Below are 70,447 nucleotides of genomic sequence, written 5' to 3' on the forward strand. Positions count from 1 at the left end.
GCCCTAGGAAAGACGTCTCTCAATGCCAGAGATTCGTGAAAAGGAAAGAAAATGTTTATTTAATGCTATACTAACTTAAAGTAGTGACCTAATGTCTTTATCAAAAAAATCCTAAAGTCCCTAAAAACACCCACAAACAGACAGTCCTTCCTTCCTTCCCCCTTTGCTTAGTCCAGAGTACCGTATCTCAGGAAAGGAAATAAAGTCCATGGCTCAGGCAGTCCTCTGGTTCTTCCTCTCAGGGTTGCGGGAGTCTTCACTCTGTCAAGGCTGCGTGGATCTCCCTTTCTCCGGGCTGCCGTGTCTGGGTTTAAATCCCCGCGCCAATCTTCTTCTGCAGCCCCATTTCTGACTCCTCCTACACTTGGGCACACTTGCCCTCAATCTGCTGTCTTCTCCAGCTTTTCTGGTCGCCATCGTGGGTCTGGGCAGGTGTCACCCCATGTCCTGGAGCCAATCTTCTCCCAGCTCCCATGCAGGCGCTGTAACTCAGGGGACCTGCCTCCCAGGTCCCATCTTAGGGGGAGGGGGAGGCCCCTTTCCATCCCCCTGGCCTTGAGCATGGCCATAGCTATTTAGCATATCTAAGTGACCAGCCAAAGGCTATAGGTATGCTAAATGACCATGCCATGGATTAGCTGCAAAGCTGCCCTGCATGTTCTTGCTCTGTGTGCCCCTTCCCCCAACTCACACCTGTGGGGGAAGGGGTGAAGACACCTTAAAATCTCCTGGACACCTTGAGTTCTGGACCCCATTTCAAATGCCTATTTGGGGTCCCCCCTCTTGGCTGCACCCTGTAACAATCCCTCCTTTCCAAGTACAGATTTTGCCACCTCTCTTATAATATGGTCTCTTTCCTCTGATGTAAAGAGAGTCTGCAGAATCTGCTGACTATCGTCCCAGGTCGGCTGGTGAGTCCTGAAAATAGTTTCTAGGAGGGAAATCAATCCCTGGGGTTTCTCAGAAAACGGGGGATTCTGATGCTTCCAGTTATAAAAATCACTAGTGGAAAAGGGAACATAGATTAACCGTGGGGGGGGGGGGTGCGGGGCATCCGGTGCTGGGGGCGCTTCCCAGAGGAGGCAAGATGGCGGCGCCTCCCACGCCCATTCCATAGCGAGTTCCCCCTCATCTGTGTGGCAGGCTGGAAACTCCACCTATCTCCGGCAAGGAAGAATCAGGCTCCTCCTTGTGGCAATAAGGTGGGGGTGCATTCACAGGATGTAAATGGTCCTCCAGCGGCCCTGGTAAGACAGGGTACATCCTCAACCGTCCCGGGGGCCCGCCTAATGCGGTGACCGGGGTCTCAGTTCCCCTCCCTTTCGCCTTATTCCCCACTGATGCTAGGCACACCGCCCGCCTCCCTCTCTGATTTCCACCCTGACACTTCTTGATGTAGCGGGGCCGCTAGGTGGCAATGTTGACCCAGATATCTATATAGAGGAACTGATCTGGATGGGGAACCCTGTATACTGTGGCTCCAACAGCCACAGAGGGTGGTAGAACAGCAAAGAGGGTGGGCAAGTCAAAGGTCCCCTCCGAGGGTCATCCAACATCAAAAATGGGCCACTCGAGCTGCCTTAAGGTTCTTAAAAATTCCGGATCCGGTGGGGGTCCTCCATACCCCTGTGCTCGCCGCTGGAAATTGGAAAAATTCCTTAACAGACAATCAAGTGGGGATCCCGGCACCGACTCCTGTTGGCCCATTCTGATGAGGTCCGGGAGATAGCAGAAGAGACAAATAATACAAACCAACAAGGCGACAGACAAGGCAATATCCCTCACACACGAATTAGGCATGTAATTCAGAAGTCAACTTGTGATACAACGTGCAGACAAAACAAGACACAGAACACAGTCGCTCGCCCGCCTGGCCTGCCCTCTCGCGAGGTGATGTCGATCTTGGCTAAGGTTGCCTGATCAGAGCCCGGGTTAGACTGCCAACCGTTATGCCAGATGATCTGACACAGGATCCGCAGGTTAGGGCCCTCTCATGCCCCATAGGTTTCCCCGTAGGGCTACAAACACAGTCATTCACGAGCTCGTTCACTCACACACTCAAATATTTCAATCGCAGTGCGGTGCGGCGCAAAAGGGAAGGGAATCTAAGGTGACCGGTCACTACTTAATTTCCAAAACCAAATTCCAGGGGCGGCGTCCTGCCTCTGGAGGTTCCTGGGTAGGTTATCAGCAGCGTCCCACCTATTACCTCAGGATTATTTGCTCCGGAGCCCAGAAACCAGAAACCAAAAGAGGATCCTCAGCGAATACTTACTAAGCTCGAGCTGCCCGTCTGGTCTCCGAACCAAAACTCCACCAATAAGGGAGATCTCGCTGGGGCCTCCATATGTAGCATCCAGCACACACGAGAACCAATATTGGAGACTTTCAGGGGTTCAAAGATGTTATTTTATTGGCCAAATTTAACCTGCGCAGGGGCGAACTCTCAAAGTGTCCAGCGACACAGTGCCCACAAGGAGCTGCAAACGAGAGCCGCCGCGAGCGTGAACAACTACTTTCTTATATAGGGGCGAACAAGCAAGCGTTATATAGAAGCAGACGTGGCAGTTAGCAATTCGCTTACAGAGACTGTGCGCGGGAATTTCAAACCAAGCATTTTTGCGTAAGGCAGGAAGGCAGGCTGTTTGTTCATTAACCTAGTAATCTCCTGGCTCTAGCTAGCTAGTTTTCTATTTTCTCATTAAAAACTACAAAGCACTGCTTATGTAGCCTACTCAGGGGAGAGCGTCTGCTAGACACAGGATGTTTGCTTAACTGCCCTGTGTCTCCCTTATCGTTTCCTTTTAGCTACAATGTGGTTCTTGTCTACTAGAGGAAATTTAGTTCTTAATTTCCTTATTCCCAACAAGAACACAGTTAGCGTTCAATGAACAGCAAGGAAACTAAGAAAACCACTCCAACTAAGTGAGAGAATAATACAAAATGAAGTCTGAGAGGAAGCTGGGGGCCAGGTCATATAGGGCTTGAAGAATATGGAGTAGTTTTGGACTTTATTCTAAATGTCATAGTAAGCAGAAAGTTGTGAGCAGGGAAGTAACATGGTCAAGGTACTCTCTGAAAGGGTAGCTGACAGGTAGGTGGGGAAAAGGCTGTATATATAGCAAGTTGTACTAGTCAGGATCCAGCCATGAAAAGAGAAACTGCTCTATAGTTATTTTAGGTGCAGGGAATTTTAAGAGTAATAAACATCAAAAGGAAGCCTGGGGTGATATAGATTAGACGCTGTTCCAAATACCCCTGGATGGAACCCACAGGAGGGGGACCTGATTTTGTGCCATTTGTAGATGCTGTCACCACCCTCCTTGATGTACTAGATGTGCCACCTCGACCAAGGAAGGAACTGCTGAAGTGAGGAATCATCCCACCTCCACTTCCACTATGGAAATGGCCAGCAACTGGCACACGATTGAATCCAGCAGCAAAAGTTACTTTCCTCTCCCTGCCTTTTTACTACCTGCTCAGGCTTCCCACTGGCAGGAGCCAGGTGGTCTGGGAGCTGGGGCCCTGCACTACAAAGTGTAGAATGGCACATGCAGATCTGAGGCCTGACAGACCACCCCCAGAGTGCAGGGAAGTGGGGAAGCTGGTAGGATGTTGATGTATCTCCAGTGCAGGTGGAAATGATTCTGACTTGGACTGGGGAGAAGTGGTTGGCTTCAATCTGTTTGTTTGAAGACAGGGCCAAAGAAAAGCTTCAGGGACAATTCCAAGGCCTTTGGCCTGAGTGGGATGAAAGGCACTACCATTTATCGAGATTGGGAACACTGGAGGAGGTGTGCCTTTTGCTTGATGGATGAGGATACATCAAAAGTTCTACCTGAAGCAAACTTGCTGATGCCTACTGGAAGTTCAAATACAGGTGAAGGAGAGGTAGTTGAACAGACGCACCCCTTGGAGTTCAGAGGAAAGGGTGAGACTGCAGGCGGAATTTGCAACCTCTCTGACCACCTCCTCAGGACTGGATGAGGAGCAACTGTGAACAGCGAAGAGGGCCAAGGACACAGCCCTGGGGCACTTGAGCCCTAAGCAGGGGTGTCAAACTCATTTTCACCAAGGCCATGTCAGCTTGGCGGTTGCCTTCAAAGGGCCAGATGTAATTTCAACTCCTTAACAGTTAAGGAGTAGATACATTTATACAGTCCTAAAATTATTTTGGCCCTTTGAAAGCAGCCTCAAGGCTGATGTGGGCCCCGCGAAATGAGTTTGACATCCCTGCCTTAGAAGTACGGAAAGGGAGAGAGGTCTTCCTAAAGAGAACCCAGAGGGCCCAGCCAGGGAGCACAGGGTGGCAGAAAACAAGACAGGGTAACTTCAGAAAATACCGATGATGTGCTGCGGCTGCGCGGGCTGCGGCTGCGCGGGCTGCGGCTGCGCGGGCTGCGGCTGCGCGGGCTGCGGCTGCGCGGGCTGCGGCTGCGCGGGCTGCGGCTGCGCGGGCTGCGGCTGCGCGGGCTGCGGCTGCGCGGGCTGCGGCTGCGCGGGCTGCGGCAGGGGCTGCCTCCTGTGTTGGCCACGCCCCCCTCCCCACCGCCACCAATCGCAGGGGAGGCCGGAGGAGCAACCGCCCCCCGCCCCCAGGCGTGAGCCCAGCGTCCATCCTGATGGTGAGCGCTTCCTGATGGTGAGCTTCCTGCTGGTGAGGGTATCCTGCCTAGCGCCGACTCTCCTTGTCACCCCAAGCCTCCTCTCTCGGACCCTTCGTGGCAGGCCCCAGAACCACTCAAGGACACGTCTGGTCAGCAGGCCGCAAACCCAACACCCCCACCAGGGCTGGCCCCAGGGAGTGGGCGGGGCCGATGACTGTGGGGTCACGCGACTGGGGGTCGGTCTTGTGGGGCTCACGGGACCCGGGGCGAGGGGCAGACGACAGCGGCGCCCGCTCGCACTGGCGTCCATCACGCCCCTGCTGCCCCGGCGACCCGCGACATCTCCTGTCTTCTTAGCAGGTGGAAAACCATGGAGCGCCACGTCCAGCGGGTTCGCGACGCCTTCCGGACCGGCCGGTCGCGACCCCTGCCGTTCCGGCTGCAGCAGCTGGAGGCTCTGCGCAGGATGGTGCAGGAACAGGAGAAGGACATTCTGGCAGCCATCGCCTCCGACTTGTGCAAGGTACGCCCTACTTGGAGAGTGCACTGCTCCTGAGCTTTTGGTTTTCATTATTTTTGATTTCGCAGGTACGGTGGGAGTATTATTTCCAGCAGTTAAGATGAAGCAAAAATTCCCCTGACTTTCTCGACCCTCCCACCTTGCTTAGCGACAGCCCTGTTGTGCGTGTCAGCAAACACAGAAGTGTTACATTTTCTGGTTTCTTTTTGTGAAATGCCATATATATTTTTTTTGGCCTGTTTTCTGTTGCATTTATGATTGTTTTCCCATAGAAATTTTTTGTATATCATGGATTTCGGTGATTTGTCATTGTAATATATTGCAGATATTTTTTCCCTATTTCTTGTTTTCCAACATTGTTTACTGTTTCTTTGTAGACAAGGGTTTTGGTTGTTTTTGCAATTAAATTTTCCTCCATGATTTCGTTTTAGGTCGTTGTTTCTCCAGCTCTAGTGCATTGGCAAATCACCTGGGGATCTTGTTAAAATGCAAATTATGGTTCAGAAAGTCTGAGATTCTAAGTTTCTAATAAGCTCCAGGTGATGCCCTGCTGCCTGTTTTGGAACCAAGCTTTGAGTAGCAAGGGTTTGGGTAGTATTAGGTCATAAAAATATTCCTTTATATTTTCTAATAATATTATCATTTTGTTTTTACTTTTTATCTTTATTCCGGGGGTAACAAGACATTGCTCTGGCTCCTGCTCACTTCCTCATGTCCCCCAATCAAAGATTATTTTGAAGAATAATAACATCAGTAAGTAATAGTAACAACAGTATAAAATATCCTTTAGTGTACTTTAGGTGGAGAGGGTCTGTGGTATCAAATAAACAAGATGGGATCATTAAGATTTTTAAAGGTCAAAATCATTTATTCTACAACTATCAAATGTTTGTGTGAATAAAGGCATATATAGAATTACTAAAGGAATATAGTAAGTTCCTTGACCTTGAGTTTTAAATTTGGTTGGGAAACAAAACACACACAGACGAAACATGAGTATAGTTATAAACCATTGTATTAAGCGTGAAATATTAAGATACAGGTTAAAAGCATAGTTGCTATGGTGATCAAAGCAAGCCATTGTTAATCAGGGAAGTCATCCTGAAAGGTATGTTTAAGCCTGCTTTTCAGTGGCTTGGATCACTAAAGAAAGATTTAGAGGGCTTGAATATATTAGAGAGGAAGTTAGCAAGTCTTGATTGAGAGTTTGGAGGGTGCAACAGAAATCTGGATGGCAAATCAGCTAGTCTGATAACACCAGTATACCCCACAGGTGTACCTGGCCTGAAGTTTTTGACATCAGGGCCAATGTGTCATACTCATGCAAGGTTTACTGTGATTTTCTCCTAACAGAGTGAACTTAATGCATACAGTCAAGAAGTCATTACCATTCTTGGGGAAATTGATCTTGTGCTAGAGAAGCTTCCTGAATGGGTCACTGGTAAACCAGCCCAGAAGAACCTGCTCACCATGCTGGATGAGGCCTACATTCAACCAGAGCCCTTGGGAGTAGTGTTGATTATAGGAGCTTGGAACTACCCCTTTGTTCTCAGCATTCAGCCACTGATAGGAGCCATTGCTGCAGGTCTGATGTCAGTTTATGTCTTTATACCATTTTAGAGGGTCTTATTCTCTCGTTGATTATAAATTAAGGATGACGGCTAATTAAATACATTTGCTTTGATGGTATGCCTTGGTTTACACCAGCAGTGTACTGAGAATTCACAAATATATATTTTTAAAAATGGGCTCCATAGATTTGCAGAGTAACTTTCTTCCTCCAGATTTTATTTATTTATTTTTAGAGAGTGGGGAATGGAGGGAGAAAGATGGAGAAAAACGTGGATTATCTGCCTCTGGAATGTGCCCCAAACTGGGAACAGAACCCACAACTCAGGCATATGCCCTGACTGGGAATCAACCCCGCAACTTTTTGCTTCTCAGGATGACACCCAACCAACTAAATGACACCAGTCAGGGACAGCATAACTATTTTTCGTAGCACCCAGGAAATAAACTTATGAGGGTATAAAGGCATAAGTATAGCCTCAGGAATTTGGGATCAGGCATCCATATTCTAATGTAGTGTCACTTGCCAGCTCTGGCCATGGATAAACCATTTGATTCAGTCTGACCACTTCTTCATTCAGGTAAGGGCTTTGGTAGTAAAGCTAGCTTGGGTTTCTAGTAAATGCCGAGAGATTACGTCTCACTTCTGCAGGATTCAGGTCAATAGCTTTATGTTGACAAGGCCTTTTTGCCCAATAATTGCAAGACAGAGAATAAAATCCAAGAGTAGGAGTGGGAAAAAAGTGATGGAAAGATAGAGTGGGGGAGGCTGATGGAGCCTATTGTCAGATACCTGAAGATAATGAGAACCAAGAAGTTAGCATTTGAGAAAGCGAGACAAGCTCTTATGCTCATGATGAAGAAGGAAGAGCAGCATGAAGAGCAAAAGAAATAATTGGAATACTTAGCCTGAATTCCCTACATGAACACCCTTTTGGTAGCTATTAAAAAGTTTAGTTGAGCATTAGATGATAATGTCCTGCATTTTGCTTTATTTAGGAAATGCTGTGATTATCAAGCCTTCTGAAGTAAGTGAAAATACAGCCAACATCTTGTCTAGGCTCCTTCCCCAGTATTTAGACCAGGTAAGAATGTCTTGACCATTTTTAGCACATCTGCTTATTGTGGGGAGCACCCGTCTGACTTCTCTACTAGTGTGTGTGATTGATAGCTGGGGATCTGTTTGCATTTCCTTAAGCTTCCAGCAGCTGGTTTAATAAAAGAAGTTAAGCTCCAAAATAAACTGTGGAATAGCTCAGCTGCTGTGGTTGGGAAATACATTTGGGCCCATGGCTTCATAGGCACCCCTGCTACGTATAGATCCTCTTCTGCCATCTGGCATTTTGGATTGACCTTTGTTTGAGCTAACACGATTTTAGATGTATTCATTTAGAGAGAGAATTTAATGAGGAACCTAGTGCTGTGCTGGGCTGACGACCTCTCTTGTCTCAGTGGAGCACGACTATGTAAGAACACTTGTGTTTTTAAAGTGAGCCTGTGTGTGGCATGAAACTATGGAAGGAAAATGGCCTCCTGAGCCAGAGTGGGGACCATCACTCGGGTTAAAGTGCTGGCATTTGAGAGTATCAAAGCCAAATGATGGGAATGATCTCAACCACAGGTGGTTCACCCTCTATTCAAATCCGAGGTCCTCACACCTTCCCCGGGAGGGGGTGCAGGAGGCCCCACCATGGAGTTGGAACTGTTAGTTCCACAGGGACTTGCTGTAGGAAGGAGTCCTTATCTCACTTTCATTGACAGATGGCTTTAAAATGTCATATTTGTAACTGCAAATATATAATAATCTAGAGGCCAACTCTGGCCCTTGGAATAATACTGTTCTTTGTCATAGTAAGCGCTGTTACAGCAGCCCACAGAACAATGTTGTTCTAATGGCTGTGGTTGTCTAGCTCAGAAGAAGGATAAAAACAGTGAGATGTCATGGATTGAGTAGGACTTGAAACCAGAAGATAGAGTTTGAAGGTCCTAATTTGCCCCTGGCCGGGGGTAAATTATTCACTGTCTGGCAGTCCAGATGGATAAGAGTAATGGCCACCCCGCCTCACTTAGCTTGTTGTGGGGATCGATCACACATGCTCTGCTGATTCAGCCATATGCAAGTTAAAACTTGAAACACTTTTTTGGCAGTTGAACTATGAAGTGAATGAGGACTAATTAGCCCTCCTAATTAGCGAGAGACCAAGTGGAGCATGAGGTCCACAAGCCAACTTTTACTTCATGCTTGCACCTCAGAATCTTTTGAACTCATCTCTGTCTTCCTTGCCATCTGTTCTGTCATTACATGTTGTTTTTCAAGATGTTTCCTCTTTCATATTAGTTTTAATAGTAGCACAGTCATGTGAGGGTTCAGTCCAAGCTGTGTGACTGCTTCCTGGTGACAGATGAGGAAACTAAGGCTGAGAGATGTTCAGTGCTTGCCAGAAGTCTTGTGAGCTGGGTAAGTCACAGAGCGAAGATTTAGCCCAGACCTGACTTCAAAAGCAAGTATTCTCGCCTGTTATGCTTTGCAGACCATTCATTCAGCAGACATTTACTTGGTTCCTATCACAGGCTAAGCCCTGCACTGTGTTGTGTAGGGAGAGAGTGTTCAGGTTAAGACATGAGGGTGGGGCCTGTCCTGTGGTCATTCACAGCAGCCACTGTTTTCTTACCCAAATCTCCAACCTGCACAGCCCCCGTCTTAAACATTTCCCTGGTCAAGTCTACCCATCTGCTCTCTTCTCTTTGTTGTCTTCATTGATGAGCTCATGTTGGAAACACTGTGCCCTCCAGTCAGTTCCACAGAAGGCTGATGGCTCTCAGATGCCATCTGACTCTGTTCTGCCCTTTTCCGCTGTCTGCTCCCTTTCTGTCCTCACAGGGGCTGGCCTCCAACTTTTCGTGGTTTTACTCAATGTTACGAGTTTCTGGTGAAGAAACTGCTCATGTCACACAATTGGGTTAATCTGGCAGCGTGAGTGTTTATGTCTGTCTTTCTTTAAGGACCTGTATGTTGTTGTTAATGGCGGTGTTGACAAAACCACAGAGCTTCTGAAGCAGCGATTTGACCACATTTTTTATACTGGAAACACTGCAGTTGGAAAAATTGTCATGCAAGCTGCTGCCAAGCATCTGACTCCTGTGACCCTTGAACTGGGAGGCAAGAGTCCATGTTACATTGACAAAGATTGTGACCTGGACATCGCCTGCAGGTGAGCCTGGCTCTCTGGTCATCTGGGGTTGGCCTAGCACAGTGGAGATTTTTCCAAATAGGTGAATGTGTCCTCTTTGCACTGGAACCCACGCCTCCTGGCCCCAAGCAAGAAGTATTGTTCAGCTTCGGTGGTTGATGTCCTCAGGGGCAGCAGGAGACTTTCATCCACTGTCCCTTTGTGCCACTGCCTACAGGGATGAGCAGTAGGTCATGACATGACAAGATTTCCCTTAGGAGTTGTGGAGAAGGTGCTTTCTGTTCTTTAGATTATAGATCTGTAAGAAATTGTACTATTTTGCTGCTAGATGATCCAGGAAGTAGGTAATCCAAAGCACTGTGTATGCCTAATAAAAATCTTTAAATTTTCAGTAGAAAGGTTGTTATGTTGATCTCTTAACTGAGTTCCTTTGTTGGTAAAACCAGTATTATTTTTCTTTTAACTTAGACTAGCATCTTGCATCAAGGAACTAGAAAACAAAAGGTTTCAGATACTCTCTGCTAAATCAGGTTTAGCTATCAGAAAGTTCCAAAACCCAGAACTGACCATGTGCTCAGGGTGCTGTGGCTTTCTCTCCCCTTCAGAGATGGGCAGCAAGGACGGGATGTAGAGGGTTGGGCTGGGGTGACGCTGGCTTCGTAAGTAGAAGTCTGCTTGCCACAATGGTGGGTGGGACCCTCCGTTGGTTAATGTTTATGTCATGAACTTTGGTTTCTACGTGGGTACAGTTTGCCAGTGCAGGGAGGGGCTCTCGTTCTGCAAGCCTGAACGCCTTGCCAGAAGGACCTAAAGCTGCAGCCAGAAGAGGCGTTGTGGAACTCCTGTCATCTCTCATGTTCTCTTGGCTGGAGTGGGAGGAGGAAGTGGGTATGGGGAGGCTCTCTCTTTTCTTGTAGCAAGGAATGGCTTCACTGCTCTACAATCCCATTTCCCATGAGCTGGCATGAGAATTTCCCTGCTCTTCCAAGTACTTCCCACTGTTTGGAAAATGCATTCTAAGTTCCAGTCAGCTGATTTAGAGATGAGTTCTTAAAACATTTATATATTTTTATAAAGGTTACCAAGTAAGTTTATGGCTACAGGCTAGTTGGAAACAGTCAAACAATGCAAAATTATGTAACAGATGAATCATAGACCTAATTCTAGGGCTTCTGGTTTTCCCCCTCAGACGCATAGCTTGGGGGAAGTACATGAACTGCGGTCAAACCTGCATTGCTCCTGACTACATTCTCTGTGAACCATGTATCCAGAATCAAGTCGTGCAGAAGATTAAGGACAATGTGAAGGTTTGTGCTTAACACATCTGATTTCATTGGTTTCATTAAGGTCGTTCAAATCAACTCTTTATAGATTCCCTCCCTTTCCAGGAAAATTCCAGTGTGACTAAATTTAACTATTGGCTGATTAAAAATGCTCTGTGCCCTTTTTATAGAATGCTTACTGAGAGCAAGGTTAGGCTGGTGTTAAACCCACTTAGATTAATTGATTTGTTGATGAAACAACTGGTTAATTGTGGCATATATTTTAAAACAGGAATTTTCAACCTTTTTCATTGCATGCCACACACACAAACTAATTACTAAAATCCAGCACACTGAAAAATATATTTTTTGATAATTTCCTCCCCCCCTAAAAAACAGTATAATTTGGAGTCATTCACACTGGGTGGTTGCTGTTGTATGGCTGTTGTCACTTTTTATTTGACAGTCTAGGGAAAAAGGTCAGTGTTCCTGACTACATGGTCCTGCATGTTTTACAAATTGTTGCAGCATGCTGGGTGAAAAATCAGTGCTTTAAAATAAAGTAAGTAACCAAGTTTTGTGGTTTCGAGAGAATGTTGCTAATGCTTGGAAGTATAATCAGGGTGCTTTGGCATAGTGGTCATTGCTAGGTAAGGCGATCAGTTCTTGTGTATATAGAGTGTTTAGGAAAGCCAATAGTTTGGAGGAGTGAGTTAATCAAATACCTATTTACTGTATATTCTTGGCACGGTTATCAGTTTTTTGGTGCATTTAAAGATCTTCAGTGAGGGAATCAAGGCAGGCTGGTTGGTGGTGTCCTGAGCTCAGCCTCGAAGATACGTATAATTTGGAATGAGGCAAGGAATGGGATGAGCCAGTGTGACAGAGTTCACCAGTGGGCCATTAACACCACTGGGTGGGAGAGAGAATTGAAATGGTTGTCCACTTGACAGGTGCTAACTGAGCACTGAGAGGAAGCATCAAGAGCACCAAAGAATAACATTGTGAGCAGAGACTAGAAACTCTACCAGGAAAGGTAGAGAAGTACAGTGCTCCGGACAGGGTGACTGTGGGCCTGAGCACCAAGGGTCTTGGGCAGAAGTGATGAGACTGAAGACGGAGCCAGACAAGGAGAACATGAGAGGGAAAGTGGCTAGATTTGGGGAATGTGGGCTGACAAAGAGCAGCTTAAAGACTTCTGTGAGACTGGAAATACGTGAGAGTCAGAGAGGACGTGCTTAGCGGGGTAGGGTGACAAGCTCGTCTTCATAGGAGTGAGCCTGCAGTCTTTCGTTGAGGCATTTCATACATTTAACATAGGAGTTCTCCACCGAGGTCGCTAGGGAGCCACATAAGAGAAGTTCCCAGTCGTGCCTTCCAGACTGGGATTCAGGTGGTCTGGGGTCTCCTGGTGACGCTGAGGCACAGCCACATTGAAAACTATGGTTGTTGGCACTGGAGCTGGGGCCCAGGGACTTGCATTTCAGCGTGCAGCTTGGACATCTTGCCCCGCCCAGACCGGAGGCTGTTTGTGGAGAGTAGGGGAGCAGGGCTCCTCGTGGTCTGAGAGTAAGCTGAGAGCTTTCATAAGGCTTTGAAGTGACGCAGCAATTCAGTGATTTTGTGTTTGTTTTACATAGTAAATATTGATTATATGGCCTTTGGGGTTGTTTTACTACTTTAATTTACCAAAACTGTACTTTGATCTTCTGAGTGGTTTCCCTGTTATCTGAGACTGGTGGAAATACCAGTCTAGAGAAGTTATGAAACAATGAGACAGCACAGAGCTTGGCAAACTGTTTCTGTAAAGGCCAGCCGGTGAACAAACAGTTCAGGCTTTGCAGGCCAGAGGGTCTCTGCTGCAGCGAGACAGCTCTTTGCGAGAGAGCAGCCACAGAGGAGGGGCAAACCAGGGTGACCCTGGAATAGAGTGAGGCCTCCTTCTGCACCTGCTCTTGCATGAGATCTACTTGAACCCCTGAAACCATGGAACATGATAAGTGTGTGTGTGTGCTTTAATTCTCATCCTTGACATGCCAAGGAATTCATAGCTAGTACAGATTCCCCTTGACATACAGTGGGGCTACATCCTGATAAACCCATTATAAATTGAATATGTAAATTGGAATTCATTTAGTACACCTAACCTACTGAACATCATAGCTTAGTTTAGCTTACCTGAAATGTGCTCAGAACACTTACATTCACTTGCACTTGGGCAGTCATCTTGCTGCTGCTGCCCAATGTGAGATAGCGTTGTACCACGTACCACTAGTCTGGCATAAGATCAAACTTTGAAGTACGGCTTCTACTGAATACGTATCACTTCAATACCATCATAAAGTCCAGAAATCACGAGTTGAACCCTGTAAGTCAGGCACAGTCTGCACTGTTGAAGTACTTGATGGGGTGGGTGTGATGGCATAAAGCCGATTTGATTTGGGGGCATGAGTAGATTTTATACTTATTAAATTGAAATCAGGATCTTTTGTGACAATTAAACATTATTGCTTTCATAGGAATTTTATGGAGAAAACATAAAAGAATCTCCTGATTATGAAAGAATCATCAATCTTCGTCATTTTAAGAGATTACTAAGTTTGCTTGAAGGACAAAAGATAGCTTTTGGTGGGGACACTGACGAAGCCACCCGCTACATAGGTAATGGAAATCCACCTTTTCTCATGGGGCAGTGGCAATTTGACAGTTTTATTGACACTGTTTACTGACGACAAACAGATATTTAGTGTTTAAAAAACTATTAATTACTGCTTTCTGGTGTACTTTTATAAACCCTTAAAAGATGGTCACGTGTATGCACTAGTTTAATGATACCACCTGTGTTGTGATAGGTTTTTTTATATTTACACATATGTTATCTAATTTTCTTCTTCCTTAGTGCCCTGAGAAGCAGAATAGAGCTCTGTGTGATTAGTCCCAGTGTGTGGGTGGAAAAACAGCACAAAGGAGGAAGCAGCTCAGCCATGATTCCACAAGCAGCTGCTGCCAGAGCTGTTGCAGAAATAACTTTTTTGCTCTGTTGTGTTTCACATTATTTGTTTACTGTCTTTCTGTATTTTTTACCCTTTGCCATAAATATGTGTTAGCTTGAATTTTAAGCACATTTTTCTAAATAAACATAAAAGAAGAATTACACATTTAGTTGGCAGAAAAACTGCCCCAACTAGCTTTACTTATCTTCTTTTATCTGATAGGATGCTGTGAATTACAAAAAAAAAAATGAAACTTAAAACAAACTTAAAGGACTTAAGCAATAAGGAAAATGTATTCTCTAATAATGAGCAGCCCCACAGTACTTCTGGCCTGTGAATTCATTGGCTCAGGAATAGCCTCGTAAAACCCCATCCTCAGCATGTTGACTTTGCCCATTTCTAGGCTAATTAACAGCAGGACTAAAGGTCTATCATGATTAGCTCAGACTACTTAGGGGCTTTCCCCCAACTTAGAGTCAGGGTCATCTTACCTGAGCACGTGGCTATGCAGAGGAGGGTGGACACCCGAACCAATCAGTCCTCTGATGAGGGAAGCAGCTTTTACATTAGTGGAGTGTGCTGGCAAGAGCTGCCGCCACGTTGCCGAAGCCTCGTAGGAAACTGAGAGCAAAGGGAAAGAGCTGCCTCGTCATTGTCAGGTGTCTTCCTTTCTGGTTGACCATCCAGTGCATTCACAGGCTCTTTTTGAGAGAGGTGACTGACTCGAGTGAGTGTTGGGATGCTCTGCAAAGCTTCTTCAACATCCAGACCACCCTGCTTTCTTGTGCGCCTTCCCCATAGTGGCTGGAACACTGAACTAAGGGTTAGGGACTGTTGACCATTTAAATATGCTTTCTTAATCTATAATGGAATGGAAATAAAGGTCAATGAGATTCTATGAAAGAAAGCACTTGAATTAAGAAGTACCCTGGCCAGGTGGTTCTGTTGATTGGAGTGACATCCTGTGCACTAAAAAGCAGTTATAGATTTGATTTGTCATGGAATATACATGGGTTGCAGATGCAGTCCCTGGTTAGGGCGCATATGGGGTACAGGAGACAACTGATCAATATCCATCTCAATCAATCTTTCCCTCTCTCTCCCCCTCCCTCCCTCCCACCCTCTTCCCTCCTCTAAAAAATTCAGTAAACATATCTTTGGGTGAGGATTAAAAAAAAAGAACTATTGATTTCATCCATAGAGGGTCTGTCTGCTCCCAGAAAGATGTGAAAATAATCTCCTGTTATGAACATAAATATGAATATGGCTATGAACATGTTAAACATGTATAGGATATATCCAGGTATATATATTTTGGTTTGCATGAGGATCCTCTGGTTCATGTGTTTGTGGTCATTTAATTTGCACAGTTTGACCACACACTCAGGACTTTTTCCCAATGGATGGCACTTAGGTAGGAATAGAGACAGGACGGATAGATGACCTGATGAAAAAAGTGTAAGGTGAGCGTTTTGCATTTCTGTCTTCTGTAACATTTTCACTGCCTATTTCCTTTTTAGCCCCAACAATACTTACTGACGTTGATCCTGAAACCAAGGTGATGCAAGAAGAAATTTTTGGACCAATTCTTCCAATAGTGCCTGTGAAGAATGAGGATGAAGCCATAAAATTCATAAATGAACGTGAAAAGCCCTTGGCTCTTTATGTGTTTTCTCATAACAATAAGGTAAACTGTAGAGAACAGCAAACTGTGATAAGCCACTATTGTAACTCGGGTTTTCTCTTTGTGATAAAGCAAATGATGGTGTATTGTGTGTGATACCGGAATCCACCAACTGAGGCTTTGCTCCTAGATTGCTATCTTGGGTAATAAGACCCTGGGGTTCTGGCTGTAACCTTTCCTATGCTCCTTGGGAAAGATCTGTGTCTCCACGGATGACTGTCACAAGTTTTTTAACTCAAGTACCTCCCCTGTTGTTGGAAGAATTTCATGTACTGCCATTAGGAGCTTTTCTGACATGAATCTGCTGTACATTTCTGTGTAAGAGCTCCCTACCTCCATTTACCCAGATGGTATTCACAGCCACTCGGGCAGGGTTGTGTGGGACAGAGACCTCTGTGACACCTTCAGTTCCTCCAGTTACATTGCTTTGCTGTGACGATGGTATGACTGTACCCATAGGGGAACATTTTATGCCATGTGACAGCAGCATGGGCAGCCTGGCCACTGGAAAGGTGCAGAAAGTGTGGCTGATTTATTTGCATCACAAGGGTACTGGCTGCTGCTCAGGGACAGTGGTCTCAAGGTGGGCAAGTAGGTTCAAGAGCCCTCTGAAGAAAAGCGAGATCTAAAGGGGAAGATGCGACAGTCGAGGTTTGAGCTTACAATTCAAATGTATCGGTGAGCCTCTGGTGGTGGTAGACAGGTGGGATTGTTGCAGCTTCAGGAGCTGGTGGTGCTGCTGAGGTGCAGATCACTGTAGATGCGCTAAGTGAGACCGGAATACAGCTCAGTAAAGAAGGGATGATGATGCACAAGCGGAGGTCTGGCATTTTAAGTGTCCTTAGGTGATGCAGTGGATGGGACCCTAAAACCTCAAGTCTCCTGGCCAGGGTGCACTTGGGGGGAGTGCTTCTGTTGGGTGCACAGCAGTTGGGTGATCTGTGGTGACTAGTCCCCTGCTGTTGCCTAGGAAGAACCCTCAGGTTTGTTGGCACCCAGGGCAGGTGACTTGTACCACTCGGCAAGAGTCTTTTTCCCTGTCAGGGGCTTAGGACAGCAATCTAGTTCTTCAGAAACTGGCACTAAATCTTAAATATTTGTTGCATTTCAATACAACTTAAGTCATATTCTGTAGTTTAAAGCAGAGATAGAGAAATACTAACAATTTTTAAAAGCCAGAGTGTAGTTTGAATGGTCTCTTACTTTAAAAAAATGCTTTTGCTGCCATTTTGGGTAGTCTAACTTAATAGGACCAATTCGGGGCTGCTTCCCTCAAAGTGCTAGATGTACGTCTGAGAGGTTAAATAGTGAGCGTGTTTGCTGTCTGTCCTTTGGTCTGGGGATCTGCCTTTCCTTGAGTTGTTCCATGAGTTGGGAAGAGCAAGAGACTCCCGGTGTTCTAGAGAGGATGGCAGAAAGACTTATTTTTGGTGAAGCTCTTGGCACGGTGTCTACAAACTCAAATAGCTGTGCCAACACTTGAAGGCAGACCGTGTGTTCCAGCACACAGCCCGCTGTGGCGCTACTGACTCGGAACCTATGTTCTGTCGCTCAGCTTGTCCGACGGATGATTGACAGCACATCCAGCGGCGGAGTCACAGCCAACGACGTGATCATGCACTTCATGCTCAGCTCTCTGCCCTTCGGAGGCGTGGGTGAGTGTCCTCTCTCCTGCCCACAGCAGGCCCTCCTCAGGCTCTCACAGACAGCTGCTGCTGGGGCGCCTCTGCTCCACGGTCCCCTCCTGACCACCTCGCAGGGAGTCCCTGCCCTGCCAGGCTCTCTGCTGCGCGACCCGTCTCTGCCCTGTCACCCCCCTCCCATCCTTGGTAGCACTTACCAGTCTGTCATTATTTTGCTCCTTTCATTGCTTGTCTACTGTCCTTCTCCCAGATTTAGAGGTTTAGGGGGGCCAACAGTCAGGTCTCAAATTAAATAATAATGCCCCTGTCTTTGGTCGAAGGGCGGTAGCACATGAGAGGCTCGGAATGCCAGAGCAGACTGCCGGCCAAGCATTTTCAGGTCCCTGTGTGTCTGCAGGGGTGGCGTTAAGTGGTGCTCGCTGGGCTGCTCCCCAGCCCTCTGCCCCGGGAACGGCCGCTGCCTGTGTTGGTTCGCACTGTGAGAAGAGCCTCCTGTGTTCCAGAGAGGCTGGGCCTAAAGGGGCCCCCTCTCCGCTGAGCTCTGTGGGCACAGCCTGCTGCTCCCTCTGGGCTGTGACCTACCTGCCTCTTTTTCACCTGGGATGACGGACCTCATTTTTTTATTGTTTGCTTTGGAATCTAAGCTTCTCTATTATCTATTATCTATTAGAGATGTTACAAATGAACAAATGTGTAAGAACTCGCATAGCAAGAAGCAAACAGTAAAAGCCATTGTCTTGGAAGCTCCTGCTTTGCCTCTCCGTGACAGCATAAACAAACTACTCCATGGGAATGCGGTAGCCTGGTCTGCCTGTAAACCACCTCTTCCTGCTTAAGGCAAGCTTGTCTCGGGAAACCCCGGGCTGCTTTCCAGATTGCCACAGGTGTCTGTCTGGGACATAAACGTATTGCCAGTGCCCAGCACAGTGATTCACATAAAGGACAGGTGGGGAGATGCTGGGCTGGGGGCCATTGCAAGGTCGAGACTGGCACCAGTGGTGACTTGGATGAAGATGGTGGCAGGGGAGCTGGTGGAAAGGGAGTGGAGGTTTTGGGGTGTAGAGCAGGACGGTTTGCTGATGGACCAGATGTGTTCGGGTATGGAGAGGTAGTGAATGAAAGAAAGGCTGATTAGCAGAATTTGGGCTGCAGTCACTGACGTTTCACTGCCCCCATTCTTAAAGGGTTACATTAGCCTCTGAGTGTCTGGTTCCTCCACACGCACAGGATCCTGCTTGCACCCAAGCAGCGGCCAGACACTGTTCCCTATAAGGGCGCAGGTGCCTACAGAGCATAGACATGGTGGCCCGGGCACAGCCCTGTCTTTGACAGGCGACATTGGGCACCATTGACCCCTTCTTTGTGACAAAACTAACATCTTTCCCCTAAGTGCTTACTAAGCACTTTCCCCTGGGCTTACTAAGAAAACTTGGAAAACGTAGAACTAGAACCCAAAGCAAAAAAATTTAAATTTTTGTATCTAATGATAATCTCTGGTGTATGCCCTTAAAATGCTTTTCAAATCTTTTGATATATATTGCTAAATTTCCCTGCCACTCCAGCTGTCATCTCAGTGGTGGGCCGGTAGCCTGGCCCCGTGAACTGCCTCCTGACCCCCTGTTGCCCGGTGCAGGTGCCACTGCGCCCCGCCCCAGGGTCTGCCCCACACACAGCCTGGGTCAGAGGAGTGAAAGCTGCACAGAGCGGGGCTCCTTGGGAGGGCAGAGGTTCACACTTGTTGTCACCCAGCTGCATGACCCTGTCCTGCTGGACTTGGTTCCTTTCCGGGAGCTTAGAAGAAGCTGTGGGTAACTAAAGCTGCGTGGGATGGCGGGGACAGAACACACACACAGCACTTAAGTGCAGCCAGTCTGAGTTTATGTTCTGCTTTGCATTTTTCACCTTGGGCGGGTCCCCTGACCCTGCTAAGCTCCCTTTCCCTCTCTGGAATTGGGGGTGGTGATAGTTTGTGATCCTGTGGGATTGTGAGAGGGAGAGCAGAGAACGCATCGCACTGTCCCTGGCTTCAGTGAGGGCACCGGCCGGAGAGCTGAACGTGCTGGCCCTACTCTACAGAGCACTTTTTGTACAGGGAGGCTCACCTTGCTGGGGCACTGGAAGGGTTCCCTGAAAAGAGCCATGTGTGCTGGCCAAGAAGATAAACAGGGCGGGGGCGCGAGGCAGTGGGGAGCGTTTACACAGAGAAGTAGCTGGTGTCACCTACAGCAGAGCCTCCTTTGTCTATTCCCTGTTTCAGGTTCAAGCGGGATGGGAGCTTATCACGGACAACATAGTTTCAATACTTTTTCTCATCACCGTGCCTGTTTATTAAAGAGTTTAAAGAGAGAAAGTGCTAACAAACTCAGATATCCTCCCAACAGCCAGTCAAAGGTGAACTGGGCCAAGTTTTTCCTCTTGAAACGGTTCAGCAAAGGAAAACTCAGCCTGCTGTTCCTCGCTTTCCTGGGCATCATGGCCGCTGTGTTCGTCAAGGTGAGTTGTGCTGACCCGCCTGAGTGGCTGCGCTGTGCGCTGCTTGTGTCCTGGGGGCTCCTCTAGTTTCTGAATTAACTCCGTTGACAAACTCGGGCCTACTGGCCAGCCACCTGCTTTTGTAAGATGGTCTCATGGGGGCACAGCCACCCCCCTTGTTTGCTGGGAGCCTCGGCTGCTCTGGGCCCAGAGCCCTGGTGGCTGCAGGGCCTCCATCACCATGGGAGCTGTGGACAAAGCTCTGAGCCAGCTGGCCCTCGGAACCTTCCATTCTCGGCGCCTCAGTCTCAGTTTTGCTCTGAGTGCACACGAAAGCAGTGGGCCAGGCTGTGGAGGCGGAGAGTCCTGTGGTGCATGAGAGTGCTGGGCAAGCAACTTCTGGGAGGGAAGTTGGCAGGCTGTTCCTCTGAATTTGACTGCCATGTGAAGCCTGTCCTTGGTGACTAGTTCTTATAGACGTGGGCTTGCTGAGAGGCCCTCCCGACCGCTGGCTTCCCAAGGCAGCTTGTGTGTCCCTGCGGGGAAGGAGAAAATCCACGGTAAGGACAGTGAGGAAGGACAGGCCAAGGTGTGGTCTCTCAGGACTCTCAGCCAGCTGTCTGTGATGCCAGAGGGAACCTATCGACAACACATATGAGGAATGGGCTGGAAAATAGCTGTGTTTATATCCGTATTTTGTGTAAATTTCATTTTAAAGGGGGTTGGCTCGTAGTATCACAGCTTTGGTGCAATTGGAGATACCAGCTGCCTTTGAAATCATCTGGGTTTTCTCGGAAATTCCGAGCTGAGCTGGAGAGAAAGGCCCTGTGGGTTTTTCTGGCCGTGTGGTAAGCAGTGAGCAGTGAGCAGCATAGTTCAGACCCCAGCTCTGTGTGCCAAGAGTGTTGTAGGAGCGCCTCCTTTTGTTCACGTGAAGTGGGCCACGTGGGGCATGTCTTCTTTTAGGCGTTTGTTTTTCTGCAGCTGGAGGCTTAGGGGTTATTGGAAAAAGAAGGTTTAATTTGTCTTCAGGCACTTAGGACTTTGTCCCAGAGTATCAGTGTGTAAAAACTTCTCCACGATTTGAAAAGGATGAGGGTGGGTTTCTGGAGTCTAAAGAAGTGTAGAGGCGATGGCCTAGCAGGGTCTGGCACACGCCATTTCCACAAGGGGGCTCCTGGGAGCAGCGCCCCAGCCAGTCTCCGCTGTTCAGACACTGAGCTCTTTGTTTCAGTCTGAGGATCTTCTAAAAACCTCTAAGTCCCTTTTTGTTTTGAGTAGTTGTTTTGGTTTTTAAAAATGTGCCTTTAGAATCCATGGTAGCAAATTAGTGTGTGCAATCTAGGAGCTTTCTGCCATTCTTCTTCATTGTCTTGAGGTCCGAGGTGCGAGGTCAGTGTCTGCCTCTCCGCTTTTCCCGACACACCACCCCAGCCCAACACGTGTCCTCTTGGTCGGGATGGACTCCTTAGCCTCGTGGAATGCTTGGTGGTCCACGCCGACTGTGCTCCCAGGCCGGCCGTGGTTCCCGGAAGACTCCCACGGGGCAGGGTACCCTGCCAGGCAGGCTGGGACCCGCCAGGCAGCCTCTGCCCAAAGTTCCCAAAGGGTTTGGCAGACAGGCCTTTCTCCCTAAGGGACCAGAGGAGCAGCAATGTATAAACATGTTCAGCTGGGAACGAGAAATGTGGCTTTGAGATCAACTGAGATAACTTTGGGCAAGGCCCTTTCTGAGCCCACCTGCCCGTAGGCCTCGGCTTGCCCACCGCCCACCGACAGAGGGAGGGAGTGGGCGTCAGTGGGCAGCCGGCCCCTTTGTGCTCCACCCCCAGTTCCCAGAGCTGTGAGCGGGTGTGTCAGTTGTCTGACTGGTTTGGGTTCAGCGTGAGACTAGGTAAAGGTTTGGTTTTATTTTCCTCTTGCTGCTGCTCTGCTCTTCACTTGGAGCTTTTATCCATTTTTAAAAACATTGACTCACCTTTTATTTCACATATTTTACTGGAGGAATCTTTATTTATTGTGATTGTGAACATTTTTCTGAAATTGCTTTCCTGTACTGGTTGTTTTGTTTACGTGTGGATGTGATTTTATTCACTTTTCCAGAATTAGGATGGATTTGAAACACTTTTAAATGGGAAATCAAAAGGGAGCATGTCAGAGTCTCAGAGCAGGAGGCAGTTTTCTCTGTACACGTAAATGTGTACATACAAGTACACAAGAGAAGGTTCCAGTGAAACTTAACACAGGTGACAGAAAGCACTGGTCGTGGAGGGTGTGGGTTCGGCCTTTGGAAATCAAATACGCCACTTGAACTCGAAGGTCGTGTTGTGGCAGCGCTTCTTCGGCCTCAGTGGGTGTGGGCTGGGTTCCGTCCTGCTCTGGCATTTTAGTGGCTTTAGCCCTGCTCACCAGTTTTCAGATTTCATGTAGAGACTTTCAGCTTCCTGCTGACAATGTGAGGACAGTAAATGAGCATTTTAAACTCCTGTCTCTATTCTAACGTTGTCCCACTGACACCGGCCAGAACACCGCCTCCCTCATCAGCTGTCTTGTTCCTGTTGTTTTGAGGGGAGAGCATAATTTTTTATCCTCCGTCCAAATCGCACTTGGACTTCTTGGGGACAGGGGTGACACACTTTCCTGTATAACGCACTTAGAGGCCCAGGCCCAGCTCACGCTCCAGAGCCGGTTCGGTGGGTTTCTAAACCAGCAGAGTGACCTGCACCCCTTTCTCCTCTGTCCAGGCTGGATACTACTGAAGAGTGATCCTGTTCAACCTCCTTCCTAGGTGCCTCCGCTGGATTCTTCCTCTGTCAAATAGTTAATGAACCAGTAATGTTAACATCTTACCAGAAACAGTAAGAAAATATACAGTACTGTAATCAGCCCTAAAAGTCATTGCCAAGCACCCCTGATTAAACTTGCCATTTCAGCCCAAGCCCAACACCACCCCCCCTAAGTGAAGAGACTCGGAAAACCCGCTCTGGATTGTGGTACCCAGATCTTAGCGCTCTGGGCTAGGGGAGGAGAGTGTCTTAGGCTAAACCGCGCTCCCTGGGAGATGGAGTCTCAGAACCTCTCAGTGACTGTCTCACTCCAGTTCATGGCTCAAGGGACACCCGTCCGTCCCAGCTGCTGCCTCCATCACTCTGGAAACTTCGAAGAGCTCACCACTACCCAGGGTCACCACCAGTCCTCTGCAATCCGCAGAGATGAGACAGATCTTCCCAGGCACCTGAACGGGGTGGGATGCAGGAAGAGTCCTTGTCCCTTGTCCCTTGGGACTGGAGACCTGACCTCCAGGAGTTGGCCCTTCCATCAAATGCGCCACCTGACCAGTGCTTTTCATCCTTTCTCATCCACTCACCGCCTTGCCTTGTGTCTGGTTTGTATCAGCCTCTTCTCCCTGTCCACAAGGTCTCGTTGTGACCAGTCACATCCGAAGCATCTTATAAATCCTGGGACTTCCTGGAGGACAGTTGCCAGTTTCATTCAAGTGTCACCTGTCATTCTTATGATGCAGGAGTTGTACACTTCCACCTCTGACAGAACCTAACTGGCATTTTTAAATGTAGTAATAACAGTACTGTACTTATAACAGCACTGACCCTCTGTCAGGACCCTGAAGTTGCTAATGAGTGGACCTCCAAGGACAAATCTTCATGTTTTTTATTTCTATAGCATAATGAAACTCAATTTCACTTTTTTAAACTTCAGAGAGGCCCCTTCTGAAATAAATCCAACCTACAGAACTTAACGTGGGGAAACCATTTCCTCTCTGTCATGGACAAGAAGCCCTGAATATTCAGGATTTTGGAGCTTGAGAGCCTGGGGCTGATGGTGATTATTTGGAGAAGGCTGCAGAAGGACTCTGTACATCATAGCAGCTCGCGGTGCTGAAGGGGATGGAGAATGGAGGGAGTTCTCCTGACCATAGACAAGACCCAGATACTGCGCAGTACTGAGGAGGGGTCCGGTGGAGGGTAGCCACCTGTGGGCAGGGCCGTGTGACTGGCTGAGGGTGCCCTACTCTTCCTCCCTTTTGAAAACAGACTCCACCCACACAGTGAGAATGTACTTTATAGAATGTATAATCAACTTTGTTGAATGAATTTGTTCTATTAAAGCTGTCTAAAGTATGTTAGTCTTTATCACAAGATGAGGTGTCAAGAATTAATCACTAGACTAGGAAAAAGCTGCTTCAACTGTGTCTCCAACTATCAGAATAATCAATTATTAAAAAGTCCTAGACACAGTTTCAATATAGCATTCTCATTTAGCATATTGTACACTACTATAATTCCTAGTTAAACCAAATTATTGACTTGTCTACAAGTATGTTCTTCAAAATAAACACATTATATTTGATAAAACTGGCATGATTTCAATAATACTCTTCGTGTGGAGCCTCAACTATCACTTGGAGATAATTCTTTGATCATAAATTTTCTCCAATTTTACTTACTTAGTTTGTCAAAGGCAGTTATTTGTCAACTTTAAGTCATGCTTTCCCATTTTAAATTCTTAGCTAAGAAGATAGTTTTCATGTTTTACTTTGTCATTGGCTTTTTGTTACTTGTTTTTTTGTTTCGAGAGTGTGTTTCCTAAAGCTGGGACAGGGAAACAAGGGCGGGCTTGGCGCAGAGGCAGCACCAGGAGAGCCCAGCGCCGCTTTGGCTCCCTTAGTTCTTCAGTGTACCTGTGTAGTAACTAGGCTTTCTCCAACTGCATCCTCTGTGTTCTGGTAATTTAGAATAAATCTATGTATGGTCTTTATAGCTATTCCTGCCACAGAGCTCCTAACATCCTTGGAATTCCTAAGTGACGAGAGTGATAAAGGTGTCTTGTTAACTGTAATGATACGACTTTTGGACAGGACCTAAGGACAGGGTCTAGTTGCCAAGGAAACCTACTTTGTGATTAGTGGGTTGGAACATTCAGTTCCACCCCTGGACCTCAGGGTTGGGGGAGGGATGCTGGAGGTTGAGTTATGTCACCAAGGCCCAATGAGTTGATCTATGCCTACAGAATGAAGGCTTCATAAACCCCAAAGGACAGCGTGTGGAGGGCAGGACCCCAACCCCACACCTGGCCCTGTGCATCGCTTCCAGCTGCCGTCCCTTAGTTATATATTTTTTATAGTGAACTGGTTATCTGTGGTCAGTGAGCCACTGTTAACAAATTGAATGAACCCCAGGAGGGGTTCCTGGACCCTCCAATCTGCAGCTGGTCGGTCAGAAGCACAGGTGACAACCTGGACTTGTGACTGGGGTCTGAAGTTGGAGCTGGGGGTGGGAGAAGGGAGGACAGTCCTGTGGGGCTGAGCCCTTCACCTGTGGGATCTTATGCTGCCTCCAGGTAGACAGGGACAATCAGTGGGTGTCAGAATTGCTGAGTGGTGTGGAGAAAGCACACACCAGAATCGGTGTCAGGATCTTCTCCCCAGGCCCCATTCACTGATCTGACCCCATGAGGTTTTACTTGAAAGTGGTCCCACTGCCCATCTTGCCTCGTGGGGTCTGTCCAGTCTGCTTGCGCATTAAAGGCGCAGCTCGTGTGGAGCCTGTGAAGTGCCAGTGTGGTTCCCAAACTCAGTCAACTGGGGAATACTTTGTCCTCAATACCTGTGAACTGTAGAGCACAGCTGGAGAAACAATATTACTTAGCCATGACCTGTACCTTGGTGTTTTATTTGGTGCTAGAAGCTCACTAATGAAAGGGGTACATCACAGACAAGGACAGAGGCTGAGCAGGAGGCCTGGGATATCTCCACGGGCACTGAAAACACCATGAAGCTGAATTCATAGCATGTTGGTGCTTCAAGACAGGGAGTTAAACTCTGCATTCTTTTTCCTATTGTCCTTGATCAGTAAATCCATTCTCTGTGTTAGTGTGTTTATAGCTATTTATAGCGAAGGCAACTTGGCAGTGGAGGCCAGTCTGCCCTCCACTTGCCATGGAGGTATGTGGGCTGAGATAGCAAGGAGCCCAGAAACGTTCACCAGCCTCAGAAGAGGCATCCTAGGATGTGGCCCAACACTGAGTTCACCTGAGGCCCTGTGGCAGAATGATCTGGGTTTCACTGCCCTCGTTTGTCTCACATTGCTACTGTAAGAATGAGGGCTTCTCAAGGCCGGTGATGGGGGGAATGTCAGTGGGATGAAAGGGTTGGAGGAAAGGCAAGGAAGAGTCTGTGGATAGCCTCCCAGGCTGGGGAGGAGGGGGATGCATCTCACAGTAGGAGTTAGGGGAGCCGGCAACAGATGGGGCTCTCGGCCCACTACCTCCTTTTCCAGAGCTTCCCAAAGGTTTTGTGAACAGACCTGGGCAGAAGACCATGGCTAGGAAATGCATACTTTTTAATGTCATGGTTTTGTTTTGATTTGAAATGTCCAACCTGAAGCTGTTTACATTATTGAATCATAGTGGTGATCCCAGTTTCCTCACTCTTTGGTCAGCTGGTGTCTTCCAAAGGGCAGTCCAGGTCAGAGGAGAGAAAGCCATTTAACCACGACAGGATTGTCAGTCTGCACAATTCAGGCCCCTCTGTCACAGGAGGCACCTGCTGAAGGCCCTTTTCTGAGGACTGGTCCAAAGGGTCCACATGCAGTGGACCTCACTGGTGCTTTGGGAGGGCAGACCTGTGGGGATGCAGTGGAGGCAGCCACCCCTGGCTTCCCTAGTGCCTGTGGGTCAGGATCCTCACGATGAGCCCCGCAGTAAATGTGGCCACTGCCGCCCCCAGAGCGGCCCCTCGGCGGAGGGCCAGCTGTCTCCCTGACAGTCTGCGGGAAGGAGCTGGAAGGGTGTGGGTTGCCTCTGGAGTCCTGAAGAGGTCCACATGGCACTCGGGCCGTGAGTACATCATCAGGGTAATGCCAGGGCTGCTGCTCGTGGCCACTGCAAAGACAAACAGGAGCAAATTCAGCAACGCTGGTGGCAGCGTGAAGATCCTTGGAGGCAGGAAGCCAAAGCTAACTGCCTGGTTGCATGCGTCCTGCTGTGGGACTGGTTAGCTGTGGGACCTCTGCACTTGACAATAAAAATGCCTGTGTGATAGAGACACGTCTGCTATTCTGTAGCAGGGTCAGAGGAGGGGAGCAGGTGGGAGAGCATCTGAAACTGAAGTTGAGAGACAGATGAAGTTAGTTACTGCTAAGAGAGTGGATGGAGCGTGTTCTGTCTCAGCCTTTCCTTGTCAGGACATATGACACATTGAATGTAACTTTCACATATGACTTCAGAATGCATATTAAGTGTTTAGTTGACCGAGCCATTCCCAGAGTCTCAGCTGGCTCATCGTTGCGCCGGTCTGGGCATCCCTGGCTAAGACTCGGCCACTGGGATGACAAAGGGCTTTGGGCTGCATGCTGCAGCCTGGCACTCGGTGCAAGCCCTGAGGCACGAGGGCACCTGTGCCTTGAGTTGCGGCCATCGTTTCATCTCAGAGATACTGGACATAAAGCAGAGGTGCCTGTCTGTCTGACAGGTGCAGAGGGGAGACAGGGGAGGTACCCTGACTCCAGTTAGTGAAGCCAGGCTGACCTGCCCAGACCAGCAGTGGTAGGCCAGGTCGTGGCCTCCTGCCCTGAGCTGGAGCTGAATGGTGAGAACACACTCCAGTCAGATGGGTCCTGGCTCGGATCTGATCTCCTGCCTTTGCCAGTCGAGGGTCGGTGAGGAAGAGGCTGAAGCTCTCAGCCTTGCCTCCTCATCTGACTATGGGGCTATAGCTTGCTGCCTCACTAGGCTAGGGATATGAAGGATGCTAGTGTCCTCTTCCTGGGGCTTACTGTATCATTTTCATGTGGTGAGGATTGGGCTTGCTTGGCTCCCCATCACCTGAGACACGTAGGGCAGCCCGGAGCAGCGTGCCCCTGGCATGTTCACAGGAGCCCCGTGGAAGCGCCCTGGCAGTGTTACCTGAAGATGCAGCAGCTGTGTCAGGCCCAAGCCTGGGGGTCGTGCTCACTTCACTGGCCTCAGTCGCCTCATCCGCCATGCCCGCCTTGCCCTGCTGTGGCAGCCCCATGCGCTTCTGGGCCTAAAGGAGAGAGCTGGCCTGGGTCAGCCTGCCAGCCCTCCCGTTCACTGCTGGCCTTGCTGGGGAAGGCCATCAGGAAGATGTCACTGCTGGTTCAACTGGGAGCCGGACCTGGAATTGGAGGCTCCCACTCCCTCCCCTGTACCTGTAACGTGTGCTCTGCTTGCCTTCCCTGCCCTTCAAGGCGTGTAGGGACACAGCCCCGAGAGGGCGATGTGCTGATGAGATGACCCACACTGGGCACGTGACTGAGGCCCAGTTCTAAGGCCTCTGTATAAGCTCTGAAGATTCTGGCAGGTGGGTGCAGAGTCATCTAGCTGTCACCTCAGACAAGCCTCCTATGTAGGTTCCCTTGCTTGTTGAATTTGCTGCTTGGCAATCTGAAGCGGCTTCCGTCTTTCTGTGCTCTCTCCCTGCCCTCTGCCTACTGGGGGTGGTTTCTGATTACACCCCAGAAGCTCCCTGACTGGATGTCGTGAAGCATCCACCTCCTGCCTTTAAAACATTGCATGCTATGCTAAGTGAAATAAGCCAGGAAGTGAAAGACAAATACCACATGATCTCACCTTTAACAGGAACTTAAACAACAAAACAAACAAGCAAAATATAACCTGACACTGAAATAGACACTGAAATAGAGAACAGGCTGACAGTGACCAGAGGGAAGAGGGGAGGGAATTTTAGGGGGAAAGAGGAAGGGTTTACAGGAACAAGTATAGAGGACACATGGACAAAAACTATGGGGTGTGGAAATGGGAGGTAGGTGGGGAGGACTGGGGGGTGGGCTGGGGTGGGAGTAAAAGAAAACTGTACTTGAACAACAATTAAAATAAGAAATGAAAAATAAAAAACTGCACGCTAAAGCAGAACATGCTCATATACTCGTAGTTGGTGGGTGGGGCATGTGCTTTAAAGTGGTGCTATTTTAAATCCATATTTACCATTACCTTACATGCCGAGATGAACCTGCTCCCCACCTGAGGGCAAAACTGCCCTGCTAGGAATTGGGGTCTTCAAGAAAACACACCCTCTGTGCTCTGCCTTCAGGCTGAGCCAGGCCACTTCTGTGTCTGAGGAGCAAACTTGAGCCTTCCCCAGAGGAGGGTGGACAGAGTAATGTATTACCTCCCCCAAAGTCATGCACACTCCCAGATACACATGGGTTCAGATGGCTGGCCAAGGGCGGTGTTTGGGCATGTGTTTCTCCACAGTCGGAGGGTGTGCAGCTTGCATGGGCACTGTCTGGGTCCAGTTCCAGTGACAGGAGCAGATGTTGAGGCTGTGGCCCCATCCGTCACTGCTGCTGAGGCCTAATGTGCTCGGGGGATTTCCGCTGAGCGGTCACTTTACCTGGTTGGCCAGGTGAGCGTGTCTCCAGGCTAGGGGCTGTAGACTCACCTCTTCTGCAGCTAGCTTCCAGTTTATCCGGGCAGTGTAGGTGACAAAGGCAGCAGCTGCCAGCAGGACGCAGGCCAGCATGCCCAGCCAGAGGCCTATGGGAGACAAGTGACAATGGGGAGAGTGTCCAGGGACAACTCAGGCTCCCCTGACTTTCCCTCTCACCACGTACCCACGATCCCCATTCCCACCAGGAAGGTCAGAACGATGCCTAGTGGGAGTCCGATGACGTAATAGGCGATCGCATTAGCCAGGGCTCCGAAGGCTTGCCTGCCGGTTCCCCTCAGGACTCCACTGTAGACGCACTGGGAGGGAGGCAGAAGGGGGTTAGCAGTGATGAGACAGAGGGTGGTCTAATGTGACAGACACTTTCGAAGCAAGTCCCATCCCATGGCCCACTGTAATCTCATGACACGAGGGTGTGCTTAGCCCCATTTCTTCCAGGAGAAGACTGGGCCAGGGAGGTCAAGCCACTTGCCCAGCATCACACAAAGCAGCTGTGTCTTGAACACAACTGCAGAGCCTCAGCCTGCACCTCCACACCACCACTGCCTCACGAGAGAGTGCAGGTCTGGGAGGCTGGACTAACTCCATACAAAGATGTGATGCATTAGTTTTCTATTTTTGCTGTGGCAAATTGCTGCAAATGGAGTGGCTTATGATGAGACATGTTTATTATTTTGTAGTTGTGGAGATTAGAAGTCCAAAATGGTTTTCACTGAGCTCAAGTCAACACTGCTTCCTTCTGGAGGTCCCAGGGGCAACGTTGTTTCTTTGCCTTTTGAAGCATCTGGAAGCTGCCTGCTTCCCCTGGCTCCCAGTCTCTGACCACAAGGGCCTCGCTGCCCCTCTGCTTCTGTGGTCACATCTCTGACTCTGCCCTGCTCTCTCACTCATGAGGACCCTTGTGATTACTCTGAGCCACCTGAACAATCCAGGAAGGTCTCCATCTGCAGATCCTTCATGACATCTGCAAAATCCTCCTCCCAAACAGCCTACCATTCACAGGCCCCAGGATTAAAACAGGCTTTCTTTGGGCGCCATTGTTCCGCCTACTACATGAAAGTGAAGGGGTTGTCTTATTCCATCCAAGATGGGCAGCCCCTGCCCGCTCTGGAGAAAGTACAGATGCTGCTTTATTTTACCAGTCTCGGCCTCCCAAACTGACCCTAGACCGAATGAACTGAGGGACACAGGCATAGCTCATGCTCTGTCAGCACTGTTGATCAATGGATATGTCATGGTCTTTATTTTGTTACGATGATGAATGTGGAATTTTTGCGGTTTGCTTTTATATGTTGAAGCAAAGACGTTACACATTGGGGGTAGGAGGTGTGTGCCTCTTGAACTTTGAAATATGGTGCACACATTTCTCATTATTATATCATGTCACAGAAGATGAGATTTTGGTTATAAAAAAGACTTCTCCAAAATTATGACTGATATGCTGTGGACCAGTATTCTTACTCCAGAGGGCAGCCTTGCCCTCCAGGAGGTGTTGGCAATGGCTTTGGTTGTAACTGGGGCTGCTATTGCCATCTAGTGGGTGGAGACCGGGGTCCTGCTGAACATCCTACACTGCACAGGGCAGCCCCTCAACAAGGGATGGCCCTGCCCCAAATGCCAGTAGTGTCAAGGTGGAGAGGCCCTTTAGAGCATGGTGATGCACAATAACCATCTCAGTGGCAGTCACAGGAAGGGCCAGTAGCCCCACCAGCCCTAGGTTGTGGATCTATTTCGGAGAAGCAGTGAGCCGGTAGACAGACAGGGACTCAGTGGAGCGCTCCATAAAGTAAAGCAGCAGGTTGGGGGTGGGGAGCTTGGTGAGTTCTCCATGTACCGAAGGTTGGCTGGAGGCTGTGCATAGGTGTAGCAGAGCCTGGAGCAGACCCATGCCACCCACACAGCCCAGATGGTGGAGCTTGTGCTTGGACAGAAGAGATGCAGGGGGACCCAGAAGGAAGTAAAAGCTGGACAGACTTGAAACAACCTGAAGTTGGAAAGTGCCCCCAATCCACATGAGGAGCCTTCAGCAGAAAATGGAAGCCTCCTGCTGATCGGAGATGTCCGAACACCATAGTCAACCACAGTCAGTAACTGGCTGAACACTGAGCTATGCAGACGTAGGAGTGACTCCTAGGAAGCTAAGTGTAAAAATAAACAAGAAAGAAACTAAACAACAAAACTAAGCAGAGATAGCAGCTGCAGACTGGAGGCAGGACTCACAAGAATAGTCCAGGCAAGTGACTAAATGCACAGCAGTGCCTGGGGAAGGGCTGCACGCAACAGACTCCCAGGCGGGCAAGTGCTAGGCTCCAGGCAGGTCTTGGGACAGTTAGAAACACTGCACTCATGCAAAATGTGGTATGTTCTCTGACCACAACAGAATTCAGTTAGAGATGCCTCCCAGAAAGAAATCTGGGAATAACCCAACTATGTGGAAATTAAACAACACACTTCTAAACTCCTGGGTCAAAGGATAACTCACAAGAGAACATTTGAAATATTTTAAACTGAATGAAAAGAAAAAGAACATATCAAAATGTGTTAGATGCAATTAAAGCAATAAGTACTATGGGTGATATGCATAGTTATAAATGCCTACATCAGAAAAGAAGAGAGGTGTCCCGAATCAATAGACTAATATTCCTTTACAAAGAAACTAGTAAAGAAGAGCAAACTAGCTCTGGCCGATGTGGCTCGGTTACTTGGAGCATCATCTCATAAACCAACAGGTTACGGGTTAGATTCCTGGTCAGGGCACATGCCTAGGTTGAGGGGTGTGTGTGTGTCTCTCTCTCCCTTCCTCTGGAATATACACACACACACATTTTTTTTTACTTTTAAAAAAATTGTATTTATTTTTAGAGAGATGGGAAGGGAGGGAGAAAGAGAGGGAGAGAAACATCCATGTGTGAGAGATGTATCAACTGGTTACCTCTCACAACCCCCCGCCTGCAACCCAGGCGTGTGCCCTGATTTGGATTTGATCCAGCGACAACTTTGGTTCACAGGTCAGCACTGAATCCACTGAGCCACACCAGCCAGGGCCATATATATATTTTTTGAAGAAGAAGAAGAAGAGCAAACTACACCTAAATAAAGCAGAAAAATGGGAATAATGACAATTAGAGTGGAAATCATTGACAGACAATAGAAAAACAACAGAGAAAATTACTGAAACCAAAAATTGTAGTTCTTTGGTAAGATCTGAAAAACTGACAAACACTTACCAGGGATTTGACGTTGGTAAGTAAGACCAAGAAAATGAGAAAGTAAAGACACAAATGACCAAAATCAAGAACAAAAAAAGGGGTGTTACTACTGACTAAAGAAAAGGATTGTAAGGGAATATTATGAGCAACTTCATGCCAAGGAACTAGAGAATTTAGTTGAAGTGAATAAGTTCCTAGAAAGACATATATTACCAAAATGAACTCAACAAGAAATAGAAGGTGAATAGACCTATAACAAGTAAATTAATTGAATTAATTTAAAATCTTCTGTCAAAATCTTAGCCTAGATGGCATCATTGGTGAATTCTATCGAATATTTAAAGAAGAAATAATGCCAATTTTTTTACAAACTCAAAAAGCATAAGAGCAGACAATGCTTCCAAAACTATTCTATGAGGCCAATGTTACCCTGATACTAAAGCCAGATCAAGATATTATGATGAAAAGATAAAAATTATAGACGAGTATCCATCATGAATGTAGATGCAAAATCTTTAACAAAATATTAGCAAACCAAGTTCAGCTATATATAGGAAAGATATACACCATGATCAGGGGTGGTTTTCCCAGGAATGCAAGGTACAACAACTGAAAATCAGTATAATTATGCCATATTAATAGAATAAAGGACAAAAACCACGTGATTATCCCAATAGATGCATGAAAGTATTCTTCAAATCCATGAGAAAATGTTTCAGCACACTAGGAGTGGAAGGGCTCTTTCTTAGCCTGATAAAGGGCATTTATCAAAACCCTGCAGATCACATAGTTAATGCTGAAAGACTGCACACTCCCCCAACACTGGGCACAGGCGTACATGAGAGATCTTGCCACTTCCATTCAATATTGCACTGGAGGTTCTAGCCAAAGAAAAGGGGGAGTAAAACTATTTATTCACAAGATGACATGATCCTATAAGTAGAAAAATCTTAAGGAATCCACACACCAAAAAACTAGTAGAATGAGTTTATCCAGGTCACAGGGAAAAAGATCAATAAACAAAGATCAATTATATTTCTATAAACTAGCAATGAACAAGCTAAAAACCAAGAAAAAAGTTCCATTCACAAGGGCATGAAAAAGAACAAAATATTATGGGATAAACTTAACAAAAATAGTGTGAGATCTGTCCACTGACCAGTGGCCTACAAACTATTGCTACATTAGAGAAGGTCTAGCTAACTGGAGAGATGTTCCTGTCCACAGAATGTTAAGATGACATCTCTTCCCAAGGTGCTCTATAGATTCAACATAATTCCTTCCAAAATCCCAGTAGGCTTTTTAGTAGAAATTAAAAGCTGATCCTAAAATACATGAGAAATGTAAAAGATCTACTAGAGCCAAAGCAATAAAAAAAGAAAACAACAAAGTTGGAAAATTCATAATAACTGATTTCAATGCACACTAAAGCTATAGTAATTAAGACAGTGTGATACTGGCACAGGATAGACATATAAATCAATGCAACATAATTGTGAATCTAGAAATACACCAGTACATTTATAACCAATTGATTTTTGACAAAGATGCCAAGAAAATCCACTGGGGAGAGGATAGCCTTGCACATGCCAGTAAATAGTACTGGGACAACTGGACATGGGTAAGCAAAAAGATAAATTTAGATACTTATCTCATACCACACACAAAATGACCTCAAAATAAACCATAAACCTAAGCATAAGAGCTAACACTATAAAATGTCTGGAAGAAATCATAGGAGAAAAATTTTGTGCCCTTGGGTTTGGCAAAGAGTTCTCAGATATGACAGTAAAGCATGAGCCTTAAGAGAAAAGAAATTGAGGCACTGACTATGTTAAGAGTGCAAACTGTTGCAGCTCAAAGGAGACTGGTAAGGAAATGAAAGGCAAGCCACAGCCTGGGCTTGCAAATCATACTTCTGATAAAGAACTTGCATGTAGAACATACAGCGAATTCTTGCAACTCAATAATAAGAAGAAGGTAAATATTGGGTTGCCCATTTAGTTTTTTCTGTAAAATAAAAGACACATTTTTCATTTTCACCAATAACTTCATTGGTTTGGATATTTTGAGTATGTTGGCAGCTATCTCCTGCATGGTATTACGTTGTTTGTTCTCAACCTCTCTATTTGATTGCTATCAACTTCAATTGGTCTACCTGACTGTGGGGCATCATCCAGTGAGAAATCTCCAGCATGAAACTTAGAAAACCACTCTTGACATGTTTGATCACCTTTTCTGCACACAGTACAAATCTTTTTTTGCATTTCAGTTGCACTTTTACCTTTCTTGAAATAATAAAGCATAATATGCTGAAAATGTCACATATTTCCTTCTATCTTCCATATTAAAATGGCTACACAAAAATTCACCAATTTGGGTAAGTTTTTTTTTAATGCACACTGATAGGGCAGCTGTCACCATACAATCTAACAAAATTGTTTCAAATGAAGTTAAAGACAACTAAATACTACCAGACCCATCTTAAAGAAAAAAAGAACCAGTTGAACTTTTTGGCCAGCCCTATATTATTTATGGGTTGAATTGTGTCCCCCAAAAGATGTTCAAGTCTCAGTTTTCAGGACCTGGGAAGGTGACCTTAATTGGAAATAGGGGCTTTGCAGATGATGGAGTGGAAATTAGATCATCAGGGTGGGCCCTAACCCAGAATGACAGATGTTCTTACAAAAAGGGGAAATTTGAACAGAGGTGGACAGGCATGCCCAGAGGAAAACAATGTGGAGAGACACAGGGAGAAGACAGCAATCGAGGAGCCCTCGGGATCCTGGGAGCCAGGGGAGACGCCTTGAACAGATCCTTCCCTGGTGCCTTCAGTGGAAACCCGGTCCTTGAGCTAGGACTTCTGATCTCCAGAACTGGGAGATGACAAATTCTGCTATTTTAAGTCACTCGGCTTTTGGTACTATGCTACAGCAGCCCTAGCAAGCTAAGACAACAAACAACCCAATTTTCAAGTGGGCTAATGACTTGAATAGGCTCTGAAAAAGACATACAAATGGATCGTAAACACACATAAAAAAGGGCTCAACGTTAGCCATCACAGAAATGCACGCTAAACCACAGTGAGAAACCAGTACAGACCCACTAGCATGGCTACAGTGAAAATGAGGGACAATTCCAGAGAGCTATTTTGTGGATATCGACAAACTGATTCTAAAGGTAATGTGGAAAGGCAAAAAACCCCAAATAGCCAACACAATGTTAAAGGAGAACAATGTCAGAGGACCGACACTACTCAACTTCAGGACTTAACTACAAAGCTACGGTAATCACACGGTGTGGTGTTGGCACCATAATAGACAAAACAATCAATGGAGCAGAGCGCTCAGGAATAGACCCGTGCAAACGGGCAACTGATTTTTGACAAGGGAACAAGGCAATTCAATGGAGAAAGGAGGTTTTGTTTTGTTTTGTTGCTGTTGTTGTTTTTGCTAGAAATGGTGTTGGGACAACTGCACATCCACAGGCAAAAAGGATGAATACAGATGCCCCTTGACCTACCTACCCATTGTAAGTTAAAAATATCATAAGTCAAAATGCACTTGATACACCTAATCTACCAAACCTCATATAGCTTAGCCTAGCCTGCCTTAAATGTGCTCAAAACACATTAGCCAAGAGTTGGACAAAATCATCTAATGCCTATTTATAGTAAAGTAGTAAGTATCTCATGTAACTTATATATATAGCTCTCATGCCATTGTAAAATCAAAAACTCATTAACTCAACTATCATAAGTCAGGGGCCACATGTATAGACATGCATCTTATACCTTTCATAAACGGTAAAAGGGAGCATACACCTAAATGCAAAGTACAAAACTGGGAAGCTCCAGGAGATGCTATAAGAGGAAATCTAGGTGAAGGTGATGACTTTTTAGATATGATACCGAAAACATGATCCATGAAAGAAAAAATTGAGAAGTTGGACTTCATTAATGTTAAACACATCTGCTCTGTGAAAGACTTGGTTAAGAAAATGAAAAGAAAAGCCACAGGCTGGCAGAAAATTCTTTGCAAAACCCACATCTGATGGACTGGTATTCAAAATATACAAAAATTCTTAAAACAACAACAAAAAAAACAACCCAATTTAAAAATGGATAAAAGATCTGAACAGACACCTCACCAAAGAAGATACACTGACAACAGATAAGCATATGAAAAGATGCTTTACATCACATGTCCTCAGGGAACTGCAAATTACAACAATGAGGCACCACTACACACCTATCAGAATAGCTAAAGTCTCAAATACTGACGGCACCAAATGCTGATGAGGAGGTGGAGCAACAGGAATTCTCGCAGCTGATGGGGAAACAAAATGGTACAGCCAGTTTGAAAAACAGATGTGCATTTTCTTACATAGCTAAAAATATAATAACAGTACCATACTCTTTAATAATTATGCTCCCAAGTATGGGCAGAAAGAGTTGAAAACTATGTTTGCACAAAAACCTGCACAAGAATGTTTATAGCTTTATTCGTGATTGCCAAAACTTAGAAGCCATGGAGATGTCCTTCAATGGATGAGTGGATAAACTGCAGTCCATCCAGACAATGGAATATTGGTGCTGAAAAGAAATGAGTTCTCAAGCTATGAATAGGCGAGGGGGAACTTTAAGTGCATGCTGCTAAGTGAAAGTAGCCGATCTGAAAATGTTACATACATTACAATTTCAACTATAAGACATCTCCAGAATGCAAAACATGGAGACAGTAAAAATATCAGGGACTGCCATGGGTTCAGGGAGGGGGTCCCCAGGGCTAAGGGGAGAAATGAGTGTGTAGTACACAGAGGAGTTCTATGTAATGAGGTTATTCCTATACTATAATAGTGGGTACACTTCATTACATATTTGTCAAAACCCATAGAATGTACAACCAAGAGCTGAACCCTAATGTGAACCATGGACTTCAGTTAATAATAACACATCAATAGTCTTTCATCAATTCTATAAACATGCCGTACTAACATAACTGTTGATAATAGAGAAAATTGAGGGGAGGGAGGTGGTTTATGGTCATAAAGAGAAAAACCACAGGCCAAAAAAGGCAGCACTTGGGCTAAAACCCATGAGAGCAAACTTAGATTTCACACTTGATCTAGGTGCAGTCTCAGCTTCTCCCAGAAATATAATCTTAATCGACCAGTCTGGAATTTTCTGATCAATCTGGAAAGGTCATCTGTCACAGGAGCCCTCTCCATCCCCCACAGAAAGGAGAGGCAACCCGCATGATAACAACCCTGCCCTTCTCTTCCCCTGAGGAAAAGATGTCTGGGGCCCAGAAATAATCCTTTCTTTTCTTTTGATCTATATCCTTGCCTCACCCTTTTCCTATAAAAACCTTCCATTTTGTCCAACCCCTCTGAGCACCCTTCTCATTGCTAGATGGGATGCTGCCTTCATGAATCACTTAATAAATCCAACTAGATTTCAGCGTAGCTCAGTGGGTTGAGCTCGGGCTGCGAACCAAAGTGTTGCAGGTTCGATTCCCAGTCAGGGTACATTCCTGGGTTGCAGGCCATGACCCCCAGCAACCACACATTGATGTTTCTCTCTCTCTCTCTCTTTCTCCCTCCCTCCCCTCTCTGAAAATAAATAAATAAAGTCTTAAAAAAAATCCTTAAAAATAAAAAAAAAAAATAAATCCAACTAGATTTCAAATAGAATTTGTTTTTTAACAATGGAAACTCTAATTTTTTTTGCCCTATTTTTCTGTGAACCGAAAACTGCTCTTAAAAATAAAACCTGTAACTTCTTTAAAAGACAGACAATGCCAAGATTTGGCAAAGAAGCAGCAAAGGTAGAATTCTCACATACTGTTGGTAGGGATGTAACATGGTAGAGCTGAGATGGGTATGTTGTGAACAGCTGTGATCCATCAAAGCTACGAGAGCTGTCAAGAAGGTAGAAGATCACCCCACATCAGATGTATGGCTTAATACCAGCAGAGACCAGTTTCATCCAACAAGGCAACTAATTTTACCTAACGGTCACCCCAGCCTCATTATACGCTCATTGTAATGTATTAGCATGCTAATCAACACACCTGGCACCTTTCCTGATCAGAAATGAAAAGTCTACATAGAAGGACAGAAATTGGCCAACAGAGACCCTCTGAGAAATCTCCACCCCTTTTCCAGGAAGACCCTGAATATTTCTCACCCTTATTGAATACCCTACATCTCCCTTGCTTAAATGAACCTCAAAAAGGAAGCAAATTCTGCTAAAGGTGTGGGGGCGCTTCTCTGTCTGTGGAGTAACCCACTCTCTGTCTCAATGCTTCACTAACAAACTCTCTTCCACTTCAAATTCTGTGCTGGCTATAGTTCGGATTCTTTCCTGCATGAAGCCAAGAACCCACAGTCATGCCTGGACCCTCAGGTCCCTGGACCCCCACAATGCCTGCATCACAGCCACTTTGGGAAACACTTTGGCAGTTTCTCAGAAAGTTAAACATAAACTAATCATTCAACCCAACAATTCAACTCCTAGGACTCTCCCAAGAGGAAGGAAAACATACATCCACAGAAAGACTTGTACAAGACTGTTCCCAGCAGCCTTAGTCATAATAGCCAAAAAACGAGAAACAACCCACATGTTCACCAACTGATGAATGGATGAGCAAATGTGTTACATCCACACAATGGACTGTTATTTGGTCATAAGAAGGACTGAAGTCCTGAAAAATGCTGCTGCATGGATAAGCCTCAAACACGTTATCCTAAGAGAAAAGGGGCAGTCACAAAAGACTATGTATGATTTCCTTTGTAAGAAATGTTCAGAAAAGGCAAGGCTCACACACCCAGAAAGCACATCAGCGGGCTGCCTGGGGCTGGCCAGGGACTGACTGCAGAACACGCCCCTGGAAATCCGGGGGGTTGATGGAAAGATTCTAAAGCCGGATTGCAGCAATGGTGGCACACCTCTGAGTTTATTTAAAATCATTAAATTACTCACTTAAAATGCATGAATTTTATAGTATATAAATTATAACTCAATAAAAGAACAAAATAAAAATAAGGTTAGTGGAAAACATGAATTAAGAATAATGTCAACATAGATAGGCAGAAAGACAATAGAATGCAGATACATGAGCTCTCAGGCCCCTTATGACTGGCAGCTGTCAGTTTGTCTCCAAGCTCCTGGACAGAGCCAGCAGAGAAGTGCTGCCCACCGGAGAAGGAAGCATACTTCGTTTCTTGAGAACCGCAAAGCTGTTCCCAATCATTATCAGTGGTCAGGAGAAAAGACATGAATAGTATCCTAACAGCATCCCGAAGAAAGCAATAATAGATTCCATAAGATAGTTTCTTTCAATGTTCCATGATAAAAACTACGGTATGATGACAGAACACAGCCCAGGGGAAGCAGTTCCGCCGAGGCTGAGAGCATGTGTTCCGAGTGTGTCTCCTGAATGCCCAGCTAGATCCCAAGGTGAATTCTAGAATATGTAGCGGACTGGATAGTATGCCCTGAGTCCTATGGGAAAACCCCCATAAATACAATTTCAGTGGGTTATTTTTTTGAGTGCAGGAGCTCTGTGTCACTACTTAAGCCCACACATCCTACATAGAGCTGTTGGATGTTATGTAAGGGATGCATTCCTGAAGGACTCACTCAACCCAGGATGCAAAGGAGAGGACACTGGATTTCAAATCTGGCGTATAAAGTGAGACTTCAGTATTTTCTTTTTTTATGCCATGCTTTTAAAAACTCACGTAATTCAAATCTGCACTAAATGGGATCTGTCCTTTCATGGTCAAAGGGACAGAAAATTCAAGTCACTCTGTATTCTGGGTTCACTCCCTTTCTCAGGAATGTCCCTATGCCCTAGCCCCAGGGCAGGGTTGCTGTTGAGCTCCTGCCAGTCAGGGGCACCAGTCAGTGTCCGTGGCCCTGCTCATAAGGAACAAGGAAGGAAGAGGATTTGAGAGTTTGCACTGGTGCAATTTTTCAGTGCTCTGCTAATCTGTACTCGTCTTCTGGGCTGCTGGAATTGCAGAAGGCAAGGGGGAGTCACTATTGTGAATACAAATAGAGCTGACATGAGCAAATACTTTGGGCATTTACTGTGAGGCCTCAGGAAGGGCAGGCGCATCAGCAGTACTCACACAGATGCCCTCAAAGAGCTGAAAGACGATGTAAATGGGCAAGACCTTGCTCACCAGGGCGATGGCTTCTCTGCAGAAGAACAGAAAAGAGCGTTCATTGGGAGCACGAAGACATGACTATATTCCTAGGGACCCAGCTATATCCCTTTAGTACACCATCTCCCCAAAATGTTGGGAATTGAGGTCGCTGCCCCTCACGCGCCCGACACCCCTAGCCCTGGGTTTCTGCATGTCTGTGGGTCTTCCTAAGCTCCAGAAGAGCCCCAGTTTTGTGCTGCCCCTCGACAAGCATCTTGTCTCTTGACGAGCAGGAGGTGGAGGCCCTGGCCTGCAGCACAAGCACAGACACTGGCCTCCTCTCTGTGAGGACAACACCAGGACCGAGCCAGGCGTGTGACAAATCTCTGAGGACTGAGGGCTGGCGGCAAGTCCCTCTGACATCTCCCAGAAGTCAGTGAAGAAAACCGATTACCTACTCATCATTGGTAAAAATATACCCCAGTTTATTTCTGAGGATGCTCAACAGGGCACTGATAACCAGCGAGATGCCAACTGAAAGAAACAAAAGAGCATTTGGCTAAAAACAACCCACGGCAGGTGGGGGGCTAGATGGGGGAGTTCCTGCCCCGGTGAGTACAAGTCAGCCCCACCCTCAGCACCAATGTCCCCTGCTTTAGAGTAATTCATTTGGACTATGGCATTCTTTTGCCATCCTGTAGAAAGGACTACATATAAAATGCCTTTCTTGTCCTGGCTAGTGTAGCTCAGTTGGTTGCAGCATTGTCCCACAGACCAAAAGTTTGTGGGTTCAATTCCTGGTTAGGGCACCTACCCAGGTTGTGGGTTCGATCCCTGATCAGGGCACAGATGACTATACCATGGTTAAGGTTTAGATGAGAAGGCAACCAATTGATGTTTCTCTCTCACATTGATGTTTATTTCTTTCTTTCTCTACCCCTTCCCCTCTCTCTAAAAGCAATGAAAAAAATTTCCTTGGGTGAGGATTTTTTTCTTAATGTTAAAATGCCTTTCTTCCCATGATTCTCAAAGTAGGGTTTCCTAGACTAGGAGCAACAGGAGTACCTGGTAACATGTTAGAAATGTAGAATCTCAGATCCCCATCCCCAACCTGCTGAGCCAGAAACTCCACCTGGTGAGGCCAGGCAATCTGTGGTTTTTGCCCCGGTTTCCAGGGGACTGCAGAGCATGCAGAAGCCCAAGAACTGCTGCTCTCCATCAAGGAGCTGATCTGGACCCTGTCAGCCTCGGGAAGCAGAGAGCCTTGGTGGAGGACATAAGACTGGTTCCTTCTGAGCGTAGGATGCCCAGGTCCTAAGCTCCTAGGGATGCTGGGAGGGCAACCTTGCAGAGAACCCTGGGCAGCTGGCAAGCAAGGATCAGGGAAGAGGAGCCTTCAAAGGGTCACACTAAGGGGAGTGGCAGTGTGAGCTGTCCCTGCAAGGGCCCAGGAGCCCCAGCAACAGAGAAGGAGAGAAGGGACATGTCAGGCAAGGGAGGCATTTGCTGCTCACTGGGTCGAGGGCTGGGGCACCATCCACTCATTGGCAGGCACTGCTCTGGGCCCAAATGCAGGTATTGCAGGTTTGGAAGGTAAACCTGTCCACTCCCACAGCTAGCCCTGCCTCCCACAGGCCTGGCTCTCCCCTGGCTTTCCAAGCCCTGCCCCCCACCCACCCAAGAGAGGACTCCACCCACCTACACAGAGCACGCCTGAGACAGCTGATCTTTTTGCCTGCACAGTGTCTGAAGCTCCCAGGAACATCCCTACTCGGACACAGACTGAGATGCTGAGCCCCATTGGAACCTGGGAACAGGGGAAGGAGGCACTGTCAGTGGAGCCAGCCTCTGCCCCATGGCAGGCAACTACTGTGCCAGAAGGAGGCCCCGGGCTGGCAATGGCCCTGTGGCCCAGGTCCTGGTGCAAGAGGGCAGGAGGTCAGTGTGAGCCCAGGGAGGCCCTGGAGAGGAGAGGGTGTTCATGGCTGCTGGAAACAGGGGGTGGCATCTGAGGTTGGGAGATGGATGGGGACACCCCAGGTGAGCCAGCCAGCCCCCCATCCACTCCATCCATTCCGTTAAACATCACAGGCAGACTGGCTACAGCCAAAATTGCTGTGTAAATGAATTTTTTAAAGGTGAATATGGCTTTAAGTATGCCAGAAAAGCTCCATTTAAGGAAAAAAAAAAGTGTGTTTTTTTCTTAAATGGAAAAAATTGGTAAAAATAAGAATCTGTAAAAATAAGAATCACCTTGTAAATGAGTTTTGTAACTGTAGACATTTGTGAATCCTTTGCTTAGACAGGGGCTCACAGATTACATGCCCCCAGGAGCCTGGCAGATTTTTACGTGAGTGACAAGGGACAGCCCATGCTGCTGTAGGGAAAGAAGGGCCTGGGGACTGAGTGGGAGAAGAGCAATGCCCCACCAGGGTATGCTGTCACCCAGCTCTCTCCAAAGGGGGTGCAGGAACAAGGGCCCACCACTAGGCAGAATGTCCATTTTTCAAGAAAATGCAAAAATCCAGATGATGATGTGAAATCTCCCAGTTTTTAAATGGTGTTAATTAGGTCCAAAAAATTGTAGCATCATATGAGCTCAGTGTTACCTGCAGGGCGGAGGCTGCGGGTTGCCTGAGTGTGAGTATGCAGGGCCTGGGCCTGCTGGTGGGCATGGGAAGTCGGGGAGGGACCCCAGGAGTGGCAGCCTGCCCCCTTCCCACAATGCCCCCAGGGCAGTGGGGGGTGTGGGCCAGGGTGGTGGGCGTGGCAAAGGCAGCCCCAGAGCCTCACCATGTAGATGACTGTGGCCACCTCGTAGAGAATAGCCTGGGCCGAGAGGTCCAGCACGCTGCGCAGGCCTGTGGGAGAGAGTAAGGGGCCCTGGGCTGACAGAACACCCCTCTGCTCAGGAGGCCAAGGGTAAATGATTTTGAAGAGCAGATTCATTACAAAAATGTTCCTGCAGCTCAGTGGATTGAGTGCGGGCTGGGAACCAAAGTGTCCCAGGTTCGATTCCCAGCCAGGGTACATTCCTGGGTTGCAGGCCATAACCCCCAGCAACCACACATTGATGTTTCTCTCTCTCTCTCTCTCTCTCTCCCTTCCTTTCCTCCCTACAAATAAATAAATAAAATCTTAAAAAAAAATGTTCCTGCTTGGCCTTCAGCCTTCTAGGAAAATCCTGCCCAGTTATAGAATTTGCTGCAGGCTGTTTCCCGGTGTGGTTTGTCTTTCAAGCTGAACTCCTTGAAGGATATGGCATGGCATGAAAAGAGCTAGCCCGGGACCAGGAAACCCAAGTTCAGGTCTCTGCTCTGCCACTGTGTGACTCTGGACAGTCTCTCTTGTTCTTGGGGTTTGGTTTTCCTATCTGTAAAGAGGGCAGCATTTGGATGAGAAGGTCTCTGGGGTGACTGCAGCACTGGCCTTGAGTTGACTGGGCACCAAATACCCACACCTGCCCCACCCACTCATGCCTGCCTGCTGGTCCCTTCAACCTCCCCTCCCCCACTGGCTCCACCACCTCTGCTGGGGCGCTGTGGCAGTGCCTTCTGGGAGCTCACAGAAGGATGGGGAGGTGAGTGAGCAATGGACCTAACCTGGGCCTGGGCCAGCCCCGGAGGGGGCTTCTGAGCTGGGGGAGCTGCCCACAGGGCCTCCTGGTCCTGCTCGTCCACATACCCATGAGGAAGCTCCAGATCTCGTAGGCCCACCACTCGATGCACAGCATAAGCATGCTGGGGACGGCCAAGCGGAAGAAGGGGCCCCAGTCCTGCAGGCACTGGATGGACCAGCCTAGGAACAGAATCTCTGAGAGCTGAGCAGCAGTGCCCCTATGAGCCTACCTTCTGCCCACTCCTGGGCTCAGCTCAGCAGGTCCAGCCACTTGGTATTGTACACAGAGCATGCCAGCTGGTCCAGTGCAGGTGGGGGATGGGGGTGGGGGGCAGAGACAGGGCACCAGTTCCCTTGGCCAGTGCCATGGAGCAGCTCAGGACAGGAGCCTCAGGCACAGCAGGGCTTCCCGCTGGGCTTGTGACACCACAGGACCGTGGGCAAGGATGCTGCCCTTTCTGGGCTCTGTTTCATCATCTGAAAATTTGAGTTATCCTTGCCTTGCCTCCCTGGAAGGGTTGTTGGGAGGACAGCACAAGCTCAAGGATGCAGAAGGATGCTACAGGCAGAGGGCAGTGAAGACTGGAGAGGGCTCCACCCTACAGGACTCCCTGGGGGCCCCAGGGCTGCTCCTTCAATGCCTGGGAACAGAGCCCACAGGTTACAGAGCCAGGCTTCTGGAGGCAGGAAAGCTCGGAGCCTGAAGCCTGGGAGGAGACAAGCATGGAGTCCAGCCCCCACCATGGACCATCTTTGGGGCCAATTACTTAACCTCTCTCTGCCTCAATTTCCTCCATGTAAATAAAATAGAATAATAACGTGTCATGAGTACCAGGTGTCCAGGCACTAAGGCCATGGCTGACACCTGGAATTTTACCTGTGTTCTTACTCTAATTGTCATCCTGGCATCAAGGAGCCAGCAGACAGCTCCCTGGGCCTGTCTCCAGCAGGGCTCCACACTGTGGCACATGGCATGAGGGGACCCTGGGACTTGGGGGTGGGAGTTCTGAGGGATGGAGCAAAGGGAAGGGGTCCCCCCACCCCCCGAAGGAAACAGAGGCAGGTGGGGGATGGGGCTTCTCCCATAGGATTCCAGCTGAGCCCTCTTCTTGCCAAAGGAGCACCCTGTGCCTGGACTGGCCTGCCTGATGCTCTGCACCCCCGAAAGTAGGGCAGTCTCCCCACCTGCCCACGTAGCCACGTGTAGCTTTTTCAGCATGATGTAGAGGAACAGGAAGATCATCTGCACAATGTGGGCGACGGTGCTGGCATAAGCAGAGCCCCTGGGGAAGCCGGGAAAGCAGAGCTGGACCTGGGCCAGCTCTGTCCCTGGGGAAGGTGCTCCCGTGCAGGAGCCCGCAGGGCATGGAGGGACACAGGCAAGGCTCGCTCAGCAGCTGGTCCCGGTGCTGGCCCCGCCCAGGAGCCACTGACGCTGCCGGCACCACGACCACCCTATCCTGCCAGGCACCCCTCTCAGCCTCTCATAGAAGGCAGGCACACCGTTGGGGAGGGGTCCCTCTCTCTTTGGTGGCAAGTCCCCATCAAGTTCCTCAGGACACCCCACTTCTGGATGGTGCGAGTAGCCTCCACGAGAGAGACAAGGATGATAACTGGCCTGCCCCAGTGAGGGGTGGGGAACTTGGTGGGCAGTGTTCCCCGACTGGGCCTCTGCAGCCCACTGGCCTCACCTGACCCCCAGGTCCAGCACAGAAACCAGGATGTAGTTGGCCAAGCCATTGATGCCGTTGCCCACGATGCCACTGAGGACTTGGGGCCAGACGATTCCCTGAAATAAATGAAAACTGGCCTTGCTGAGGGGTGGACAGGACCAGGGGAGTGTGGATGAGCGTGAGCACATCTAGGACACATTCAGCTCCTCACTGGCCCCTGTACCAGAGTGCAGGACATGCCACTGCGGATTCACAGGTGGTGCAGAGGGGAGACAGCCCCAGGCACCCCTCCCCACTGGAACAGAGCGGTGTGCTGGCCACCCCTCCAGCCAGGGCCCTGTACCTGATTTTGCAAATATTTTGCCAGCAGGTTGTAAAGAAAAACCACCTGTATAAAATAAAATATATACACACAAATTAACAACAACTACTAAAAAACAACCAGATGAACATTAACAGATATTTCTTAGATACCTGAGTTTCGGGGCAATTACTTCATCAAAGTATGTCTGACACCCAGCAGGTAGGCTTCACCTGGGTGTGCGCTTGGCCCTACCTATGGGAGAGAGGACCCTAAGGGCCCCGCTGGGCCACAGCGGGAGGTGAGCAGGCAGGGAGCGCTGGCTCAGAGAGCAAGCACTTCAGAGGCCTGTGCAGGAGGCAGGGCCCAGCAGGGTTTCTGGCTGCCAACCCTGGCCTTCCATCAGCTTAGGAGGGCTGCGCAGGGGGCCGTGCACAGGACACGCCAGAGCCCAAGCCCATGGGTTGTGACCACCCCAGGGTCTGGCTACTGCCCTTCTGTACTCTGTCAAAGCCATCCTGTCCCCTCCCTTCCCTTAGCCCTCTGCTTCTTTTTTAGTGTAGCACAGGGGTTAAGAGCACGAAGCTAGAACTACACTGCCTGAGTTTAAATACTGGTTCTACCTCTTAGGGGCTGTGTGATTCCAGGCAAATTACATAACCTCTCTTGCCTGTTTCCTCATCTGTAATGAGTATAATAATGTGTGAATGTGTGTATACTTAATATTTATACATATACATATATGTGTGTAAAGTGCTCACAGAACAGTATTTGGCATATTTAAGCATTCCAAGTGTTAGATAAGCATTGTGTAAGTATTTTTATTGTTAATTAAATTTTGCAGCTGCATTTTGTGGGAGGGACTTGCTTCATTTGATAAAGGAGTTGCCACAGTGATAACTTTATAGGTGTTTTCCTGCCCTGGCACAAAGGCCCCATTGGACAAGGTACCATCATCTCTGTCTGAAGAACCAAAACATGGTTTCCATGGAGCTGGCCAGGCCCCAAAGAGGTCAGGACACTGGGATTTCAGTGTGGGTGTAGCCGGGGATCACCCTGCCAGACCTGGGCACCTTTTAGTGCAATCTGAAGTCACATGACCTATTCCCTTCCCAGGTCTCTCCTCCAGAGCTTCGCCCCCTGGTGCCTGGGAGGTCACAGGGGTGCTGAAGTTCCAGAGACAGAAGACAACTCCAGCTGGCAAGACCATGACTGATTCAGAACTGCCCGAGAGTAAGTGATGTGTCACCAAGCTTGGACAAATCTAATAGTGGGTGGTGGATTCCAGAGTAGATGTACAGACCACTGGGTCAGGCCGGAAATCTCAGGAACTGCCCCAAGTGGACACACTGCTTATTTAGTACTCTGTAAACTCATGGAGAAGAGAAAGAAGGGAATAGTCAATAGTTAGTCTTAGAAAGAGTTCATTAAGTAGATTAAAGTCTTAGATATAAAAATGGAAACCATAAAAAGATTCAAAGAGAATATGGTAAATTTTAGATAATATTGATATGAGTTAAGTGTTTTTAAGCTCATCAAAGACAGATATAAAGAATAAGTTAGGTTATGGACTGTTACATATACATTAAAAATTCTTTAAGTCAAATATATCAAAAAATTAAAAGGCAAGTGACAAACTGAAAAGTGTTTGCAACATATATGACGAAGGGTTAAGCTATTATTTAACATGTTGTTATAATTAGAGAAAGATTACCCCACTAAAATAAGCAAAGGGTATATAAACAATTCACAGAAGAAAAACAAATGATCAATAAATACATGAAAAAATGTTCAACTACATTGGCAATAAAATACATGTTAAAACTACTTCTAATTGGAAAACATTAATAATAATGCTCTGCTGATGAGGGCGTTGCTAGTGGGAGTACAACTGGTACAAATTGGTATCAAAAGCCATTGACAGAATGAGTCTAATTCCAATAATGCATCTTTAGGAAATTATCACAAATGTTCACAAAATTTTTCTATAAGAATGATTATTTATATTAGCGACTATTGGAAACAACCTGAACACCTAACATGTAGAGATTGGTTAATAAGTCATGGCACAATAGGATGCTATGTAGCCTTTGAAATGGCTGTTATGTGAGCTATTTAATCATGTCAAGAGACTAATGACATATTTGAAAGGGAAAAAGCAGATTATAATGCAATATACACACACTGGCCTCATTTCAAACGGGGTGTGTGTGTGCGCTTGAAACTACAACTCATGAATAGAAGTAATCTGAAAAGAGAACCTATGTTCTCTCTGGGTGGTAGGATTATAGGTGATTTGGAATTTTTCTTCCCCAGGCTTTCTACAGTTTCTCCAATAAATGGTTTTCTAACCAGAAAAACACATTCTGTTACTTTTTAAAAGGCCGGTCTGCACCGGCGAGAAGGGGAACTTCTCTCCCACCCCTCCAAGCATCCTCGCTGCACAGAGGAAGTCGCTGCAGGGCCATCACCCTCCCCAGCGGGAGTGGGGGTGGAGGGGGGAGGGTGTGGCGGGGGGCGGGTGTGGCGGGGGGCAAATGGGAAGGCAGAAAGCCGGAACCCGGAGAGGGCGCCTGCACGCGCCGGGCTGGCAGGCAGCGCGCTTACCGGAAGTGACGGTATGGCGATCAGCACGTACTCCTGGGTCAGCCTGCAAAAGGAGCGTAAGCTGACCGGCGCCCCTTGTCAGGGGGGCTGGGGGGGGGGGGGGTCGCGTTGTAGGAACTCGGGTTCGAGGACAGGCTTCCCCAGGCCCCCGGGCAGGTCTCGGCCCACACCCGGGAGCTTCAGTAAGTAGTAGGGGAGGTGCCAGGAGGAGGAAACAAGGACCCAACCTCAGGGGCCTCATAACTAGGGACCTTAAATTTGGAGTAAAATGTGGTAAGGGGGTAAAAAAGTTCTCTCTTTTCAAGAAATAACCAAATGAAGTGCACATAATATAAAATGAGCAAGGCACTCCTCTGAGGGACCTTTCTAATAATAAACCGTGTAATTCATCAGAAATTGTCTCGGTTCTCTTTCTCCTTTCTGGAATGTGGGGTGGTGCCCTCGTCATTTTTTCTAAAATGTCGGTGAAGCTCCAACTAGTGCTGGGACACAGACGGAAATACCGTGCAAATCCTCGTCTTGCTCTTCGCTGTAAATTAAAACTGGCCGTTCGTCTGCTCTCTGCTGGTCACAGCTAGATCACCGCACTGCGCGGAGGAATCCCCAAACCTAAGCCTGAACCTCCCGGCGCTTACGACTGATTGCGGGGCCTGTAGGGGGGCTTCTTTGGGGGCTCTTTCCCCAGCTTCCCAGCAGGAGCCAGGCGGTACCTGGACACGTCTGGGTCCTGCCCGAGGAGCAGTAGAATCTGCTGGGTGTTGAGGAAGAGTGCCCAGCAGGGGAAGCAGCAGAGAAGCAGGAGGAGCACTCCCCTCTGGAGGATGTCGCCCACCTGCGTCTTGTTGGGGCTGCCGAAGCTCTGCAAAACAGCAGTCTGCGCTGAGCCCCTCCTCCGTCCCCGGGTGCCTGGCCGGCAGTGCCAGAGCGGTTGGATGGCTCCTGCATGCAGTAGGCACCATGCAGTGCCCTCAGAGGCAGAGGTTTGGCAGCCTCTGCAGGGATTCAGCCAGCTCACAGAATTACGGCAGCAGCTATTTACAGAGTACCAACCTGTCTACCCACTGCCCCCAGTTCCCCAAGCCTCCTGGTGAGGAAAGTATTATTTCCCCACATCACAGTGGAGGCAAACGAGGCTCCGAGAGCACTGCCAAGTCACCCTGCTAGGAAGTGGCAGCCAGGGCCAACCCAGGTTCCTAGGTCTACTGTAGGCCAAGAACTCTGGGTCCCTGAGGGCAAGGGGTCCCATGTATGCACCCTCAGCATTTGAGCAGGGCAGAGAACTGCCCCTGCCCCTTTCTTTCCAGGATTCTCTCGCCTGCCTATCCAGACTCTTTCAAAGGGGAGGGTCCAGTCTCCCGACAGCACCTGATCTTCAGGGGCTGCGTGGACTGAAGACAGCTGCCCCATCGGGTTCAGGGAGCATTGAGGGGCTTGGGAGGGGGTCCCCAACCCCCACCATTTCTGCAGCAGTTGAGGGATTGGCTCTGGTCCTGCCTAGCTCTAGGAGGCTCACCTACCTGGGACATCAAGGTGTCACATGCTGAGGAAAAGCCGAATCCTATGGAAACTCCGCAAACATTGACAAACTGAAGCCACACAGAAGAGAACACAGGGGTTGTCAGGCAGAGCCCAAGGAGGGGACCCTGCATGTGGGGCAAGTTCACCGAGCAACAGCTGTGATGTGCATCTGAGCCAGACACCCCCTTCTGCTGGGGTCCTGCCCGCATGTGCTGTGTCCCACCTTGTGACAGCCTCAGGTCCCAGCTGTGAATGCAGCTGTCAGCCCTCAGGCAGTATTTTCTCCCTGGAACCCTGGGGGAGGAGCCCGGGAGGGACAGTCCTACACAGTCCTGGCTGTACTCACGGCCACTGCCAGGGTCACCGATGCCAGCTCCACTTTGCCCAGATGCCCGCAGAACGCCGAGCTCACGACATAGATCATGAAGGACAGCACCTGGAACAGGACCTGGAGGGGGCAGCCTGGGTCAGGGGTGCTGCTCCGCACGCCTCAGCCTGCTGCCCGGCATTCACACTGGTGATCTGCATCAGCCACCAGGTACGTGGCCCAAGAATGTGGCTGAGGCTGACACAGCAACCAGGGCTGGGAGATAGTGACCTGAGTGCTGCTCCTCCTGCATTGGCAGCAGCCTGTTAACCCCAGGTGGCCGTTCCCCTGCCTGACCATGCAGGAATGCACAGGGACACCTGCTCAGAGCCTGGGATCCTGAGCCCAGCGCAGGCATCCAGTCCTGCAGTGATGTCGTTACTGTAACCTTTTGGCCAGGCCACACACAAATAGAGAAGAGGAGGGATAAAATCCATCAAAAGCTTAGCAATGGATATGCCCAGGTGGTGAGATTGGAGATGAATTTCTTTCTTCTTTACAATTTTTATTTTGTCTAAAACTTTTACAGGGAGCACATATCTATTAGCTTTTCTGGTCAGAACAAAATGTACCTAAAGCCATTTTTCTTTGGCAATAAAAAGGGCAGAGGGCCCATTCTTCCCTGCAAACGCCTCTTTGGGGAGATCTGTAGGCTCCCACATCAATGGATCCCACATCACCTGTCATCATGAGATGTTTCAATCCCACCTTCCTGTAGGATTCTGAAGGAGGATACACCAGTCCCTGCTGAGCATGGCCAGGTCCCACAGGCCCCCACCCCGGCACTGTCCAGGGACACTTGTCCTGCTGTCACCTGCTCTGGGCAGCAGCTCCAGGTGCAGTCTGAACACAGTCAATGTGGGAAGTTCCTGGGACAGGGCTATGAGCCACCCCGACACACCCCAAATGGTGCCTGGCCAGCCGCTAGCACCCAGCCTCACCTCCGCCTCCTTACCAGGGGTCCGGACAGGACAAAGAGCTTCCATGCCTCAGCCCTAAAGCCCACGGGGACCAGCCTGCAGAGGGCAGGGCCACGGCCCCCTTGGTCCGGCGGAACTGTGTCCTGGAGACTGTCCATTCCAAGCTTTCTGCTTGCTGCCCACCTGCACGCCTGAGCACTCCCACAGGCAACCTTGGCCGGCCGCAGCCCGTGTTGCCCTGTGCCCTGGCTAATGAGTAAGCATGGGGGGCAGGGGTGGAGGGTCTGCCTTGCCTCCCTGGACAGCCTGCTGGCTCCAGCCACAGGAGGAGACAGCATAGAGCCCTGAACACGTGGAAGTCACCCAGGCTGATGTTTGTGGGTGCCTTGTGCCTGCTCTCCCCAAGGGTCAGCAGCACAGCCCCAGGAGGGGCAGGATGGGAGCTGTACAGAGGGGCAGGGCCTGGGGGTGGGCTGGGACACTGGGAGTTTTACACCTCAGCAGGATCGTGCCCAGATGTCTCCCATTTCACAGATGAAGAAATGGAGGCTCAGAGAGCCAAGCGGCAGATCCCAGGTTCCACAGGGTGGGGGTGGGGGGCTCAAGAACTCTGCCCTGGGAGGGCTGGGCTCCAGTCTCTCCCATATGCTTGGCTGGTTCCCACCCCCAACCCCTGCAGTGAGGGGGTGACCAGAAGATCCCCTGGCACAGCCCCCAGAGCTGCATGGAGGGAGTAAGTCAGGACAAAAAACAAGCAGAAGGTGCTCTTTCCAGCCCTCTCCAGGGCTGTCTCGCACCACGCCCTTCCCCACATTCATGCACAACCTCCTTCATTCACACGGAGTTCCAAAGCGCTCCCCTGGCTTGGGCATCTGGGTTACCTGGGCAATGTCTGTTCCCTGTCTTGCCAAGCTCCAACTGGGGTATTCCACAGCCTGTGCACTCATAGTAACTTTACCACCGACAAAGGAAAAAGGGAAGGAGTTTTATTACCGTTGTAACTATCACTAGTGTATGATGCAAAAATGGAGGGATCCAGATTAAAAGCTACAACGCTCTGGTTACAAGGTCGTTGCCGGTATTCACTATGTCGTCCTCTGGTGCAGTGTCCTCTTCCATGTCTTTGTCATCCCTGCCCGGTTCTCAGCTGGGTAGGCTTCCTCTTCTGAAAGGGTAACTGAAAAACTTTCCTTTGCTCCCAGGGCCTGAGCCTGTCTCTTATGTGGACCCCGCTGCTCCCACTTGGTGGAGTGTGTGTGGGAGGGCATCCAAAGTCTCACCAGGGGGCCTGCGGTGGCCAGCAGGGGCGGCTCCCGTAGGCCAGGGCTCTGCGGAAACCGGCACATGCACACATGCTCCTGCTTCACCGGGCTTCTCTGTGCAGCGAGGGCTTCTCCGAGTGTGGCACTGGCCTGAAGAGGAGCCATCCCAGGAGCTCAGGCGGGAGCTACATCCATGTCAGGACTCTGCTTGAAAGGTGACAGAGGTCACTTCTGCCTTGTTCAGTTGGCCAGAGCTCCATGTGGCCTGGCTGAGACTTGACAGAAGAGGACTCAGCTCTGCTTCCAAAGGGACATGTGGCAGAGATTCTGCAGTCCCACCTTCCGGCACAGATAGAAGCACGGTCCCCACTTTTGTCCCACATCCATTCCTTGCCTCCTGTCCAGCTCATTCCCAGTGCCCAGCCCTGGACAAAGGCAAAGTGATAAAGTCTCTGGCCCTACTGGCGAGGGGGCTCAGGACCCTCACAGGGAAGAAGGATCCAAAGCTACCAAGTCCTGGGAAGAGTAGTAAGGCAGGAGATAGAACAGGAAATTCTGAGACACTGCAGCTGTCCTCAGTAAGCATTCTGGTTTCTGAGAATGGCCATGTGACACCTCATAATAATTAGCACTGTGGTTTCCTCCCTGGGTGAGCAATCAAGGATTGTGGGAACCCTGGCTGGCCTGGCTCAGTGGATTGAGTGCTGACCTGTGACCCAAATGGTCACTTATTCAATTCCTAATCAGGGCACATGCCTGGGTTGTGAGCCAGGTCCCCTGTAGGTGGGGTGGGAAAGGTAATCACACATTGATGTTTCTCTTCCTCTCTTTCTCCCTCCCTTCCCCTCTCTAAAATAAATAAATAAATAAAATCTTAAAAATAAATACATTCTTTTTTTAAAAAAGGAGGATTCTGGAAATCACATGTGTAGAAGCTTAAGTAAAAACCCTATAAGTCTGTATTCATTTAATAGAAGAGGGCCATTCCCTGGTCTCCATTTCTTGGCCAGAGATGGCCTGCTTCCATGTCTTGGGAAGTGTAGTTTCCTTAAATTCCCCACTTGTTTTGCCTTGCAATATATGTGTGGTCAGTCTAATTGTTCACAACCACCAAGCACCTGACCCTGTCTCCACCTGCAGCAGTAGGAGGTGGGGTGAGGGGGAAGGGGGCACAGAGAGTCATTGCAAGGCTCCCAACACATCTTGGAGGTTTCCAACCAAAGAGAGGGAGCCTTCCTGGGTAGCTGGATCCCCACATCTGGCAGCATCACTGTGCCATGAGACATCTGATATGCTGGGTAGGGCTCAGTAACCATGAGGTAACGAAGCAGGGAACTGGGCCAAAAACCACTGGCTTAGGCCAATTCAGTGGCCCCGCAACCACAAGGCTGCCTCTGGCTTCCCACCAGCTCAGAGCCAACCCAGAAACACACTGTCCCCAGCTGCAAGTCCTGCAGCACTAGGATAATTCTACTTCAGGGAGAGCCTGGTGCTTGGGCTCTGCCCTTAGATAACATTGCCCAGGGTCCTGCCATACACTGTGGGAGCCAGGACCTCTGGTAACCTGGTTACTTGTTAATTCCATTCACTCTGTACACTTGGTTACATATCACCAGCCTGAAGCCACTGAGTTTGCCTTTGGCCTCTGAGCTTTGCACCCCCAGGCCTGCTGATCTCTGGATTTCCACATGAGAAAGCGTGCAATGAGAGTAGGAAAAAGTGACTCTAGCCTTAGAATCCAAATGGCCTTCTTGAGGGTGAGTGGTGTGGCATACTTCCTGTATGGTGGGCATTCTTGACATTCAGTCCACCCTCCCGTCCTCCCAGGGACAACCTGCACCCAAGCAAGTCACCTCAATGAACCCTCACAGTTGCCATGCACTGTGGCCAAGGGTGGACATAGGGCCATGTCAGTGTGACCCTCTTCTGCTGACCTTGAGATTTCCATGCTGAAGTCTCTGTACCTTCTCTGCAACCCAATTTCCAGAATAATCTTTCCAAGATGCCACAGTCATCCTGCTGGAGAGTTTCATTTGCTGACTACTGCTACCAACTTATCATAGATACTGTCTACTTAGTTTGTTTCTGTGGGATTGGCCAATAAGTTCATTTATTTTTTCCCATAATATGGCTCTAGTAGCACTTAGTTGTCTTCAATTTCATTCAAGACAATTTTATTAGATTGCATTGTGACAACTGTGCACATTTTAAAAAATATATCAAAATTGGTGAGTTTTTGTGTAGCCATTTTAATATTAAAGATGGAAGAAAATATGCATTTTCAGCATATTATGCTTTATTATTTCAAGAAGGGTAAAAATGCAACTGATATGCAAAAAAAGATTTGTGCAGTGGATGGAGAAGGCACTGTGACTGCTTGAACGTGTCAAAAGTGGTTTGTGAAGTTTTGTGCTGTAGATCTCTTGCTGGACAATGCTCCTTGGTTGGGTAGACCAGTTGAAGTTGATAGTGACCAAACTCAGACATTAATTCAGAACAATCAATATTCTACCATGTAGGAGATAGTCAACATACTCAAAATATCCAAATCAATGAGGTTATTGGTGAAAATGAAAAATGTGGTTTTTGTTTTTATGGAAAAATCTAGACAGACTTTTTGGCTAACCCAGTAAGCCTCTAGCAAATTTTTTAAACAAAGAGAGAGGTAGTTGGTGTTAATCGTGTGTTTTTATTCTGTATTTTTTACACTCGGACATCTCGGAGGCCTTGCTGACCCTGGAAGGATGGCCCCTCCCAGGATTAGCAAATTCCTAGAGATACAAGCAGTGTTGCCCGGGTCACATGCAAACCAGCCATCAGGGGTGTTCACACCCCAACGCCTCCACTCCGGCTCTCCAACTCAGGCCATTGTCCCTCTACCCGGACTACCCCAGAGCCACCCACCTGACAGCTAGGGACAGCCCTGTGCCCAGAGCCAGCTGAAATTAGTCAAACAGGTCCATCTGAAACCTGCCTGCCTGCCCCACCTGTTCCTCCCCTGGAAGGCACACTCTGGCTCTGGCCCCCACCCCCCGCCACTGACCTGGGGCTTCCCCGTGTGGCCCCCCAGAGTCAGGGAGTACCCTTCCTCTTGGGAATTTTGTGCAAGAAGCTGCCTTTTCAATAGCAGCTGTCTCCTTGTCTATTGGCTTTGCCATACCTGAATAATAATGAAACCCACATTTTAAAACAGTCCAGAAAAGGGGGTGGGGAACCCCTTATTACTCAGAGACCCAAAGCCTGTGACAACCGGAGTCTGGGCAGCCCTCCCCTGCTGTGAGGCGGCCTAAGTTGTGTTATCAGCCCATCTGGACTGTGTTTCTACCTTCATTCAAGGACACGCTCACCAAGGGAGTCCTGGGCAGGAAGCGGAAGGGGGCCTATAGTGTGTAAATCCACTGTGGGACGTAAGCCCTCCATGGAAAAAAATGCAGTGTACCTGGGGAGAGAGTGAAGATCCAAGTGACAGAACATACTGGGTAATACAAGCTTCATGTACTACACTAGCTCTGGAAGTTGGAGGTCCACACAGTAGTTGTGGATGATTCCACCTCAGTAAAGCAGACTGCACATCAGAATCACTTGGAAAGATTTTTTAAAATTTATGGGTGTGGCCTGATCATCTGCATCTTTATTTTTTGTTTATTTGTTTTTTAAAATTTTACTTTTCAATGACAGTTTACATTCAATATTATTTTATATAAATTTCAGGTGTACAGCATAGTGGTTAGACCAGGAGTGTCATACTCATTTTCACTGGGGGCCACATCAACCTCACAGTTGCCTTCAAAGGGTCGAATGTAACTTTAAGACTGTATAAATGTAATTACTCCTTAACAGTTAAGTGAGAGCTTGGCAATGCTGCTGAGTAGAAACAAGGTGCCCAGCCAGGTAAAACAAGGTGGAGGGCCGGATTCGGCCTGCGGGCTTTGTGTTTGCCACCTGTGGGTTAGACAATCACATGTTTTGCAAAGTGCTTCCCCTGTATAATGTAAGTTTAACAAATTCAAGAAGATTGAAATCATATTAAGCATATTCTCAGATCACAAGGCTAGGCTGGAAATCAACTACAATAAAAAAACAAAACAAAACAAAACAAAACTGAGCCCTGGCTGGTGTGGCTCAGTGGATTGAGCACTGGCCTGCAAATCAAAGGGTTGCTGGTTCAATTCCCAGCCAGGGCATGTGTCTGGGTTGCAGTCCAAGTCTCCAGTTGGTGGTGTGCTAGAGGCAACCACACATTGATGTTTCTCTCCCTCTCTCTCTTCCATCCCTCTCTCTAAAAATAAATACATAAAATATTTTTTAAAAAATGAAAAGCATTCAAACACACGGAGGCTAAATAGCATGTTATTAAATAATGAATGGTTGACAGTGATATCAAGGAAGAAATAAAACATTATCTGGAAACAAATAAAAATGAGAGCACAACAGCCCCACACCTACAAGACACAGTGAAAGCAGTCCCGAGAGGGAAGTTCATAGCATTAAAGGCCAATGTCACAATGCGTGAAAAACCTCAAATAAAAAAAAACCTAACCCTACACCTAAAAGGACTACAAAAAGAACAACAACAAAGCCCAGAGTAAGTAGAAGGAAGGAAATATTGAATACCAGAGTGGAAATAAATGACATAGCAACTAAAAAAGGAATGAAACCAAGAGCTGTTTTTTTGGAAAGATCAACAAGATTGATGAAAATCTAACCAGACCCATCAAGAAAAAAAAGACAGGACCCAAATAAAGAGGAGCCAATCAGAATTGAAAGAGAAGTTACAAGCAAGCCAATATGAAAGATTGTAAGAGATTACTATGAACAACTATATACCAACAAATTGGACAATCTGGGAAAAATGGATAAATTCCTAGAAACACAAACTTCCAAAACTAATTCGGGAAGAATCAGAATACATGAACAGACTGATTAGAAATAAGAAAATTGAAGCAGCAATGAAAAATATTCCAGCAAACAAAAGTCCTGGACAAAATGGCTTCACAGGTGAGTTTTACCAATCATTCAAAGAAGAACTAACACCTATCCTTCTTAACCTATTCCAAAAATTCAAAAGGAGGGAAGACTTCCAAGCTGTCTTTACAAGACCAGTGTTATTCTAATTCCAAACCCAGATAAAGACAATACAAAGAAAGAAAATTGTAGACCTCAGATGCTAAAATCCTCAATTAAATAGTAGCAAACCAGATCCAGCAATACATTACAAAGATCATACATCATGACCAAGTAGGCTTTAGTCTGAGGATGCAAAGTTGCTACAATATTTGCAAATCAATAAACATGGTACATCAAATTTAAAAAATTAAGAATAAAATTCACATGATCATATCAATAGATATATGGATATCACATAGATACAGACAACAATGTGGGGATAGCCAGAGAGAAAGGGGGTTAAAGGTAGGTATAGGTGGGCAAAGGTGTTGGGAACTGCCCTGCCTGGTTTCAGAAGCTGTAACTCCTCATGGCTAAGGCTGAGTGAGAGACCTTGGGACCATAAACCACTGAGGAGACAAAGCTTATCTCCCTGGCAGGGGTAGTGCCTCGGCCCCCTTTACTTCACCCTGCTTGGCTCAGAGCCAGTTGGCCAATGACGGGTAAGATTCTTCAAGGGAGGATGACCTAAGATGGGCATGGTCACAAAGGGGCCACCAGAAAAGGACTTGGGGGGCTATAGGAAAAAGGGGGTGATGGACCCTCACCTCTCGGCTTTGACATAGCCTGAGTCCTCATTCTGTCTGCAAGAAGTCCCCTAATCTCTTGGCTGCCTTACTTCCCCTGCCTGACTTAAGCCTGAAACAATGCAGAGGGCAGTGCAGCTCTGTGCTGGAAACAGCAGGTTCCCGGGGGGCGATCAGGCCTAAGAATGTATGAAATCCTGCAGAACCTGCTTTGCTAAGAATGCTCTTAATTTTCTGATAAGGGTCCGAGCAGGAAATGAGTTTGTTTCCCAAAGTTTTATAGCCCTTTAGCTAACTGACCCTGACTCAGAATAAGCCCCCATAGTTCTTTGAGTGTTATCTATTGTTTGATCCTTACTGCCTGACAATGATTGATGAGCTTTACCTGTATTCCTGTGCAAATGGAACCCAATAGAAGCCCATTGAGGAAAAGCCTCCTGGTCCTTTTCCTTTGAGAGATCTGTCACCTTTCCTCCCCAAGCAGATCGCGTCTTGGTCTTGGTAGACTTATCCTCATCCGTGGTGGCCGGGGTGGCCCTGCAGGTAGATCCCCTGAACACAAAGGGGTGGGAATGCAGATGGAAAGAGACTTTGAGACTTTGTTGGGGTGATGGGCATATGATGTAGTATGAAGATGATGTTTTGTTGAGTTGTACACTTGAAACCTGTATGGTTTTCTGAACCAATGTCACCCCAATAAATACAATTTTTAAAAGTGATCTCCTAATATTTCCAATACCTAACTGGAACCATACGTAGTTATTATAATATCACTGACTCTGTTCCCTATGCTGTACTTTATTCCTCATGTCTGTCATGTAACTACCAATCTGTACTCCTCCATCTGTTCACCTTTTTCATTCAGTCCCCCAACACCCCTCCCCTGTGGCAACCATCAGTCTGCTTTCTGTATCTATGAGTCTGTTTCTGTTCTGTTTCTTAACCTATATTTTTCTTTAGATTACACATATAAGTAAAATCATATGATATTTGTGTTTGACTTACTTATGTCACTGAACATAATGGCCTCTACATCCATCCATGCTGTTATAAATAGTAAGATTTCATTCTTTTTTTATGGCTGAGTAAAATTCCATTGTATACATACACCACTATGCTTTTATCCACTCATCTATTGATGGGCACTTGGGTTTGCTTCCCTAGTTTGGTATTGTAAATAGTGCTGCAATGAACATAGGAGGGCATATATTCTTTTGAATTAGTGCTTTGTGCTTGTTTGGATATATTTCCAGAAATGACATCACTGCCTCAAAAGGGAGTTTCATTTTTAATTTTTTGAGCAAACACCATACTGCCTTCCACAGTGGCTGCACCAGTCTGCATTCCCACCAACAGTGCACAAGGGTTCCCTTTTCTCCACATCCTTGCCAACACTTGTGTGTTGATTTGTTTACGATGGCCGTTCTGACAAGTTGAGGTGATATCTTATTGTGGTTTTAATTTGCATTTCTCTGATGATTAGTGACATTGAGCATCTTTTCAGGTGTATATTGGCCATGTGTATGTCCTCTTTGGAGAAATGTCTATTCAGGTCTTTCCCCCATTTTTTAAATTGGATTGTTTATTTATTTACTTTTTTTGGTGTTCATCCACATTTTTAAAGCATTCCCTAGGTGTCCCAATGACCAGCCAGGATTGGAAACTTAGCGGCTCCCTGGTGTCTGAGCTCTCTCTCCTGGGCTTTTCCTTCCTGATCTCCAGCTGCTGCCACAGCTGGAGCATCCCATCCCCCATGACAACACCCACATGCAAATCTCTGTCTTGGACTCTTTGGGAAATAAGAGAACTTTCCCAGAATTATAGGGAACCTCTTCACATGGAATGGCAAATGTAGCCCAGCCCTATCACAAAACTGATAGGCGCAAGCTGGCACACAGGAAGCCAAACCCATGGAGTGGCAAAAGGGAGCACCTCCAAAGCCTCGTGGTCCTGACTCTCACCCAAGCCTCATGGTCCCAACCAAAACACCAAAGCTGCGTGGTCTTAAACAGACGCGTGGTCCCAAAAAGAGAGACCCCCAATGGCTGCTGTGCCTCCATTTAAATCCCAGTGCTAATCTTCCTCTGCAGCCCCATTTCCGACTTCTCTCACAATTGGCCACAGCTGCCCACATTCTGGGCAGGTGTGGCCCTGTGATGTGGAGCCAATTATCTCCAAACTCTTCTGGACCCTATTACAAATCCCTATTTGGGGCTCCCCTCTTGGCTGCACCCTGTTACACTCTTTGGAGAAGTGTCTATTCTAGTCTTTTGCCCATTTTTTCATTGGTTATTTTGCCCATTTTTTCATTGGTTATTTGGGGGGTTCTTTGGTGTTGACTTTTAACAGTTCTTTATAAATTTTGGATAGTAAACCCTTATCAAATGTATCAGTGAATATGTTCTCCCATTCAGGGGGTTGTCTTTTCACTTTGTCGATGGTTTCCTTTGCTGTGCAAAATTTTCTAGTTCAGTGTACTCCCATTTGTTTATTTTTTCTCTTGTTTCCTTGGCCCAAAGAGATATATCAGAAAAAATGTTGCTATGAGAAATGTCCAACATTCTACTGCCTGTTTTCTTCTAGCGTTTTTATGGTATTGAGTCTAACACTTAAGTTTTTGATCCATTTTGACTTTATTGTTGTATGTGTGATAACAAGGTGGTCTAGTTTCATTCTTTTGCACATATCTGGCTGGTTTTCCCAACACTATTTATTGAATAAACTATCCTTAACCCATTGTATTTTTTACTTCCTTTGTCAAATATTGACTATAATGGCATGGGTTTATTACTGGGCTCTCTATTTTGTTCTATTGGTCTATGTGCCTATTTTTCTGCCAGCACTATGCTGTATTAAATACTATGGCCTTTTAACATAGTTTGGTATTAGGCAGCATGATTCCTCCAAATTTGTTTTTCTTTCTCAAGATAGCTGTTGCTATTCAGGGTCTTTTGTGGTTCCATGTAGATGTTTGGAATATTTGTTCTGTGAAATATGCCACTGGTATCTTAAAAGGACTTGTGTTGAATCTGTATATTGCTTTGGGTAGTATGGGCATTTTAATGATGTTAATTCTTCCTATCCATGAACAAGGTATGTGCTTGTACTTATTTGTATCTTCAATTTCTTTCATTAGTGTCTACTAATTTTCCCAGTACAGGCCTTTTATATTCTTGGTTAAATTTATTTCTAGGTACTGTATTCTTTTTGAAGCATTTGGGAATGAGATTGTTTTCTTAATTTCACTTTCTGATAATTCATTATTGGAGTATAAAGTGCATCTGATGCCTGAATATTAATTTTGTATCCTGCTACTTTACTGAATTCATTTATCAGTCCTAGTAGTTTTTGGTGGAATCTTTAGGGTTCTGTAGACACATGTTAAGAGGTTTAAGAACCATGAAAGAATATGAAATATCTGGCATTCCAACAATTTCCCCAGTTTGTCCTCTTCCTATCTCTAAGTTCTATTGTACAACTTATATTCTGAGATTTCTAATTTCTGAATCACCTTTGACCAAAGGCATTGTCAGCTTAGAGTGAGAAAGACAGTGAGTCAGAAAGGATACTGGTGTTGGGCCAGAAGGAAGCCTGGAGAAGTCAGGAGATGGACAAGTTAAGCATTTCCTTGTTCCGACTTAAGCATCGGAACAAGGACGCTGATCTCTGTGGTTGCCTTTTCTTCTTCCAGTGCATCTCTCCCCTCACTGTATCCTTAGATCTCTCTTTCTCCCCTGGCTTCAGGGTAGCTTCTAGCTAGTGGAGTGGGACAAGGGATTTCTGGATCAGTGAGTTCCCTGTCTACTCTCTGTCAGACTTCCCATTTCAGTTGCATCTTTTATTATAGTGGCTTAGCAGGAACATCACTGCACAAGGAGGAGAGTACATTATTCCTGGGCCTACACAGCCCTGCATATTAAAAATGACATGGTCACACTGGAGAGAATCCGGATGTAAATACTTTTTTACAACCATAGTTTTGGAGATGTGATCAGAATGCAACTATCAAACAAGAGAGAGGCTAATGAACCTAGAAAAAGAAAAACCACCATGACTGGAATTCATCAAAAAACACAGAACAGGCCCTTCCACCATGAGAGGACACAGCAAGAAGACAGCCATCTGGGAGCCAAGAAGCAGGCCTTCACCAGACACTGAATCTGCCGGTGCCTTGATTTTGGACATCCTAGCCTTCAGAACTAGCATTTCCGTCACCTCAAAAAACAAAAAGCAGGACTTCTGGCCAAGATGGAGGCATAGGTAGACACACTGTGCCTCCTTGCACAACCAAAAGAATGACAACAACAATTTAAAAACAAAAAACAACCCAAACTGACAGAAAATTGAATTGTATGGAAGTCCGACAACCAAGAAGTTAAAGATGAAACATCCATCCAGACCAGTAGGAGGGGTGGAGATGGGCAGCTGGGCAGAGAGGACTCTTGGCAAAGTGGTGGCTGTAGGACTGGGGTGGGCAAGGCAGTAGCTGGTGGAGAGGGCAGTCCGACATTCACTTGTGGATAAATTGGGAGGACCACCTGGGGAGGAAGACAGACCCCCACAACCCCGGGTCCCAAATAAAGCCTCAAACCACCCATTGAAAACACACCTGTGGGGGTTGAGGTGGCACTGGGAGAAACTCCCAGCCTCACAGGAGAGTTCATTGGAGAGACACACAGGGTCCTAGAACATACACAAGCCCCTCCACCTAGGAATCAGCCAAGAAGGGTCCACTTTGCTCGTGGGTAGCCAGGGAAGTGACTGAAATCCAGCAGAGAGCAGAGCAAGCACCACTGTTTCCTCTCGGACCCCTTTCCCACATATAGCTTCACAATGCAAAGAAGTGGGTTGCCTCACCCTGGTGAACACCTAAGGCTCCGCCCCTCATACATAGCAGGCATGCTGAGACAAAACAAAAAATGGCTCAAATGAAAGAACAGATCAAAGCTCCAGAAAAAAATACAACTAAGAGACGAAGAGATAGCCAACCTACCAGATGCACAGTTCAAAACACTGGTAATCAGGATGCTCACAGGGTTGCTTGAATTTGGTTGCAAATTAGATGAAAAAATGAAGGCAATGTTAAGTGAAATAAAGGAAAATGTATAGGGAACTAATAGTGATTGGAAGGAAACTGAGACTCTAATCAATGGTGTGGACCACAAGGAAGAAAGAAACATTCAACCAGACAAGAATGAAGAAACAAGAGTTCAAAAAAAATGAGGAGAGGCTTAGGAACCTCCAGGACATCTTTAAATGTTCCAATATCCGAATTATAGGGGTGCCAGAAGGAGAAGAGGATGAGCAAGAAATTGAAAACTCATTTGAACAAATAATGGAGGAGAACTTCCCCAATCTGGTGAAGGAAACAGACTTCCAGGAAGTCTAGGAAGCTCAGAGAGTCCCAAAGAAGTGGGACCCAAGGAGGAACACACCACAGCACATCATAATTACATTAGCCAAGATTAAAAATAAGGATTCTTAAAAGCAGCAAGAGAAAAGGAGACAGTCACCTACAAAGGAGTTTCCATCAGACTGTTAGCTGACTTCTCAAAAGAGACCTTATAGGCAAGAAGGGGCTGGAAAGAAGTATTCCAAGCTATGAAAGGCAAGGACCTACATCCAAGATTACTCTATCCAGCAAAGCTTTCATTTAGAATGGAAGGGCAGGGAAGGTGCTTCTCAGATAAGGTCAAGTTAAAGGAGTTCATCATCACCAAGCCTTAGTTTATGAAATGTTAAAGGGATTTATCTAAGAAAAAGAAGATAAAAATATGAACAGTGAAATGACAACAAACTCAGTTATTAACAACTACATCTAAAACAAAAACAAAAACAAACTAAGCAAACTACTAGAACAGGAACAGAATCATAGAAATGGAGATCACATGGAGGGTTAGCAACAGGGGAGTGGGAGGGGGAGAGAGGAGGAAAAGGTACAGAGAATAAATAGCATAAATAGTAGGTAGAAAATAGACAGGGTGAGGTTAATACTACAGGAAATGTAGAAGCCAAAGAACTTATAAGTATGACACATGGACATGAACTAAAGGGGGGAAATGTGGGTGGGAGGGGTGTGTAGGGTGGAGGGGAATAAAGGGTAGGGGAAATGGGACAACTATAATAGCATAATCAATAAAATATATTTTAACAAAACAACACAAATCAAGAGATTTAAACTCACGTGTTCAAAATGTTAGGTGTCTACTAAACCAAAACTTGTGACTTTTTAACACTGAAACCAGCTACTAAGTGGTGTGAAAAATCTAAATCCTTAGAAATTAAACACACATATACTCTTGTTTAACGGTGGACCCAGAAGGATACACCAAGTAGCTAGGCAAAGTTCCTCCTAGCCCTGATTCAAATCTTGGACTTTTTCAAGGCTGTACCTGATGAACATTTATCAATAAAATGTTATCATTTTATATTTCTATTCTCTAAATTTGTCCTATAAATACCAGCACACCAACTTCCGGTTCACCTTATCAAGAGAAGCAGGGCAACTTTAGAAAAGGAGAATGGTTTGTTTTGTTGTACCACAGCAAAACCAGTAAGATACTAGAATCTTTTAAATATCTCACTCCAGAATATAGCGTTCAAATAATTTGTTAGGCAAAAACTTTAAACTAAGTGCCTTTTTTTCTGAGCCAGTCCTGGGTAGGTACCTGGGTTCAGAGATCTGTACAGTACATAATTCCTGAGTTTCAGGAGGCAGCCACTGGTCACCAAGCTTCTGTCCTGCAAGGTGACTGACAATATGAACTCACCGCATGGTACCAGAGTCCGGGAATAACAGGCTTTTACACTGAGCTCGAAACTCCTCGCCCAGAACTTTCTGGCCTTTTAACTCAATAAGCCCGATTTCACAGAAGTGCTTTCTACAGGCGGCCCCTGCTAAACCTAAGGCCAAGTGACACTCTGAGAAGCGCTGTGAGGTCTGCGCCCAGGGGACACGGGCACGAGAAGGCCCAGGAGAAGCCCCGGGGGGCCAAGGAGGGCAGGCTACACACAGCCGTCGCCTCCCCTGGGCGGAGGTGCGCACCTTGGTGAACCCGTCCTAGTAGAAGAGCACGTCCGGCCCCTTGGACTTGTTCATCCTACGTTTCTACAACGCGCCGGCCGCCTCCTCTCAGTGCCGAAACACCAAGTAGAAGACGTGGGAGGCGGCGCCCAACGACAGCGACAACGGCAGCAATAGCGACGACCAATTTCCACCGCACAAAAGGGCCCCGCTTCTTCCAACAAGGTAGCCACCGCGCCACGGCTTACTGAGCTAGGGCGTCCTGGGTCTCCGCCTCCGCTGCCCCGAGGGGCGCGGGGACTACGGTGATCGCGCGGATAGGCGCTGCTGCCCCCCTGCGGCGGACTGAGACACCACCGCCCGTCCGCTCCTGCCGGGGCCAGCTCCGGGGGACAGGGCTGAGCCCGGGAGGGGGACCGGCCTAGGGGCCAGCGGGGCTCCCTGCCCACCCCACCGTTTCCACTGGGGAGTGCTGGCCTGCAGTGCTCCTGCAGAGCCTTCTTCCTGCGTTGCTCCGCTAAAGGAAAAGCCCAGGCCGAATGGCAACCCTTTGGTTCTCAGGCTTGCAGGCTTGGGCCCATCACCAGCTCCTCCCTCTTGTCTGCCCCTGTGCGCGGGCCGCGCAGCGGCCTCCTGGAAGCTGAGGCCTCTTTGGGAGACTTGGGCCTCCGCCCTTCGCCTGGCCACACACAGGCGAGTGTAGCCTTCCCTCCCAGGGACTCAGTTCCAGGGAGCTGTCCAGGGCAAAAGGCAGTCAGCTGGGGAGCTCCCTGCTCACCTTAGGGCTCAGTTCCAGGCTGGGCGGCTTCTGAGCACCAATGTGGCCCTTCCAGGCTCTTAAAGGATGTCTCATCACCTGCGTAAGCAAACACAGCTGACAGATATGTGTGCATGTGTGTATTTGTTGCTAATCAAGACCAGAAATGGACAACTTGTTGTATTTGTGCCCAGTATTGATGCAGTTAACCCCTCCCCCGCAATTTCTCAGACTTTCCCCATCTTCCCTGACTCATCCCAATTTTATGGTATGGGGTCTCACATTTCCGTATTTAACTCATTTTCAGTTTAACCTTTCATATGGTGTAACAAAGTGGTGTAGTTTCATTTACTGTATTTATCTGTCCAATATCCCCAACAAGATTTATTCAATAGATTTTTTACCTCATTGTATCTTGTCTCTTCTGTCAAATATTAATTGATATTAATTGACCATAATAGCATGGATTTATTTTTGGGTTCTCTGTTGTCTTATTGATTTTTATAGCTGTTTTATGCTACTACCATGTTGTTTTGATTAGTATACCTTGTAGTATGCTTTGTTGTCAGTTAATATGATTCCTCCAAATTTGTTTTTCTTTCTCAAGGTTACTGTGCTTATTTGGGGGCTTTTGTGATTCTAGAAATTTTTGGAGTATTTGTCTTAGTTCTGTGAAATACACCATTGGTTATGTCAATATGAATTATGGTTGAATCTATGCATTGCTTTGGGTAGGATGGACATTTTAATGAGGTTCATTCTTCCTATCCATAAACATGCTTTATGCTTTCATTTATTTGAATCTTTCTCAAATTTCTTTTCTGTGTCATAATTTTGTGAGTTCAGGTCTTTTATATCCTTAATTAAATTTATTCCTAGGTATTTTATTTTTATTTTGATAAAATTATAAGTGGAATTTTTTTAGATTAACTTTCTGAAAGTTCATTATTGAAGTGTCGAAATTCAATTGATTTCTCAATAATTTGTATTCTGCTACTTTTCTGAATTCATATATCAGTTCTAGTAGGGGGTTTTTTTGTTTTGTTTTGGTGTAATCTTTAGGTTTCTCTGTATTCAGTATCATGTATCTGCAAATAATGACAGTTCTTCCTTTCCTACTTGAATGCCTTTTATGTCTTCTTTTAGTTTCATTGCTGTGACTAGGAATTTTAGTACTATGTTGAATAAGAGTGGTGAAAGTGGATATCCATGTCCTGTTTTTAATCTTAACAGAAACATTTTATTTTTTGCTTAATGAGTAGGTTGTTTGGCTGTGGGTTTGACATAAACAGCCTATATACAGTTAAATTATGTTCCATTTATTGTCACTTTGCTGAGTGTTTATGATGAATGTGTGCTGGATTTTAACAAAAGCTTTTTCTGTATCTATTTATATGATCATGTGATCTTTATCCTTCATTTTGTTTATGTGATGTGTCATGTTTATTGGTTCTCAGATATTGTACTAACATAGCATCCCAAGAATAATTCCTACTTGATCACGGTGTGGGATTTTTTTTTTCGAACCTACTAAGTTTATTTGGGATCAAAATGAATTGCGATTCTGGAAGCACAAATTCAGGCAGAAACCCAAATAATGTTCTCATCACAGGATGAGGGCAAGGGGATTTTTGTGAGAAGAGGAAGAGAATGATGACATGAATGGGAGAAAGGAGTTTTTGTTGATGCTAAAAAGCTATGCGTGTCTGGTTACTCGTGATCTTCAGAAAGAGACTCCATAATCATCAGTCATTGTGGTCAGGATGTCTTCTTTCTTCTAAGTTTTGCAAACAGTTGTTTGTAATCAAAGTTGGTTTGGATCATTCCAAAGTTATTTTTCCCAGTTCAAACATTCCAAAGTTTCAAGGAGCAGGACATTCAAACAGTGCCTGTGGACTGGCTGCTCTAGCTCCATATTAAAATGGCTTCATTTATGTCAATGTTTCACACCCTCTGGGTGACTGCTTTCCAGTTATAAAGATTTTATGCTTTTTCTCCACCATCATTTATTGAGCACCTCCTATGCACCTGGCATTTTCCCAGGCAATTTACATAAGCCACCTCATTCGGTTCTATGAGGTAGGAATCATTATATGTCTGTTTTTTAGAGATATGGAACCAAACACCAGATGGTTTGAATAATCCACACAATTTCACACAGCCAAGAAGAGGTCAAGAGAAAATACCTCCACAGGTCTGATGAATGCAGAGCAGGTTTCCTTTCTTTTTAAAGTACTGCTGCATCTGGTTTGTTAATATGGTGTTGAGGATTTGAGCATTTAGGTTTATCAGAGAGATTGGCCTATAATTTTCTTTCTTTGTAGTGTCTTTATCTGGTTTTGGTATTAGAATAATGCTAGCCTTGTAAAGTGAGCTTGGGAGTTTTCCTTCATCTTGAATTTTTTGGAATAGTCTGAGGAGACTAAGCGTTAGTTCTTTAAATGTTTGGTAAAATTCACCTGTAAAGCCATCTGGTACAGGATTTTGTTTGTTGTAAATTTTTTGGTTATTACTTTCATTACTATTTCATTACTTGTAGTTGATCTGTTCTTGACTAAGTTTTTGAAGGTTGCACAGAAATTTATCCACTTGTTCCAGATTGTTCAACTTCTTGATCTATAATTGTTTTAATATTTTCTTACAATCCCTTGTATTTCTTTGGTGCCAGTTGTTACTTCTCCTCTTTCACTTCTTATTTTATTTCTTTGGGTCCTCACTATTTTTTTCTTCATGAGTCTGGTAAAGCGTTAATCAATCTTGTTTATCTTTTTAAAGACCCCAGCTATTGGTTTCATTGAAAAATTGTATTTTTTAGACTCTATTCCATTTATTTCTGCTCTGATATTTATGATTTTCTTTCTTCTTCACACTTTCAGGTGTGAAAGAAGAAAGGTTTCTTTAGGTGTAAGTTTAGATTGCTTATTGAAGGTGTTTCTTGTTTCTTGAGGTAGGCCTATGTTTTCATGAATTTCACTCTTAGGACTGCTTTTCCCTTTGTCCCATAAAATTTTGAGTTGCTCCATTCTTATTTTCATTTGTCTCAAGGTATCTTTTACTTTCTTCCTTGATCTCACTGTTAACCCATTCACTGTTTAGTACCATGCTGATTAGCCTCAATGTGTTTGTGTGTTTTTCATTATTTTTCCTTGTAATTGATTATTAGTATCACCATTCTTGTCAGAAGATTCTTGATATGATTTCAACCTTATTACATTTATTGAGGCTTATTTTGTGTTCTTACATGTAGTCAATCCTGAAAAATGTTCTGTGAGCACTTGAAAAGTATGAATATTCTACTGATTTGGGGTGAAATGCTCTGAAAATATCAATTCAAACCAATGGTCCAGTGTGTTATTTAAGGTACCTGTTTTGTTGTTGATTTTATGCCTAGATTTACCCATTGAGGTCAGTGGCTTTATTAACATCCTCTACTATGACTCTATTGCTCCTTTTATGTCCATCACGACTTGCTTTATATTTTTGGGTGCTCCTATGTTGAGTGCATAAATGTTTACAAAGATTATATTCTATTGTTGGATGAATCTCTTTCTCATTGTACCAAGTCCTTATTTGTCTCTTATTATAGCCTTTGTTTAAAGTATTTTTTTCTGATAAAAGTAATGCTACCTCAGTTTTTTTGTTTGTAACCATTGCATGAAATATCCTTATCCAACTCTTTACTTTCAATGTGTATTTCCTTCTGAGGTGGGTCTCCTGTAGACAGTATGACAGTATATATGTGGGTCTTGTTTCTTGTGGATTCAGTTATCCTATGTCCTTGATTGGAGTATTTAATCTATTTACATTTGAAGTGATTATTGATAGGTACAGATTTATTGCCATTTTACTTTATCATTGGGTTCCACTTTTTTTTTTTCATTGTCTTTACTGTTGGGAACTGTCCTGCCTGGTTTCAGAAGCTGTAACCCCCCCATGGCTAAAGCTGAGTAAA

The 70,447-nt window shown here is 46.7% G+C and overlaps 2 protein-coding genes across 9 annotated transcripts; one reads left to right on the plus strand and one right to left on the minus strand.

Moving 5' to 3' along the window:
* Positions 1-4,512: 4,512 nt before the first annotated feature.
* On the plus strand, positions 4,513-24,310 carry ALDH3A2 (aldehyde dehydrogenase 3 family member A2). Of its 6 annotated transcripts, none has more exons than XM_028534434.2 (11): positions 4,513-4,625; positions 4,965-5,130; positions 6,481-6,712; positions 7,696-7,781; positions 9,700-9,908; positions 11,077-11,194; positions 13,669-13,810; positions 15,663-15,829; positions 17,382-17,481; positions 19,727-19,962; positions 22,686-24,310. In XM_028534434.2, exons 2-11 carry the CDS (start codon positions 4,978-4,980, stop codon positions 22,698-22,700), a joined length of 1,458 nt encoding a protein of 485 aa, XP_028390235.1. In that variant the 5' UTR covers positions 4,513-4,625; positions 4,965-4,977; the 3' UTR covers positions 22,701-24,310. The 6 variants fall into 6 exon arrangements, with proteins under 6 accessions (XP_028390235.1, XP_028390236.1, XP_035888806.1 ...); XM_028534435.2 differs by having other exon boundaries at positions 4,617-4,756; XM_036032910.1 differs by lacking the exon at positions 4,513-4,625 and adding an exon at positions 4,698-4,751.
* Positions 24,311-24,529: 219 nt separating this feature from the next.
* On the minus strand, positions 24,530-51,985 carry SLC47A2 (solute carrier family 47 member 2). 3 transcript variants are annotated; one of them, XM_036032916.1, is made up of 17 exons: positions 51,795-51,985; positions 50,819-50,920; positions 50,472-50,540; positions 49,665-49,813; positions 48,955-48,997; positions 46,390-46,434; positions 46,065-46,162; positions 45,559-45,656; positions 44,440-44,553; positions 43,549-43,616; positions 42,454-42,562; positions 41,214-41,289; positions 40,738-40,807; positions 29,556-29,688; positions 29,384-29,478; positions 27,865-27,985; positions 24,530-26,841 (listed from the first exon to the last, which is right to left on the minus strand). In XM_036032916.1, exons 1-17 carry the CDS (start codon positions 51,915-51,917, stop codon positions 26,621-26,623), a joined length of 1,734 nt encoding a protein of 577 aa, XP_035888809.1. In that variant the 5' UTR covers positions 51,918-51,985; the 3' UTR covers positions 24,530-26,620. The 3 variants fall into 3 exon arrangements, with proteins under 3 accessions (XP_035888809.1, XP_035888807.1, XP_035888808.1); XM_036032914.1 differs by lacking the exons at positions 50,819-50,920; positions 51,795-51,985 and adding an exon at positions 50,696-50,811; XM_036032915.1 differs by lacking the exon at positions 27,865-27,985 and having other exon boundaries at positions 26,678-26,841; positions 51,795-51,961.
* Between the last annotated feature and the right edge of the window lie 18,462 nt (positions 51,986-70,447).

This window comes from Phyllostomus discolor, chromosome 8 (assembly GCF_004126475.2).
Source record: "Phyllostomus discolor isolate MPI-MPIP mPhyDis1 chromosome 8, mPhyDis1.pri.v3, whole genome shotgun sequence".
Classification (NCBI taxonomy): Eukaryota; Metazoa; Chordata; class Mammalia; order Chiroptera; family Phyllostomidae; genus Phyllostomus; species Phyllostomus discolor.

Excerpts from the sequence above, each read along its gene's own strand:
- SLC47A2 (XM_036032916.1), bottom strand. The coding sequence starts at position 51,917 with ATGGACAGTCTCCAGGACACAGTTCCGCCGGACCAAGGGGGCCGTGGC. Across the intron at positions 44,554-45,558 it reads ACACGTGGCTACGTGGGCAG|GCTGGTCCATCCAGTGCCTG; the intron begins GTGGGGAGACTG and ends TTCTGTTCCTAG. Across the intron at positions 43,617-44,439 it reads GATCTGGAGCTTCCTCATGG|GCCTGCGCAGCGTGCTGGAC; the intron begins GTATGTGGACGA and ends TCTCTCCCACAG.
- ALDH3A2 (XM_028534434.2), top strand. The coding sequence starts at position 4,978 with ATGGAGCGCCACGTCCAGCGGGTTCGCGACGCCTTCCGGACCGGCCGG. Across the intron at positions 6,713-7,695 it reads GATAGGAGCCATTGCTGCAG|GAAATGCTGTGATTATCAAG; the intron begins GTCTGATGTCAG and ends TGCTTTATTTAG. Across the intron at positions 9,909-11,076 it reads GACCTGGACATCGCCTGCAG|ACGCATAGCTTGGGGGAAGT; the intron begins GTGAGCCTGGCT and ends TTTCCCCCTCAG.